This window comes from Pseudophryne corroboree, assembly GCF_028390025.1.
Source record: "Pseudophryne corroboree isolate aPseCor3 chromosome 3 unlocalized genomic scaffold, aPseCor3.hap2 SUPER_3_unloc_8, whole genome shotgun sequence".
Taxonomy (NCBI): domain Eukaryota; kingdom Metazoa; phylum Chordata; class Amphibia; order Anura; family Myobatrachidae; genus Pseudophryne; species Pseudophryne corroboree.
Genome location: NW_026967574.1, coordinates 268244 through 340332, shown reverse-complemented (window position 1 = coordinate 340332; position 72089 = coordinate 268244). Strand labels below are relative to the sequence as shown.

General features: G+C 45.9%; 1 protein-coding gene across 2 annotated transcripts; it reads left to right on the top strand.

Moving 5' to 3' along the window:
• The first annotated feature begins 15859 nt into the window (after positions 1-15859).
• On the top strand, positions 15860-56667 carry LOC134984771 (zinc finger protein 268-like). 2 transcript variants are annotated; one of them, XM_063950266.1, is made up of 2 exons: positions 15860-15933; positions 53688-56667. In XM_063950266.1, exon 2 carries the CDS (start codon positions 53757-53759, stop codon positions 55737-55739), a length of 1983 nt encoding a protein of 660 aa, XP_063806336.1. In that variant the 5' UTR covers positions 15860-15933; positions 53688-53756; the 3' UTR covers positions 55740-56667. The 2 variants fall into 2 exon arrangements, with proteins under 2 accessions (XP_063806336.1, XP_063806335.1); XM_063950265.1 differs by having other exon boundaries at positions 53685-56667.
• Positions 56668-72089: the final 15422 nt, after the last annotated feature.

The following is a 72089-nucleotide window of genomic DNA, read 5'->3' as shown; positions in this document are numbered from 1 at the left end:
CGCAGGGAGCCAGGACGGAGTCCGCAGCGGCGGACGGATGCCAGCCTGGTAAGACGATTCCTGACATTACCCCCTCCTTTAGGGGTGGACACCGAACACCCACGTGGTTTGGAGGGATGAGCACTGTGGAAAACACGGATCAACCTAGGAGCATGGACATCAGATGAATTCACCCAGCTTCTCTCCTCAGGGCCATAACCGAACCAATCGACCAGGTACTGGAGACGTCCATACCGGCAACGAGAGTCCAGAATCTTGCTGATCTCAAATTCCACGCCCCGCTGAGTTCGAACCTTGGGACCTGCTGGAAGAGTATTCTGGAAGCGGTTTAGGACTAGAGGTCTGAGGAGAGAGATGTGAAAGGCATTAGGAATACGAAGTGTAGGTGGTAACTTTAACTTGTAAGCCACTGGGTTGATGACACTCTCAATAGGGTAAGGACCAATGAAGCGTGGTGCGAACTTCATGGATGGAACCCTGAGACGAAGGTTGCGGGTTGATAACCAAACCCTGTCCCCCGGTTTCAAATGGGGAACCGCACGTCTCTTACGGTCGGCATAGACCTTGTAACGACTGGAGGCTTTTTTGAGAGAAATGTGGATTCTTTTCCAAATGGAGGAAAACTGGGTCAGAGCAGTAGTGGCAGCAGGAACATCTATGTGAGGAAGTTCTTGAAACTCAGGTACTCGGGGATGTTGCCCGTAGACTGCAAAGAAGGGTGTCGTGTCTGTAGCAGTGTGGTAACGAAAGTTATGGGCAAACTCGGCCCATGGGAGCAGATTAAACCAATCATCCTGGGAGGATGTCACATATAGCCGTAGGAAAGTCTCTAGTTCCTGATTGACTCTCTCTGTCTGCCCATTCGTCTGAGGATGGTATGAAGACGAGAATTTCAATTTTATCTGCATGGCAGAACAGAGGGCCCTCCAAAACCTAGCAACAAACTGTACCCCCCGATCAGATATTATTTCGGAGGGTAACCCGTGTAAACGGAAGATCTCCTGTAGGAAGATCTGGGCTAGTTTCGGGGCAGAAGGGAGACCTTGGAGAGGAACGAAATGAGCCATCTTGGAAAATCTGTCCACTACAACCCAAATAGTGTTATGTCCCTGAGAAGGTGGAAGATCAGTGATAAAGTCCATTGATAGATGAGACCAAGGACGACTAGGGACTGATAAGGGTTGCAACTGACCTGCTGGAGACTGACGAGGAGTCTTGTGCTGCACACATTTTGGACAGGATGCCACGAAATCCTGGATGTCCACTTTCATCTTTGGCCACCAATATGACGCAGAAAGGAACTTGAATGTCTTCAGGACACCAGGATGACCAGTAAACTTGGATTGGTGGGCCCAAGCTAGCAACTTGGGACGGAGTTCTGGGGAAACAAAAGTCTTACCCGGAGGTGGAGCTGGAGAGACTTGAGAGGTAGCGAAAACCACGGGACTCAGGATGGAATGTGGCACAGAGTCAGATGTTCCCTCTTCTGATTCCATGGACCGGGATAATGCGTCAGCTTTCACATTCTGTGAACCTGGGCGGAAATGAAGCCTGAAATTAAAACGTGAGAAAAACATAGCCCACCTGGACTGGCGGGGGTTAAGGCACTGAGCTGCTTTTAGGTATAGCAGGTTCTTATGATCCGTGAAGATGTTAAACGGATGTTTGGCCCCTTCTAGGAGATATCTCCACTCCTCGAGAGCCAATTTGATTGCCAATAACTCTTGATCTCCCACGGAGTAGTTAGCTTCTGCAGGTAGAAATTTGCGAGAGTAGAATCCACAAGGGTGGACTTTCCCATCAGATCCCTTCTGGGAGAGAACAGCTCCAACCCCAACATTAGAGGCATCTACCTCCAACTCGAACGGCCTGTTGACATCTGGCTGTGACAGCACTGGAGCAGACATAAAGGCTAGCTTGATCTTCCGGAAGGCTGCCAAGGCTTCTTCTGACCAGTTGGAATGATCTGCCCCTTTCCGAGTCAGGTTGGTAATAGGAGCGATGAGAGTGGAGAATCCTCGAATAAATTTCCTATAATAGTTGGCAAAACCCAGGAATCGCTGGATAGACTTGAGGGAGTTTGGAATGGACCAATTGGCAATGGCTTCCAATTTTGCCGGGTCCATCTGAAGATCCGATCCGGAAATTATATACCCCAGGAAGGGTATAGAGGGAACTTCGAAGGTGCATTTGGATAACTTCCCATAGAGACGGTTCTCACGAAGACGTCGGAGAACTTCACAGACTTGTAGGCGATGAGATGGAAGGTCTTGAGAAAAGATAAGAATATCATCCAAGTAAACAACGAGGTACTTATACAGGACATCACGGAAAATCTCGTTCACGAAGTGTTGGAATACCGCTGGAGCATTACTCAACCCAAATGGCATTACCAGGTATTCATAATGGCCATCTCGAGTGTTGAAGGCTGTCTTCCACTCGTCACCACTCCGGATTCTGATGAGGTTATAGGCACCGCGGAGATCTAACTTGGTGAAGATGCGAGCCCCCTTAACTCTATCAAACAGTTCGGTAATGAGTGGTAAAGGATAGCTATTCTTGACAGTAATGTCGTTGAGACCCCGATAGTCAATGCATGGACGCAGTCCTCCATCCTTCTTCTTGACAAAGAAGAAACCTGCGCCAGCGGGTGATGATGACGGACGGATGAATCCTTTCTGAAGATTCTCTTTAATGTAGTTACTCATCGCCTCTGTTTCAGGAACAGACAAAGGATAGGTGCGCCCCCTGGGTGGCTTCTTGCCAGGAAGGAGATCAATGGGACAATCCCATTCCCTATGGGGCGGCAGGATATCAGCAGCCTTTTCGCAGAAGACGTCTGCGAAGTCTTGATAGACTGCTGGGAGACTTGGCTGTGACTTCACTTCGGTGGACTTAAGAGGACACACTTGGGCTAAGCAGGAATGATGACAGTGTGAACCCCATGAGGTAAGCTGCAACGTTGTCCAGTCGAACTGTGGGTTATGTAGCTGGAGCCAAGGCATGCCCAAGACAATCTCCTGGGTGGCTTGAGGAATGACCAGGAACTTGATAATTTCCGAATGGAGAAATCCAACTCCCAGAACCACTGGGGTAGTTTGATGTGAAATGTTCCCTTTGGTGATTCTACTACCATCCACAGCAGTAATGTAAACAGGACAAGAAAGTTCACAGGTAGACAGGCAGAATTTGTTTACCGCAGCTTGGGTGATAAAATTTCCTGCAGCACCGCAGTCCACTAATGCTGACGCAGACTGGAGCCCAGCAGAAGTTTCTAGCGTCACTGGAAGAATGAAATCCTGTTGAGAAGGAGCTTGACAGAATGATCCCAACTTGACTCCTTCCATACAAGTCAGGACCTGGCGTTTCCCGAACGCATTGTGCAGGAGTTAATTTGATGACCCGCAGCAGCACAGTATAGGCAGAGCCTCTCTCGTATTCTTCTTGCCCGTTCCTCAGGGGTTAGGCGGGACCTATTTACCTGCATAGGCTCGTCAGAAGAAGAAGGAGGCTGAAACTGTACAGGAGGTATGAACCTTACTCTGCGAGACTCACTCCGAGCGCGTTCATTATTGCGTTCGCGGATGCGAGAGTCCAGCTTTATACATAGGGAGATCAAGTCAGACAGTTGAGCAGGAATGTCACGGGTTGCCAGTTCATCCTTGATCCGATCCGAAAGTCCGTGCCAGAAAGTTGCTACCAGAGCTTGGTTGTTCCATTGGACCTCTGCAGCCAACGTCTGGAACTGGATGACATATTGTCCCATGCTTCGGTTACCTTGACGAATCTGGATCAGGTCTGCCGAAGCTGATGTTGCACGACCGGGCTCGTCAAAGATCCGTCTAAAGGTTGACACGAAGTCAGAGTAGTTACTGATCAGGGGATCAGCACGTTCCCACAGGGGAGACACCCAATTCAGAGCAGATCCAGAGAGTAAGGAAATGATGTAGGCAACCTTGGACCTTGGTGTAGGAAAGTTATGTGGCAATAACTCAAACTGTATTTCGCACTGGTTTAGGAACCCGCGACATGATTTAGGACTGCCATCATATTTGCTCGGCACGGGCAGGTGCAGACGTGACCCTGGAGCTGATGCAGCCGACACAGAAGAACTTACAGCACTGGCAGGTGCTGGGGTGACAGTGGGTGAGAGTACACTTGGCAGGGACTGCTGCAGTGTATCCAATCGGGAGGACATCCCTTGTAGAAAGTGAAGCATCTGCTGCTGCGCAACCTCTTGACCATCCAGACGGGAGACCAGATTTTGCAAGGCCTCTGACCCCACACTCCGTCCACCATCCGAGTCCATCGTTCCTGGACTTACTGTCAGATTGTGTTTGGTCTGTGTCCCCGGAGGGGGCGCTAGTGGGTCAGTGGAGGTAGGAGGAAAGAGACGAGGAGGTTGTAACACGTTCTTGCGCATGAGCGCAATGGTATTTATTCAGCAGAAAGTATAACAGAAATGCAGCAGAAACAATAGCAGATGAAAAGTCAATACTTGAAATGATAACAAAAGTCTATGGCAATGGGTGATGGATGAATTGAGAAATCATATCCAGAATATAAACAACGGAATGAAAGTCAATGGAATGATTCTGGTGTGGGAACCAGAGCAGGGTTTAAAACGGAGAACTAAGGCAGATGAAAGTTATTGCAAACCTGAGCATTAGCAGGAGACCAACTCACAGTGCAGGTGATGAGGCACTGGCAGCAGCAAGCTGTGTCACAGGTGGAGGGAATGATCACACCTGGAGTTTAGTCTTCAACCGCAGGCTGAAGCACACAAGGTGGTGATGAGTGTGAAGCCCAATGCTGGTTGCTGGTATTGCTGAGCCTTGAAGTTCCACGGGAGTAGAGCAGAATCACCAAGAGTATAAGTTCTAGCAGGAACTCAGGAGAGACAGGAGCTGATCCTTTCATGCAGGTTGTCAGAATGACACAAAGTCCAGGATGCCTGTGAGGTGGAACTGTAGCCTCCTATATACCCCATGGTGTGCAGGGATTGGATGGAGGAATGGAAAGTGGGTGCGGCCACGCACCGGATTGGCCGCAGCATACAGAGTGTTTGGAGACTGTCATGGCGGCGCCCACGCCGCGGCCTAGCGGGGACGCGGCGTGCACACGCCCGCTGGCTCAGGAGTACCCCCAGGATCCAGATGATGCCCCATGGCAGGGGCATAGGCGACAGGCGACCGCAGGGAGCCAGGACGGAGTCCGCAGCGGCGGACGGATGCCAGCCTGGTAAGACGATTCCTGACAATTGTGTAGCAATTTGATAACACTTGTATAATTAATTAACAGTACTTACAGACTCATATTAAAAGCAGCTAGAAACCAAATACATATATTAATGTAATTGTTCTGTGGTAATATGACCAATATATCCAACCGGGCGTCCCCGGAAAGAAAATATTGGTTGTGGCTTAAAAACAACTGCTGGAAGATAAAAAAAAAACGTTTATATGCCAAGCCCAGGTGGGTGCCGGCGCGGAACTGATGAGAAGAGAACCGTCAAGTCCATTGGTGGAAAATCCGTTATGCGCTTGATGTATATTCTCCTCCAGGATTACATCACCTCTTCCACTATAGCTGGATTGTATGGGTAATGGTCCCAAGATGTTAACACTGTTGATAGAAGCGGCGTGTGGACCGTGTCCACAGCGGGGATGGTATTGCCGCTAAATAGTGAAGATCCCGTGGTGGATATATAAACCACAGTCAATTTTTCAGACTGGCGGCAGTTTGGATTCCCGTCTCTTATACGGGACTTGAGGTGACTCGTACCTTGTTTGTGCTGCCGGTACAGCTTTATCATTTGGCTGATTGGCCCTGGGATATGGGCCCTGTTGGTATTGTCGGCATGTGAACCACTGTTACGGCGAGATCGATAAGGCCGCTGTATAAGGTCGTATGGTGAAAGTCCCATGGTGGATGATATAAGCTGCAGGCAGGGGGATTAGCTTCCTGACTCCCATGCAGGGCTTGAGATGGATTGATCGGTAACATTCAAACAGGGCCGGTATATGGAGTAACCACCTGGACTGGTTTGTGCTGTTGTAGGCACTGATAGTAGCTAGTGGGGGAGGTGAGGGAGGGTAAAGAAGTGATGGTGGCATGAGAAGAGATGAGAGATTGGAAGTATGTTTGGCAGTGTCCAAGGCCTGATGATAGGAATGGTAGGTGGTCTTATATCTGAGGATTCTGAGATTTACGCCACTGACGTTCTAGTTTACGTGACAGTTTTTGTAGGTGTCTTGTTGATTTAGAGTTCCATGGTTGGCATCTAAGCCTATGTAGAGTGTGATGGGTAGCTGGAGCCACTTCATCAAGAGTGTGATGGGTAGCTGGAGCCTCGCTAGGGTCTTGTGCAGGTGGAATACAGCAGTGTCAGGTGTGGTAAATGTAAGGATTGGTGAGAGCAGTTGTTGCAGAGAAGTGGAAAGTTGTTGAAAATGTATATTGTTAGTATTTCTGCGGGTTAGAGGAGGCTTGCTAGGTTTTAGTGTCATAGAAGTTAGAGTAATAGAAGAGATTGTGAAGGTGATCAGGTTGTGATCAGAGAAAGGGAAAGGAGTGTTAATGAATTCAGAAACTGAGCAGAGTCTGGTGAACACAAGATCAAAGCAATGGCCCTTCTGATGAGTAGAGGAGTCAGACCATTTGGTCAGGCCAAGAGAGGAGGTTAGAGAGAGGAGTTTGGAGGCATGAACAGATTGTGGACTGTCAAGAGCTATATTGAAATCGCCCATAATGATGTTGTTCGAGTTGCCCAGGAGGGCGATAGATAGCTGCAACACGCAGAGAGAAGAGGTGAAAATCCTGATAGAGTGAACTTCAAATGATGTGAATGCGAGTGATGGAACCTGAGGTAGAACAGTGTATGTGAAAAATTGGAACAGTAAGATTCCAACCCCACCACCTTTACTATTACCAGGCCTGGGGGGGGGTGTGAAGTGGAAACCACCGTGTGACAGTGCTGTAGGGGAGGCCGTGTCTGATTGTGTGAGCCATGTTTCTGTTATAGCCAGCAGATTAAAGTTGTGAGATATGAAGAGGTTATGGATGGATGGTAATTTGTTACAAACAGAGTGTGCATTCCATAAGCCACATTTTAGTGACTTGGAGGGGGATGGGAGACACGTGATATTTATGAGGTTAGATGGAGTTCTATGTTGTTTTGAGATAGCTGTGTGTGAGAGGGACAGGTGGTTGGGGCCTGGATTTGGTGATATGGCACCAGCTAATAAAAGCAGAAGAGTGAGATAAATATTGGTGGATGTTTGCGAGTGTTTATTCTGGTGGCCAATTGTGGTTGTCAAAGTACTTGCAGAGAAGTAAGTATAAAGCTCATGAGTGGTTAGAAGAGGGGAGTGGAGAATAGAAGCTGTAATGTGCACAGAGGGGTGAGTTTTAGGGTGAGTGTAGAATGTGTTACATTTGGTGAGAATTCCATGAATTGAAATAAGAAACAGTAGTTTGATGAACATGCTGTGGTCGTTTGTGAGATCATTTTGGGTTAAGTGGTGTAGGAATAAGTTGTTTAAGTAAGTTACCTTTCCTTGATGGTGCTCAATGTTTGTGTTAACTGTTTATTTAACTGTTCAGATAACACACTTCTTACTTCCACGCTTATTACATTCCACGCAAGCTACACCCAGAAAGCTGACCCCTTGACATTATACAGTAACACCAGGGGATGTGTCTGGGGGATGACTGGAGAGGTGACTGCTGGGAATGGGACATTATACAGTAACACCAGGGGACGTGTCTGGGTGATGACTGGAGAGGTGACTGCTGGGAATGGGGCATTATACAGTAACACCGGGGAATGTGTCTGGGTGATGACTGGAGAGGTGACTGCTGGGAATGGGGCATTATACAGTAACACCGGGGAATGTGTCTGGGTGATGACTGGAGAGGTGACTGCTGGGAATGGGGCATTATACAGTAACACCGGGGATGTGTCTGGGTGATGACTGGAGAGGTGACTGCTTGGAATGGGACATTATACAGTATCACTAGGGGACGTGTCTGGGTGATGACTGGAGAGGTGACTTCTGGGAATGGGGCATTATACAGTAACACCAGGGGTTGTGTCTGGGTGATGACTGAAGAGGTGACTGCTGGGAATGGGACATTATACAGTAACACCAGGGAATGCGTCTGGGTGATGACTGGAGAGGTGACTGCTGGGAATGGGACATTATACAGTAACACCAGAGTATGCGTCTGGGTGATGACTGGAGAGGTGACTGCTGGGAATTGGGCATTATACAGTAACACCAGGGGATGTATCTGGGTAATGACTGGAGAGGTGACTTCTGGGAATGGGGCATTATACAGTAACACCAGGGGATGTGTCAGGGTGATGACTGGAGAGGTGACTGCTGGGAATGGGACATTATACAGTAACACCAGGGGATGTGTCTGGGTGATGACTGGAGAGGTGACTGCTGGGAATGGGACATTATACAGTAACACCAGGGGACGTGTCTGGGTGATAACTGGAGAGGTGACTGCTGGGAATGGGACATTATACAGTAACACCAGGGGATGTGTCTGGGTGATGACTGGAGAGGTGACTGCTGGGAATGGGGCATTATACAGTAACACCAGGGGATGTGTCTGGGTGATGACTGGAGAGGTGACTGCTGGGAATGGGGCATTATACAGTAACACCAGGGGGGGTGTCTGGGTGATGACTGGAGAGGTGACTGCTGGAAATGGGACATTATACAGTAACACCAGGGGACGTGTCTGGGTGATGACTGGAGAGGTGAATGCTGGGAATGGGGCATTATACAGTAACACCAGGGGATGTGTCTGGGTGATGACTGGAGAGGTGACTGCTGGGAATGGGACATTATACAGTAACACCAGGGGATGTGTCTGGGTGATGACTGGATAGGTGACTGCTGGGAATGGGACATTATACAGTAACACCAGGGGACATGTCTGGGTGATGACTGGAGAGGTGACTGCTGGGAATGGGACATTATACAGTAACACCATGGGATGTGTTTGGGTTATGACTGGAGAGGTGACTGCTGGGAATGGGACATTATACAGTAACACCAGGGGATGTGTCTGGGTGATGACTGGAGAGGTGACTGCTGGGAATGGGACATTATACAGTAACACCAGGGGATGTGTCTGGGTGATGACTGGAGAGGTGACTGCTGGGAATGGGACATTATACAGTAACACCGGGGGATGTGTCTGGGTGATGACTGGAGAGGTGACTGCTGGGAATGGGACATTATACAGTAACACCAGGGGATGTGTCTGGGTGATGACTGGAGAGGTGACTGCTGGGAATGGGACATTATACAGTAACACTAAGGTATGTGTCTGGGTGATGACTGGAGAGGTGACTGCTGGGAATGGGACATTATACAGTAACACCAGGGGATGTGTCTGGGTGATGACTGGAGAGGTGACTGCTGGGAATGGGACATTATACAGTAACACCAGGGGATGTGTCTGGGTGATGACTGGAGAGGTGACTGCTGGGAATGGGACATTATACAGTAACACCAGGGGATGTGTCTGGGTGATGGCTGTATCACTGTGTGTGTCAGGTTCCTATAAGGTGTCAGGATGTCACTGTCTATGTCTCCATGCAGGAGGAGGAGTATACAGAGGAATACAGGGGTCTGTACAAGGACGTAATGATGGAGAATCACCGGCCCCTCACATCACTGGGTAAGAGGAGACTGTCATGTATTGTACAGGGGAGAGCTGGTATGGGGTCCCTATATACACACATCATCTGATAATCACATATATACACTGTACTCAGTCACTGTGTGTCTCCTACAGATGGGCCCAGTAACAGAGATACCCCAGAGAGATGTCCCCGTCCTCTGTATTCCCAGGATTGTACAGAGGAGTATCACAGGATCCCACAGGAGGATCAGGTAGGTGGGATTTAGGGTCTCCCCAATATACCAAAATGACTGTCACTATATGATCTGTAGAGGAGCTGTGTGTATTATACACTGATATTATACTGTTTCATTCTTAGTTTAAGCTAACACTATGCAAATAACATTGTATTATTTTCTCATACGTCCAAGAGGATGCTGGGGTCACATCAAGAACCTTGGGGTATAGACGGGATCCACAGGAAACATGGGTACTTTAAGACTTTCAAAGGTGTGTGAACTGGCTCCTCCCTATATGCCCCTCCTCCAGACTCCAGTTTAGAATCTGTGCCCAGGCAGACTGGATGCACACTGAGGAGCTCTACTGAGTTTCTCTGAAAATACTTTATGTTAGGTTTATTATTTTCAGGGAGCACTGCTGGCAGCAGTCTCCCTGCTTTGTGGGACTGAGGGGAGAGAAGTCAGATCTACTTCTGAGAGTTTCAAGGCTCTGCTTCTTTGGCTACAGGACACCATTAGCTCCTGAGGGTCTGATCGCTAGGTACGCCTAGATGATCGTTCCCAGAGCCCGCCGTCACCCCCCTTGCAGAGCCAGAAGTCAGAAGACAGGCGAGTAGAAGACGATCAGAAGACTTCAGTGACGGCTTTGAGGTAGCGCACAGCGGCCACGCTGCGCGCCATGCTCCCACACTCAGAGGCACTGCAAGCTGCAGGGCGCGGGGGGGGCAGCAATTTAACCACAAAATAACTGACTGGCAGGAGCGGACATAGTGCCAGGGCACTGTCCGGACCCCCACCAGTATAAAAAAGTTTAAAAAAGAGCGGGTCTGAAGCGCGCCATTATGGTGGAGGGGCTTAGCCCTCACAGCACACAGCCCGGCTCCATTTTCTGTACACAGGCTGCAGAGACGCTGGTCCATCCTCACACTGCTGTACAAGTAACAGGGTGCAAAATGGGGAGGGGGGGGGGGCACAGTGATTTTGATGCAATGTATGTAATTTATAAAAGCGCTGCAGGTCTGTGACATTTTCTGTAGTATTTTCAGACCGGGTTTGGGCGCTGGGGTGTGAATTGGCAATATCTCCCTCTGTGGCTCTCTGACAGGCTTTACTGTGGGTCTGTCCCCTATATGCCCGGTGTGTCTGTGGGTGGTGGGTGCACGTGTGTCGGTATGTCTGAGGCGGAGTGCTCTTCCCAGGAGGAGACTATGTCAGGGACACAAACGGCTGTGGGAGTGACCCTATCGGCGCCGCCGACACCTGATTGGGTGAATGTTTTGAGTGCTTTAAATGATAAATAAAAGATTGGATAAATCTGAGTCCCAGAACCAGGCTTGGAAGAAATCCGTAGAGGATGTGTTGTTTCAAATCCAGACCCCCTCGGGGTCACAAAAACGTTCATTTGCCCAGCTGACAGACAGGGATACCGACACGGACACTGATTCAAGTGTCGACTATAGTGATGCCAGATTAGAACCAAAACTGGCAAAGAGCATTCAGTACATGATTGTGGCAATAAAAGACGTGTTACATATCACTGAGGACCCTGCTGTTCCTGATACTAGGGTCTGTATGTATAAAGGAAAGAAACCTGTGGTAACGTTTCCTCCCTCTCATGAACTGAACACGCTTTGTGAAAAGGTTTGGAAAAGTCCTGACAGAAAGTTTCAGATTCGCAAAAGGATTGTAATGGCGTATCCGTTTCCCTCTGGGGATAGGGAAAAATGGGAGTCACCCCCCATTGTGGACAAAGCTCTGTCACGGCTGTCCAAAAAGGTGGCTCTCCCGTCCCCTGACACGGCAGCCCTAAAGGATCCTGCGGAACGTAGGCAGGAAAATCCATTGAAATCCATTTATGTCACCACGGGTACGCTACTCAGACCAGCCATTGCATCTGCGTGGGTGAGCAGTGCTATCGAAAAATGGGCAGATAACCTGTCGTCTGAATTGGATACCCTAGATAGGAATAGCATTCTTTTGACACTAGGTCATATCAGGGACGCTGCAGTCTACCTAAAAGAAGCTGCGAGAGATATTGGCCTCTTGGGATCACGAGCCAATGCCATGGCAGTCTCCGCTAGGAGAGCATTGTGGATTCATCAATGGAATGCTGATGCTGACTCTAAGAAAGCTATGGAGTCTCCACCGTATAATGGTGGTGTGTTGTTTGGTGACGGCTTCGCTGATTTGGTATCTACGGCTACCGCGGGTAAATCATAATTTTTACCTTATGTGCCTGCACCACAAAAGAAAGCACACCACTATCAGATGCAGTCCTTTCGGCCCAATAAATACAGAAAAGGCAAACGATCACCGGCCGTGGCCGGTTCCCAGGAGCAGAAGTCCTCCCCGGCTTCTGCCAAGTCCACCACATGACGCTGGGACTCCTCTGCGGAAGTCTGCACCAGTGGAAGCATGTCTCAGGCTCTTCAGTCAGTTCTGGGCTCATGGGTTTTGGAAATAGTGTCCTAAGGGTACAAACTGGAGTTTCAAGACGTCCCCCCTCACCGATTTTTCAAATCAGCCTTACCAGCTTCTCTTCTAGACAGGGAGGTGGTATGCGCCGCAATACAAAAATTGTGTCACAATCAAGTCATAGTCAGGGTTCCTCCGTCGCAACAGAGAGAAGGCTTTTATTCGAGCCTGTTCGTGGTCCCTAAGCCAGATGGCTCAGTCAGATCAATCCTGAACCTCAAATCCCTCAATTTCTACCTAAAAAAATTAAAATTCAAGATGGAATCTCTCCGGCCAGTGATCTCCAGTCTGGAGGAAGGGGATTTTATTGTGTTGGTAGACCTAAAGGATGCCTACTTGCATGTTCCCATTTATTTCCCACATCAGGCTTACCTGAGGTTCGCAGTTCAGGATTGTCATTACCAATTTCAGACGTTGTCATTTGGTCTGTCCATGGCTCCGAGGGTTTTCACCAAAGTAATGGCCGAAATGATGGTTCTCCTACGCAAACAAGGAGTCACGATTATCCCGTACTTGGACGATCTCCTGATAAAGGCGAGATCCAGGGACCAATTGATGCAGAACATTATTCTCTCCCTGACAATTCTGCAGCAACATGGTTGGCTCCTAAACGTGCCAAAATCACAGTTGGTTCCGACGAGACGGCTGTCGTTTTTGGGAATGATTCTGGACACAGAATTACAGAGAGTCTTTCTTCCAGTGGAAAAGGCTCTGGAACTTCAATGTCTGGTCAAACAATTGCTGAAACCAGCAAGAGTATTGATGCACTCGGTTGCTGGGAAAGATGGTGGCAACCTACGAGGCCATTCAGTTTGGCAGATTCCATGCCAGAGTGTTACAGTGGGACCTGTTGGACAAGTGGTCCGGGTCCCATCTGCACATGCACTGAAGGATAACCCTGTCTTCCAAGACCAGAATCTCACTCCTGTGGTGGCTGCACAGCTCTCACCCCCTAGAGGTACGCAGGTTCGGGATCCAGGACTGGATCTTAGTGACCACGGATGCGAGTCTCCGAGGCTGGGGAGCAGTCACGCAGGGGGAAAGCTTCCAGGGAAGATGGTCAAGCCAGGAAATGTGTCTACACATAAACGTTCTGGAGTTAAGGGCGATTCACAATGGCCTTCTGCAAGCGAACACCTTCGTAATCGACCCGTCTTGATTCAGTCGGACAACATAACAGCAGTAGCGTACATAAACCACCAGGACGGAACAAAGTGCAGAGCGGCAATAGCAGAGGCCACAAAAGTGCTCCGTTGGGCGGAAAGGCATACAAGCGCTCTGTCAGTGATCTTCATTCCAGGAGTGGACAACTGGGAAGCAGACTTCCTCAGCAGACACAGTCTCCATCCAGGAGAGTGGGGTCTTCATCAAGAGGTCTTTGCAGAAGTGACAAGTCTTTAAGGGAATTCCTCAAATAGACATGATGGCGTCTCGCCTCAACAAGAAACTTCAGAGATATTGTTCCAGGTCAAGAGACCCTCAAGCAATAGCAGTGGATGCCCTAGTGACACCGTGGGTGTTTTTAGTTGGTGTACGTGTTTCTTCCGCTTCCACTCATTCCAAAAGTGATAAAGAGCATAAGAAGAACAAAGGTTCGAGCGATCCTCATTGTTCCAGACTGGCCAAGAAGGGTTTGGTATCCGGATCTTCTGGAATTACTCGTAGGAGATCCCTGGCCTCTTCCTCTGGGGGAGGATCAGTTACAGCAGGTGCGTGTTCCAAGACTTACCGCGACTTCGTTTGACAGCTTGGAGGTTGAACGCCGGATCCTAGCCCGGAAGGGTATTCCCGAGGAACTTATCCCCACTCTTATTCAGGCCAGGAAGGGAGTAACGTCTAAACATTACCACCGTATTTGGAGAAAATACGTGTCTTGGTGTGACTCCAGGAAGGTTCCTACGGAAGACTTTCAGCTAGTACGTTTTCTCCATTTTCTACAAGTCGGTATGGATGCGGGCCTTAAGTGGGCTCAATTAAAGTTCAAATTTCAGCCTTAACGGTTTTCTTCCAAAAACAATTGGCCTCTCTTCCAGAAGTTCAGACCTTCGTGAAAGGAGTGTTGCACATCCAACCTCCCTTTGTGCCCCCTGTGGCACCGTGGGATCTTAACGTGGTGGTCTTACTTGGAAACTGGTCATGCTGTTGGCCTTGGCATCCGCAAGGTGGGTGTCTGAATTGGCGGCCTTGTCTCACAAGACCCCTTATTTGATCTTTCATGAAGATAGAGCAGCATTGAGGACTCGTCAGCAGTTTCTGCCGAAAGTGGTTTCGACGTTACACTTGAACCAACCTATTTTGGTGCCAGTGGCTACTGACGCTTTGCTGGAATCAAAGTTTCTCGATGTAGTAAGAGCTTTGAAAATGTATGTCGCCAGAATGGCTCAGTTTAGGAAAACAGAGGCTCTGTTTGTCCTGTATGCTCACAATAAAATTGGGGCTCCTGCTTCCAAGCAGACTATTGCGCGCTGGATCTGTCCTACGATTCAGCAGGCTCATTCTATGGTTGGATTGCCGTTACCGAAATCGGTAAAGGCCCATTCTACCAGAAAGGTGGGCTCGTCCTGGGCGGCTGCCCGGGGGGTCTCGGCATTGCAACTTTGCTGAGCAGCTACTAGGTCGGGTTCAAACACCTTTGCGAAGTTCTACAAGTTTGATACCCTGGCTAATGAGGACCTCATGTTTGGTCATTCGGTGCTGCAGAGTCATCCTCACTCTCCCGCCCGTTCTAGTGCTTTGGTATAACCCCATGGTTCTTGATGTGACCCCAGCATCCTCTATGACGTATGAGAAAATAGGATTTTAATACCTACCGGTAAATCCTTTTCTCTTAGTCCGTAGAGGATGCTGGGCGCCCGTCCCAGTGCGTACTGTATCTGCAGTTTTTAGTTGTGGTTACACACATGTTGTGTTACGTTTATAGTCGGTCTGTTGCTGATGATGTTCATGCCGTTGACTTGCGTTGTGTTAAATGCCATGTTGCACGGCGTGCTTGAGGTGTGAGCTGGTATGTATCTCACCTTAGTTTAACTATAAATCCTTTTCCTCTAAATGTCCGTCTCCCTGGGCACAGTTCCTATAACTTGAGTCTGGAGGAGGGGCATAGAGGGAGGAGCCAGTTCACACCCCTTTGAAAGTCTTAAAGTGCCCATGTCTCCTGTGGATCCCATCTATACCCCATGGTTCTTGATGTGACCCCAGCATCATCTACGGACTAAGAGAAAAGGATTTACCGGTAGGTATTAAAATCCTATTTTTTGGGTAATTTAGGAAGAACGTCTGTCTGATATTAAGGTAGAAGATACAGAGGGAGAAGAAGAGACGTATGTGACTGATATGAAGGCAGAAGATACAGAGGGAGAAGAAGAGACGTATGTGACTGATATAAAGGCAGAAGATATAGAGGGAGAAGAAGAGACGTATGTGACTGATATAAAGGCAGAAGATATAGAGGGAGAAGAAGAGACGTATGTGACTGATATAATGGCAGAAGATATAGAGGGAGAAGAAGAGACGTATGTGAGGGGTGATCAGCAGTGTAAGGAGGAGGAGATCCCTACAGATATCAGCACATGTGAGTAATAAACACTTATTACAGAAGTCACATATTCTCCTTGCTCAGTCACTACAGCAATCTCTTATCCTACACCCTCCTCCGCCATCAGCCCTGTTCTCAGTTGGGTGTTTCTAACACAAGGCTATCCATGACAAACATCACATGTAGAGAGTTATTACACACAACACTATAATGTTATGAAAAGTAACAAGCAGAAGTTTATTATTAGTGATTATATATAAATGTGTATATAAGTGTGTATATAATATAATTAGTATTGTTTTTTGTGGAGTGCCTAATTTATGTGCATTTTGTTAGATGATGCAGGTATGAAATATTTCCTGCTATACAATAGACCTGAGCTCACCAAATACAATTCGTATAAGATTCAGAAATAAAATGAAACTTGAATCTAGAACTTCAAGTAAAACAGATTAAAAGCTTATCACAAGTACATATCTGTATAATCATAAGACAAGCATTTTGCACTTGTTGTCACCCTTGCATGGGCGGGCTTGTTCTTATCCACTCCAATTCACTCTAAATCACCCAACGCGTTTCGTCAATAGTGACTTCTTCAGGGGTGTTTTCTGTTAAAGGCTTTATCCTCAAATATCAGTTGTGTAGACCTGAAATAATTGTGTAACCTTCAGACAGTAATTGTGGACTTGTTCATGATGAACACATTCCTAATTACTTGTGAATAATAGTTCCTGCTCTGTGCAGTTCTGAGGTTATGACTTTAGGGAATGTAATGGCCAGATCCAATATTGCTCCATCTAAGGTCTCCCAGTAGCCTTACTACATACATAAATGTGTCTTGCACTCACTATATTAACTAACAATAATAAACAGTGGAGTTTTAGTTCATGTATTGCTCAGTGCATTTAAGCCTGCAGCTCCCGACAAGGGACCCCACTATACTGCAGGTCCTACTCTATTGCCCAAAATAATTACCATAAAAACAGCTATAGCATTAGTGTTAACCTTTAGGTATGCGCTCAGCGGTGGAACAGTGACCGAAGGCTTGGATTGGTTTTAAGAGCACCAGTGTGACGTGCCACCACATCTCTCGTGGCCCTCCAATTCACCAGATCTGGGACTGTGGGACTGTTTGGCTGGGTCCGGCATTGTACTGTTGGTGCAGTTCCTGATGCGTTTGGAATGATTGGTGGTTGCTAGGTGCCCTAAATGCCTGTGGTCCCGATTTGTCATGATCTACTTTCGCCCACTGTTCCGCCGCTGAGATTCTTGGTGTCCATGCTTCTTCCACTGTAGATGGATACTACTCACTGTCTACAAGGCGTCACCAACAAACAAATGCCGGTCTCGGCCAAAACCAATGTCTCCCTTTTGCCAATCGCATCACGTGCAAGACCCATGGTTCCATCTGAAAAAGAAACAATATCTCAACAAATTTGCATTGTATCAATACCTCAGACATTCACAATGATCATCCAGTAGTTTTAGTGTCACCATCTACACGCATGTGCACGTACCGTGTCGTTGTACTTATATATATTTTGGTAAAGCGGCACTCCTCAAGAAGACCTGAAGTTGATATTAAAGAATCAATAGCCGGTGCCCTCCAAACCAGGCTGCATCAGTTGGTGCAGCGTAATGTAGAATCCATACAAGGCGGCACTCAGAATAAATAGACCAGGCAGGTTTAGTGTACCAACGTTTCAATGCTCTATTCGCGGCATTTTCATCAGGGTGCAGAACAAAAGAGACATACAACCACTCACCTAATATACCCGGTGGAACCGTCCATGTCGCCATCCGTCGCACTCCAGCGCATCAAAGTGACTTCATCTGACAAATGCTACGTCCGGAGACACGGAGAGAACCTCGTCCACGTGATCTATAGTAACCAATGGGGACAAAAGTATAAAGTAACCTGCCAACAAAACCGTGTAACACCGATCAAATTCTATCCTCTTAGATATATATCTATTTCTCTGACAGGGTCTACTGGTTGGGGGTAATTCCAAGTTGATCGCAGCAGGACATTTTTTAGCAGTTGGGCAAAACCATGTGCACTGCAGGGGGGGCAGATATAACATGTGTAGAGAGAGTTAGATTTGGGTGTGGTGTGTTCAATCTGCAATATAATTTGCAGTGTAAAAATAAAGCAGCCAGTATTTACCCTGCACATAAATAAAATAACCCACCCAAATCTAACTCTCTCTGCACATGTTATATCTGCATCCCCTGCAGTGCACATGGTTTTGCCCAATTGCTATCAAAAATCCTGCTGCGAACAACTTGGAATTACCCCCGTTATCCACAAGATAACATTGGGATATGATGAAGTGACAGCGGATTTGCAACAAATGGTCAAAGCTTTCGGCCTCCCAGCATGCAACGGGCCTGTCCATATATCCCCGCCTCCTGGCTCAGGCAAATCAGTTTTTTATTTGGTGCGGCAGGAGCCGAATTATGGCCCTCATTCCGAGTTGTTCGCTTTACTAGCTGCTTTTAGCAGCTTTGCACACGCTAAGCCGCCGCCTACTGGGAGTGAATCTTAGCATAGTAAAATTGCGAACAAAAGATTTGCAGAATTGCGAATAGAAACTTCTTAGCAGTTTCTGAGTAGCTCGAGACTTACTCTGCCACTGCGATCAGTTCAGTCAGTTTCGTTCCTGGTTTGACGTCACAAACACTCCCAGCGTTCACCAAGACACTGCCCCCGTTCCTTCAGACACTCCCGCGTTTTTCGCACACACCCATAAAACGGCCAGTTTCCGCCCAGAAACACCCACTTCCTGTCAATCACATTACTATCACCAGAACAAAGAAAAAAAACCTTGTAATGCCGTGAGTAAAATACCTAACTGCATAGCAAATTTACTTGGCGCAGTCGCACTGCGGACATTGCGCATGCGCATTAGCGACTAATCGCTTTGTTGCGGAAAAAAAAATAACGAGCGAACAACTCGGAATGACCACCCATGGTCAGAGGGCTGCTGTTTTTTTGCAGCCATCAGTTTTCTTATTTTATTTTAGTATTACTATTTTTTTTGAGTGATTTTTCTAAAAAGCATCTTATACGCACCTTAGAGTCGCTCCAACAACTCCCTGCCGGGTCGCGATAATGCTTACCCACGTGTATAGTGAGGCAGGCAGAGGTTCTGGTGAACCTTCATGGGCTACTTTGCACAGACATTATCCAATGTAGCTGAGCAGTTTATACCAGTGATAGGTTTCCCTATTAACCCTTACATGCAACATTCATTCTGAGGTTTATACACCTAGGCATCCTACTATAAATTACATATAAGAATAACCAGACAGCAATAATTCATCCGTAATTGGGTTCAACATATAATCTACAATCATTGCAATCCTTATTTTACATGCACTGTCCGAAATTCTTTGGAGGAATAACATTAAGAATATAAAGGGGAAAGCAGAGACGCCATAAAGTCAACACACCCCGTTATTTAGATAAGTATCAATCTTTTATTTCACCCTCAGCGCCAACCCTCTCTTTCCACTTTTTATCAATCTCAAAAAAGCAGCCTGAAAGATTGGTGGTAAGTAAATCACATAGACATGATACAACATCTTCACAGTCTACACATGTTTTAGATGAGGATTCATTGGAGGATGAGGACTCATTGCACTTCGGAAGGTCTCAGCTCAGTGGACATTCCTGATCTAATTAGTGCTATGTAAGACATTCTATCCTTAGAAGAGGCAGCAGAGCCTGTTTTAAAAACTAAGACAACTGTGTTTAAAACATCCCAAAACAGCTGATGGAAATTTTGGTTTACGCTCAGTAGTAAGTTAGAATTCCAAGAAATGGGAATTCCAATTATCCTCGTCCAGCTGGGGACTGTTTAAAAAAAAAAAAAAAAGGCAGGTGGCTCACAAAGTAGATTCGCAGGTCTTAGATTGGTGCGAAAATCTGCATTACTTTTGTTTTCAGCATCAGTAAATGATGCCACGGATAGGAGAGTTGATGGTTTTCTAAAGACCATTTTTTCTTTTGTCTTGTACAATCGTTAGACCAGCCATGGCTTGGGCTGATGCATCGAAGGAGGATATATTAGTGGCATCTAGAGAGTAAAGATCTCACATTGCACATATCAAACAGGCAGCGATAAGTGGACCTGGATATGGGTACAATGGCCTCTCAGACAGCAGCGGGTTGGCTATGTACATGGTAAGCTGACTCAGAATCCAGGAAGATTCTGGGGTCTTATCTTTGCTTACTGGAGATATTTTTTTGGTAAGGAATTAACAGTATATTGGAGTCAGAATCAGACTCTAAGAAAGTGTCCTTTCACACAAAATTTCAAACCTAGTTTCCAGCTTTCCGGTCCTTTCCGAATCAAGGAAAAGGAAAGGGTAAAGGCAAACAGTCCCAATCCAACAGGTCTGGAAAAACTAAAAGGTATTGGGCTACCAGACCGGTTTTCAAATCTGAAGATAAGCCATCAGCCTGATGGTGCAGGCCTCCTCCTGGGGGGACCCAGGGTGGGAGGCTGACTTCTTCAGTTTGCATAGATCTGGCAGCAGTCTACTACAACCAAGAGGTCATCAGTATAAATCAGGCAGTGTGCCACTTCAGACCGAAGACCATTTTGGTAAAAAAAAAATGCTATTTCTGTAGATGCCATGAAAGTATTGGCATATGCTGGGGCCACTTAGGACCCCATGGCACAGCCTGGCACTTGTAAATAGTACCCATTATCATAGAAAAGAACATTTCGGGTCTGAAGTGGCACTTTATTTGAGATTTATTGATGACCTCTCGATTGTTAGGACAGCAGAAGAGTTAATGTGGATACTAGACACACACAATGAATGAGGGAGTGTAGTGCAAGTAACGTATGTGCTGCAGAGTAATGGGCAGAGATGTTGTCCTACCGCTTATGTGCTGCGCCTGCTGTGAATCAAGTGCTGCTTCCTCAGCTGGGTCGGCTTCTACTAGGGGCCCACTGCATAATCCAGGAAAGGCATATACCGACGCACCAGCGCCGCACATCACACGCAAGAGCCACACATCGTCATGCGCCATCTTTGATTACTTTTGCACATATGCACTATGGGTGAGACACTTTTGTTTGTTTTTTCATATTTTTGCTCTGCCGGCCAGCGTGTTACACACTTAATTTGTGTAGTAATATTGTTGCTTGGGGCCCCTTGGCACTTTGATGCCCAGTACAGGGGTCACCTTTGTACCCTCGCTGGGCCTTCATATGAATATTGGGAATGGTTTCTGCAAGCTTGGAGACAGCAGTGTTTTCCCTCTTCATCCTCCATGTCAGCCATTGCAATGGGTAACTTCCTTGTATGGAGTATTTACAAAGGGAACTCTCTTCATGCTCCTTACATCCCTGCCGCTCTAGTCCATATACTGATGGTTCCATCATCCATCAGAAGCAGGAGACATATGGTAATAATATAACCCTCCAAGCACTGGGACTAATGCTGAGAACTCAGTCCTTTTACTATAAATCACTTTTCCAAGGAGCGTAGTCTGCATCAGCAGGCCCGTGTCCAGAAACCTGGCAGTGGTAGGCAACGGTGGAGGACATCCGTCTGCAGTTACCAACAGCACAGAAGTTGTCTGCAGGGGGTATCTGCAGATCTTCTTATGCTATCCCCTCAACAGCCCCTACCCCATCCATTAGGCCTTAAATCACTGTTGCCCCCTCAGTGGATTATTGCTGGATGTCACCTGGGGGATCCTCCATCTTCCCCAGATCGCTCACCTCTCCCAGTCTGACCGGCTGAGGGCCTGGCTGAATGCTATTCTTAGTCTTGCTGGCATCTCCTTCATGACCCAAGGTGCATTATCCCTTTCTCTCCTCTGTGCTATGCTGGCTAGACTTGAGTCTTCTACATCACAGAGAAGACTGGGCTGCAAGTGTCTCCTAACATCCACTGTATCAGCATTTGCTTGGATGTCTCCTAGTGCTGACATAGTTACAGTCCACAAAGCTTTTATGGGGCTTACAGTAGCGCAACATATCCCCATCTAGTTCCTGCTCTGATCTTGGGTTATCAGCCTCTGATACACGTGTCCTTTCTAATCCACAAGGTACAGACCAGCTCTCAGATTTCAGCTCCTCACTCTCTAAATTGCTAAGTGGGAACAATAATTCATAATTGTCTTGTCAGCTGAATATGCTGCTCAGCCTAGGGCATGATGCCACCCTCGACTGGTGGTCAGGAAGTAGGACAATAATACCCCATCCATGGTTATCTCCTCTTGGACACAGTCCTCATAGATCCCCTGCCAGCTGGTTAATAGGTGTCCATCTTCCATATCGGCAAATGGGATGATGTAGTTGTGCATTACCCCCTGCTTGCCACCAAATGTGAAGGTTCTAGGTCTATGTATGTGCCAAACTGGCACCCTGCTTCCTTCTCCAAGTCCTACAGATCACACAGGACACACAATAGCAGAGATACAAATGATACCTCTATATTACACACACTGGATATACATGTAACATCAGTAAATACAATCTATATACACTACATACGGATTGGCCAGCAGTATTAACCACACTCTGAGAACCTTACCAGGTCCAAACCACTCTGGCCTGAGGAGTCCCCTGGGCAGGAACCAAGACTCCACAATTCCAGTATCTCAGGTTTCAGGAAGTGATCAGAGCTAACATATAAAGTCCTCGGTTTGCCGTTATAAAACCTCTGCTTTTACCTGATGGGTGACACCCTTGAGGCCTAGCTTTGGGTGATATGAATGAAGGGACTGGCTACAGAACAGTCTGTTTTCCCCACTTACCCCTGCGGATTTTGGTGCCTGGCTGTCTGACAAAGACAAGGTTAGAATAAAGCTCACTCCATCACATTGACAGGGGTTTTGCATCTCGGGGCAATAAAACTGGTCGCTATTAACCCCTTGCAGTCATTTGTGATGTCAGAGCCTCTTCAGCTGTTCATGGCCTCCAGTGAGAGAGGGGGCAGTGTGCGGTGTCGGCCTTGGGACTTCCTGTAGGTCACACAGCAACACTGCCAAAGAGACACAGGATAGCTTACCTGGCTGGGCAGTCACCATGGTGACCAAGACATTACACCCTATAATACAATAATCAATATCTTCATGTATAAACAGGTCATACACATTCTGTAAGGAACAAATCCGGCTTAGAGTCCTCATTCCCTGATAGGCACACCCATATAACAAGAGGGACAATTTCCCACACCGAATACCTATAGGTAATGACAGGCCTTGATGTCGCCAACTGTTTTCTGCCCATGCATGTGCAATGCATCATGGGAGGTATCTAGATCCAGGGGACCATGCCGTAGATAGGACCCAAAATGGCTGTGTAGTTCCCAGTTTCTAAAATCGTAATGGGAACTGTGTGTGACATCTGGATACCTTTTTAAGGTTAATTGGATAGGGAGTTTTTGCGATGAACTGAATCCCCCCCCCATAAAGTGTTTATACATACAGTGTGATGTTACATTGAGATTACCGCTGGAGGAAACTCTGCCACAATATTATTGAATGTGTAATTTATCCCATCCTCGTATGGGTGTAATATATAAATATATTCTTACTGAGCAGGATTACCAGCACTTAATCAATTATCATCCAATATAATATACATGCCGATTGTGTAACAACAAATACACTTGTTTCTTTATTACTTTATTCACCTTTTTTTTTTTTAAATATTAAATTTTTATTAAGTTTTCACACGGCGTACATAAATATGTATACGTGAAATTGGTATAAACAATCTGGTTGGGGGTAAAGGGACATACATACATATACCAAAACTAATAAAGACATTAAAGACATTGGGGGGGGGGGGGGGGGAATACAAATCAGGGGTATCATAGTGCAACAATGAAGATACAGTACAGTGTAAAGCAAAAGGTCTACTTCTCTTTAACCCGTTAATGTCTGGAATGGACTGGGGGAGCGAAGCACGGAGAGGTCTAAAGTAGCGATCGAAGCCCATGGGGAACCTAACTGGTCCGAACCCTCCTTGTAGAGGGACCATTTAAACCATTTCTTGCTCATAGCGGTATTTCCTGAGAGATACTTGTTTTGTGCAGTTTCAAAAACATAATGTTGATGGACTTTGTTTTCTATCATAGAAATAGTGGGGACATTTGCTGTTTTCCATTTGGAAGCGATGGCGACTTTGGAGGCTATAAGGATATGGCCTAATATGTATCTATCTCCGCTGGGCATTTCCTTACCATAGTAATGGAAGAGCGCCAAGAGAGGTTCGGGCACAAGTACCACTCCCAGTACGTGGGAAATAAGTAGAAACACTTCCCTCCATAGCGCCCGAATTATTGGGCACAGCCAAAATATATGTAGGATATCTCCCACCATCCCGCAGTTCCTCCAGCACTTAGCAGAAACATCTGGCCATATTGTGTGCATGCGATCTGGCGTTAGATACACCCTATGGACCAATCTGTAATACATATCACAATGATTTACACATTTAGAAATTCTAAAACAGGATTTAAAGATATCTCTCCACACCTCTTCAGTGAAGGTTGCAGGGAGATCCCTTTCCCATTTGGCTTGTGCAGGGAAAACTCCATGATGGCCCTCTGTCACAAGATATTGGTACCATCGTGAAATGCCTCCTCTGTTGCCGCTGGGTGTAAGAAGTGACATCAATAGTTTAGGGAAATCAGTATGTGGAACTCTATTTGGCACACAACTTTGAAGCCAATGTCGCAGTTGTAAATATTTATGAAAGTCCTGTTTGGGAATCTGAAACTTTTCTTGGAGCAGGGAGAAGGAGACTAGGGTGCCGTCCTGGAGGACGTCCTTAAGGGTATTGAGACCTAGGTCCTGCCAATGGTATAATTGCATGTCTGGTATCAGTAGGGCTATAGTGTGGAGGGACAACTGAGGGGAGGGTATATCGCCAGGTGTGAGAGATCTAATTACTTCTTTCCATGCCATTAGGGTTGTGTGTACTGCTGGACATTCAGCAACTTTAGTTGGAACTAAGTTAGTGGGCAGCCACAACAGATTTGATAATGTGAAGGGGGATATCGCGTCTCGCTCCAGGGACACCCATGGTTTAGACTTGCTCTGAGTGAACCAGTCCTTAGCCTGTGTAAGTAAACAAGCGGTATGGTATCTCTCTAGATCTGGATACGCAACACCCCCATTCCATTTATGTGCCGTCAATGTTGATTTCGCTATTCTCGGTTTCGAGCCTCCCCATATATATTTAGTCAAAAGCCGATTGAATCTGTTACAAACATCTTTGGGGAAAGCTCTTGGGATGGTGCGAAACAGGTACATCAACTTTGGCAAAAGAACCATCTTTGCCGCCGCCACCCGTCCGACCCAGGAGACCTCCTGCATCATCCAGTCTTTAATCATCAATTCAAATGTACGACAAAGGGGGTCATAGTTGCATCCTATTAGGTCTCGCCCCCTAGATATATGAACACCCAGATATTTAAGTGACCTAAGTTGCCACGCATACTTATAATCATTCTTTAGACGACTAAGAGTGCTGTCGGGAATGTTCAAAGGGAGGGCCTCGGTCTTGGTGGTGTTTAGCTTGTAGTAGGAGACCGCTGCATATGAGTCTAATATAGAATGTAGATGGGATAGGGACGCCTCAGGTTCTCTAAGACACACCAGAATATCATCCGCAAAGAGACAAATTTTATGTGGTTCCCCCCCCACTTCTGGTCCTATAATTGAATCTGACATTCTAATTTGTTCCGCTAGGGGTTCAACTGCTAATATAAAAATCAGGGGTGATAGTGGGCAACCCTGCCGGGTCCCATTAGTAATATTAAATATGGAGGAGTTGTACCCATTGGTGAAAACCGAAGCCGAGGGAGAGGAGTACAAAGCCAATATAGAGTCAAGTATTCTACCTTCAAATCCATAATGACCCAGGGTAATCTTTAGGTATTCCCAGTGGATCCTATCGAATGCTTTTTCTGCATCCAGAGAAAGAAGCAGGAGAGGTTCGTTCCGGGCCTGGCAGCGGTCTATTAAGTTAATAACTCTACGAGTGTTATCCGACGCCTGTCTGCCCATCACAAAACCCACCTGGTCTGAATTAATCAGACCTGGCAAGAGAGGGGCAATCCTATTTGCCACCATCTTAGCGAACAATTTAAGGTCAGTGTTCAGCAATGCTATAGGGCGATAGTTCTGAACCACTGTGGGGGATTTTCCTGGTTTAGGGATGGTGACTATTCTGGCCTCCAACATTTCTCTCGGGAAGCATTTGGAACCAGATGCTTCATTATATACTGATAGTAAAAGTGGGGCCAGGGTTAATTTGTATGTTTTGTAAAAGTTGGAGGGATACCCATCTGGGCCCGGGGCCTTATTTATTGGGCAGGAATCTATAGCTTCTATGACTTCTTCCATTAACCATGGGGCGCTAAGGGATTCACGGGTCTGGGCGTCTACAGTGGGGAGCGCTATCTTGTCCAAGAAACCTTTGATGTCTGCTATCGTGGGTTGGGGGGTGTCAAGGTCATTTTTAAGATTGTACAGTTGCGCGTAGTATTCAGCAAACGCGTTTGCTATCTCGATCGGGTCAGTTACTTTGACTCCCGAAGATGTGTGAACAGCATGTATGCGTTCCTTGGCTCTGCGTCCTCTCAATTTGCGCGCCAATAACTTTCCTGCTCTATTACCAAGCCTATAATAGTTTTGGTTTAGCCGCTGCAGGTTGCGATGTACTTCGGTTAAGGCAAAGGCGTTTACCTTGTCTCGAGCAGTAAGGAGTTGCTTATAAAGAGATTTATTGTCGGGGTCTATTTTATGTGCCGCTTCCAGTCGCGCAGCCTCTTTGTCGGCTGATTCGTGTCTCCTCTTGTATTCGCGCTTAATTCTAGCTGCGCTTTGAATTGCAGAGCCTCTAATCACGGCCTTCAAGGCACACCAATGGGTAAAAACAGATGTGTCTCCGGGGCAATTAGTGGTCAAATATAGGTCCAGAGATTGCTGAATAGCCTGATGAGCCTCAGGGTGGGCCAACAAGTGCTGGCCCATTCTCCAGGGGCCGGGGGGAACCACCCTCTTACTAATATCCCAAACAACAATGATCGGAGAGTGGTCAGACCAAGACATGGGTAGTATATCTATTTTGTTAATAGTCGCTAATGTCCATCTATCTGCTAATGCTAGATCTATACGAGAGTATGAACTATGGACATGGGAATAGAAGGTGTAATCTCGTTCTCGTGGGTGTTTAGCCCTCCAGACATCATACAGTTCGTACTCAGCCAGTAGTTGGCTAAATTTGCCTGAGGGGTCCTGAAGCGGGCTGCTACGGAGGGCCCGGGTCGGACGGGAGCGGTCAACGACAGGGTCTAGTACCATATTGAAGTCCCCTAGAATTAAAAGGGCTCCCTTCATTCGTTCTTTGAGAATTCTACAGAAGGATCTAAGGAATGGGATTTGTTTGGTGTTAGGCACATAACAGGAGACCAAAGTAGTCTCTACATTATCCAATTTACCTATTAAGATTAAATATCTCCCGTCTGGGTCTTCATATTTATCGGACATGACAAACGCGCAGTGTTGTGCTATAAGGATAGCCACCCCCGCTTTCTTGGTGGGCCCATTTGCCATGTAACAGAGGGGGAAACGCGTGTTAGTAAATGTGGGGGGGTTTTGGTTCTGGAAGTGTGTCTCCTGCACCGCCACTACATGTGCTTTAAGTTTATAAAAACAATTTAGGGCAACTCTTCGTTTATGAGGGGAGTTAAGCCCTTTAGCATTGATAGAAACTATGTTAACCATAGTCCTTTACAAAAGGAGCTAAACGTTCCGATGACCAATTTCCGTGCTTAAGCTGATATACCTGATAGGGGAAGGGGAGCATTTCCAGGGGAGGGAGGGCAGACAGACAAAAAACTAAAAAAACAAAACTGAGTTGATCTCCCTTGAGATCATAACCAGTCGCCATAATAAGGCGGCTGTGTAGGCTAAGGGGGGGGTTAGTGGCGTAGCGCCTACCCGCTGCCATATTTTATACTGCATTCTATACTGAACGTATAAACGAAACATGAACAGAATCATAATCATCCCTGCAATATTAAAGCTTATAAGGACTTATGACTGTAAATAGAACATGAGGAACAAACATTACAACATTACTCAACAGAGACTTTCCAGTCTGTATACACGGCTCACAGACCGGCACCGTCGCCAGAATCATCGACAGGATCTCTCCAGCAACTCATCTTATCTCTCGATCTCAAATACTCATAGCTGGAGAGTCACTAGTGTCATTACTTTACCAAAATGGCCTCTGCCGACGATGTCCGACTCCGAGCCTGTCACCTCACTTCACCGCGGACCAGTCCTGCTGAAGTCCACGGGGTGAGGAGTCCGCTGAGGATTCCGCAATGTTCCAAGATTTGAGCAACTTTGCTCCTTCATCCGCTGTAGATATAGAGACAGTGGAGCCATCTCGATGGATCAGTAGCTTGGTGGGGAAGCCCCATCTGTACGGGATATCTGCTTTCCTGAGAGCTGCCGTAATGGGGTGAAAGGAGCGCCTTTTATAAAGAGTAGCTGCTGATAAGTCCCCGAAAAGCTGAAGTCCCTTAAGGGCTGAGGGGTTATCCGACGTTGGTCTTGATGCCTTCAGTAATGCCTCCTTTACGTGGAAGTAGTGCATTTTCATCAGGACATCTCTAGGCGCGTCTCCTGGGGCTGCTCTTGCCTTTGGATAGTCTGTGTATTCGGTCAATAATAAAATCTGCCGAAGGAGACTGAGGTAGTAGATCTTTGAATAGGGCCACAGCGTAATCGTGTAGACTGCTATGTGACACAGATTCGGGAACTCCCCGCAATTTAAGGTTGCTGCGTCGTGATCTGTCCTCCAACTCTGTGACTTTGTCTCGCAGGAGCTTCACCTCTGCTTCCAAGGCGTCATGGGAGTCTAGTAAGCCGTTATGGGACCCCACGACCTCTTCCATTTTATTTTCCAGATGATCAGTACGTCCCCCTAGGTCATCTATGGATTGTTGACACGCTGTTAAGGTGGTACGAAACTCCGCTGCCACGTCTTCTTTAAAGCGAGATAGAAGGAGTTTCATAGTGCCCACAGTCAGAGCATCTCCATCTTCAACTTTATCCAGGCTTGTAGCGGCCATGGAAGCAGGCGGAGGCATCTCCCGAGAGGGGGGAGTTTGCGGTACTGTTTCTGTAACAGAGGATACAGTGGGTTTAGGGCCCGTCACCTTAGGGGATGACTTGAAAAATAAAGGCTGCTGCTTGGGCTTAGATGGCTTGCCGCGTCTGGACGGCATGCTAAGGCCAGGGTAAGAAAGCTCGGCAGTTCTGATCCTGTAAGATATGTACAGTTGAGGCTCCGCTGTCTCTGGTATTATCAGGATGTCATGTAGATATTGGCAAGGGTAGGGGGTACTGCTCCCTTTACATTGGCATGAGCAAGGCTTGCGAGGCTATGTAACTAGCCATCCTCTTCTTTGTGCCTATGTATCGTTGGGGTGGACTCCTGTCCCGCACTCCCAGATATTTTAAGGGTCAAGGGGCAATTTGTATGGGATCAGGGAAAAGCCCAGTTCCGGCCGGACCTATAGTACCACCTTGCTGAGGAAAGGTTTTGGTGGCGCCAGGCGTAGGGCTAAGAGTGTGGCACTGTGCCGTGTTTCCCGAGCAATCTCTGCACAGCTCCCGGTTTTAATATGAGGGACCTGTGGGTCGTATGGCTCTGCTTCTCCCTTCTACTCCCTCCAATGGGCCACCCGCAGCCGTGGGTATATCCGCAGAGGAGTCGGGGACCCACAGGTTCTCCTCGTATCCACAGGTAGTTTCTGTGTGTGCTGATGAGGTGGGCGAGGGGGGGGGGCTGCGGCTATCGCTTTGTGTTTAATGAGGACCCGCACCTCTGAATGCGTCCCAGCGTCTCCAGAGCATGGATAGCTGAGAGCGTTTCTTTACTGTTGCTCTGGCCGTACACTTTCTGATGTGCAGGGGGGGGGGGGGGGGAGGGGGGGGAGGGAGGGGGCCCCGTCCGGAGCAATGCGCCGCTGGAAACTAGTGCCTCACACCGCGGAAGGGAGACGAACAGCCACTTCTATAGAGTGGACCTGTCTATCCGCTCACCTCCCGGGTCACGAGATGTCTCCTCCGGGTCTCCGCTGTCCTGCCTCCCGTTCCCCTGTCTCCAAGATGGCCGCCACTCGTGTCCCGTCGTGCGCTTCTCGGCTGTTCTCTGAGCCTGGGCTTCCTTTCGCCAACCAGCGGGAACCTCCGGTGAGTCCTCCGATGCACCCTTACAGAGGGTGAGATGGTAGCCGGTCCCTCGATCTTTCCGGACAGGCCGATCTCTTAGCTGGGGTGCAGTGTGGAAATTTAGGCCCCGGCTTCTGGGTGTTGAGTAGGCCGCAATCCGCGGGAGCCAGAAGACCGGCTCCCCGATTCCGCTGCTCGTACTCGCCACCTGCAGTAGCCTTCTAGATGTAGGATCCAGTAAATTTTGGTTCAAGTAGGTTAGGATACTGCTGTGGTATTCTGCTTTAACTCTCAGGTCCCTGAGAGCTCACTGAAATCGCAGCCTGCTCATACAGCCTCCAGGCCACGCCCCCACTTTATTCACCTTTTATACATTTACCTTTGTGTTTAGTATATCACTTGATAATGCTGATTTATTACCTTATAACTTTCACTATATGTAGGTAAGATACTCGGTACGCAATTGGCGTATGGGGTACCGTAAGGGTACGCACTTACGTAGCAGACGATCAGCCGTGATTAAGACGCACAAGCGGCACGCTCGCTCACAGCCTTACGCTTGGTATCGAACACGCTATAGGCGGCTGACTACTGTAATGCTACGCTACTAGCGTAGCGGACGCTGTGACCGCGAGGGGAACACGAGCGGCGCAGACGCTCACGGGATGACACTCAGTAAACCTTGTATGCAACACACTACGATTGAGTTTGTATTGTAAACCTTACTACTGAAATACTGCAGCGATATAACTCTGCTTAACCTTGTTAGTGTAAATGCTGTTTGAGCGATTGAGACGCTCTGAATACCCTCTGCAATGTAATAAACACACAATACCTTGCTAAGGCTCCAAAACCTTTACTAACAGGATTTAGTTATATAAAAAGGGAAAATACAGTTGACAGTTCATACACTACAGGCTGCTAACATCAATATCTAACAGAATAACTACACGTAAATATACAATAGCGGCACAATCGCAAACAATAACATACAATGAGAGAGAGAGAGATCGTGGCACAATTACAGTCTGAGATTAAGAATGGTCACAGAGAGTACTTACACACTGGGGAATGATTCGCTGCGCAGTCCTGGTTACCAGCTCTGGGTTAGTCAATGATGAAAACCGTTGTGGAGAGAAGACTGAGCTGGGCCAGGCTGGCTGATCTTATATACACTGCTTACAGTACACTACAAAGGGACCTATAATCTCATTGTTCATTGGACACAGGAATGTCTCCTCGCATTATAACAAAAAGTCATAGGTTGGTTTAAACAGGTGGGCTGTGACTATATCAAACTGCTCAGGTGGGAGGGAATCTCAGAATTCCCGTCGCATGGATAATGAACCACAAATATAGTAAATGTCCAGAAACTACTAATAGACATAACTATTCGCAGGAGCGATTAATCTTTACCTAACCAGCACCGGATTGTTCCTAATAAAATGTTCTTTAGTTAGGTACCAGGAACCACCGCTCCGACCCTATCTGACCCTTCGTATCATGTAAAGAGGAATTCCTCTTTCCAGGGACCAGCTACAATAAACAAACTTACAGTTATTATTAAGGGGAACATTATCTATAAAACATACTATTTGGATTTATTATTAACAATTGAGTCGCCCGCTAGACACACACAAACTCTACCTTAAATGCACATACCACGCGCCCGAGCGCACGGCCGTGGAGGCGCCGGCACGCAACTGCGAATATGCGCACGCGAGAAAATGTGTACGTGCAGCGGGCAAGCGCATGGGGTGAATATATGGCAACGTGTAGCATGATATTTTTCCGACTTCGACAGTCCACCCTTTGGCAGTCATCAATAACTGCCACTTCCTAAAACAGTTCAAAAAAGAAAAAATATATGTCATCACGTAAATACCTTTTTATGATTGGGTAAAGAGAGGAGAGGAGAAGGTGGGAAAAGGGTATGACCTAGTGAGATAGTAGAAGCATGTGTGTATGAATCCATGTTTGAGGGGTCATGTATCATCATGCCGTACGTGTTTTTAAATCAAGCTTCGAAATATTGCGAAGTATACATTTGAATCCTTCTTATCCCATATTAAGGGTCAGTGGATGGGCTGTCAAACTCTACCGAGCTCTTTTCGGCTTTTGGTTGCAACAAATGGGGGAGCACATTTAGTTGATGATACATGATTGGGGGGATATGTAAGTGCTGATATCTGTGTCTATATTCCCTATCGACTATGTGTGTCATTACCTGAAGGTTGCAGAAATGAAGATAAGAAGCAATTATTATAAATGCAGTCATAAACTATGTGAGTTTAGTATGCATTAGTTGATTGAGGTCTTGTCTTGTGTCTTGTCTTGATGTACATGTTGTCTGATGTCTCTCGATGCTTTTGCTATAAATGGCGACAAAAGCTTTTCCATTGTCCAGAAAATTACAGTCTCTAAAGTATTTGGGGCTATCGTAAAATTTAAAGTCACTAGGGATATTGGGGGTCTGTGGTATAGTCCATCAATGGTCTGTAGAAAAGAGGTTGTCAAATTCTTCTTCAAGCGGATGTCTTTGTACCTTGGAAGTAAACAAAGGAGAAACGGGTGAAAGCAATGGACCGTGGAATCACATTTTCATCACAGCATTGTCTCTATCGTTGGGTCATAAATCAAATTAGTTGTTTTTATTACAGTGTCTTCACTCCTCAGACTCATCACTCTGGTATTACCTTTACACTTCGTTAAAACCCGAATGCATCTAAATATCAGACCAATCAATATTACGGCACCCAGAATACACGAGAAATTTCCGTACATCCATAATAATACCTTGGGCCCATTCTCCTAAACCAGAGAACCAATTTCGTGGGTTCAACCATGACACCCAACTGGTCAGCTCGTTACCCACAGCAGCGAGAGTGAGATTGTGTTTCCTTCGGAACTCCCACTTTAATTGCAAAATGTCATCCATCTTTTGGTCTATGACCTCGGCCGGGTCCTCAGTGCTGTTTGTAATGTACGTGCAGCACTTTATTCCATATTGAGTTGCTAAGGTGACACAATACCCGCCTGTCACAGCTGTGAGATAATTGAGAATCATCCTATGCTGAACCAGTTCTGTTTTGTAGGCTTGTAACTCTCTCCCCGTATACCTGAACGTGTCGTCATACATTTCAGTGATATTGTCTAATAAATTTGCAAGCGCAGATATATACCTAAAGTTTATCACTCCCCTGGCGGTACGAGTGATATCCATCGCGAGGAGAAATTGAATCCCGGTGGATTCATGGATCAGATCAGAGGCATGATGCTCTGTCTTCTCTATCAGGTGCCTTTTAACGACGTGCTCGTAGTGAGTGTGAGTATAAGGAGCTTGGGCACCGCGGTGAATATCTTTCATTTTGGTATGGGATACAGTCATTACTTCAGGCAGTACTTTTCCAATGTAACACAATCCTTCTGAGTTTGGGGCAAGCCACTTATACGCCTTCTTCCCGCATATGAAATATGCATCATCGGGGAGAACATATGGGACGGAGTATGTCATAACCATGTTACAAATTTTCCATGTGAAATCTCCTAACCCTAATTCTCCTATCTGTTCAGTACACACATCTGGTTGTATGATATGTGCACAGTATCCTGGTGATACTTCTCCAACTCGCATGATCCTACTTCCTAGAGTGTACCTATACCGGAAATATTTTCCACTGTCGGCTATCTAGGGTATAAGCTCTGTGTCTATGGGCATTCGGTCGGCTCTATGTGAAAATGTCATGGTTTGATTACTCCATGACACTTCCCAATTTCCCGGCTTTCGGGGGTTGGAAATGTTAAAGCAAACTAAAGATCTATCCACATGATATTGGTGGAGCTTCAAACTAGGAGGGCTAGAGATATTAAACCTCTTGTCCACCGGCCTCCCACCGCTTAACTCAAGTACCTCACCTACAGTTAAAGGGAATGGTACTAGCCCTGATTTGCTATGACCTTGAGGTACTTGAGAGCATACCCAACAGTCTGTCTTATTTAACACTTTACCCACTAATGAGTGATAGTCACCCAATGGATGCCGGTCCATGTGGATATTAAAACTGGACTGACATTTCTTGATGCACCCATCCTCAACTATATTATCGCAATGCCTACAGATGCAGTTTTCTTCAGCTAACAATCCTTCACAATTTATTCTATTGTCAATGCTACCAGATCGTTTTCTGATACTCGCCTTTACTCTGTGATTATGTTGTTCTTGGAAATTTACGCCTCCATCCTGGTCATTAGAACCCATTCCAGATCCTTTCTCGACCTCCATGATACTCTCACCGAAACAGACTGCTCTGGTCAACATCATGGTCAACAGGAAAATCAGGATCACAGTCTCTTGAGGCAAGTCCATCTTAGAGGAGTAAAAGGAGAAAAATAAGAAGGGGGAAGGGAAATAGGAGGGAGGAGGGAACTGGAGAAAATAACAAATGGGGAAAAGAAATCTGGCTCGACAAACGCCTCCGGTCTTATTATTCTCAGCGCTCAGGTGTCGTCGCAATCTTCCCTGAACAGACACTCTAGTGATACAACCTCTACCGTTTGTTCTTTATCACGGGACCTCTCTGGGTCAGCAACCTTTTTACAATGAGACGAATGGACCCAAGTCTCCCTCTCGGCAACCTTCAATGCAGTTGTGCTGGTCAATAAGACTTCATATGGTCCTTCCCATCTGTCAATAAGGCAACCTGAGCGTAGAAAATTCCGTATCATTACATAATCCCCAGGTTCAATGTCATGACAATTACTGTCTGGCAAATCAGGAATCACCAATTTTAGATTATCATTCTGATTCCTCAATTGCTTACTCATCTTAACCAAGTACTTTACGGTTACTTCATTGTTGCATTTCAAATCATCCTGGGGGTTAATCATAACGTGGGGTTGTCGGCCAAACAGAATTTCAAAAGGAGACAGATGAAGAGGGGACCTGGGATTGGTTCTGATGCTGTATAATACGATTGGCAAAGCTTCAGGCCATAACAGTCCTGTTTCAGTCATTACCATGCTCAATTTATTTTTAATAGTGCTGTTTACTCTTTCCACCTTCGCACTCGCCTGGGGGCGGTACGGAGTGTGCAGCTTACTATTAATTCCCATCAACTTACACATTGTTTGAAAGACTTCACCTGTAAAATGGGTACCACTATCGCTATCAATGATTCTGGGGATACCATATCTACATACAAATTCCTGCACAATTTTCTTTGCAGTAAACACAGCGGTATTTGTGGCCGCGGGAAATGCTTTGACCCAATTTGAGAACACATCAATACAGACCAAAACATACTTTAAATTTCTACAAGGTGGCAATTGTATGAAATCAATTTGTATTACCTGAAAAGGGCCATCTGTCGGAGGGATATGGGATGGCTCTGTCGGTATTGCCTTTCCGATATTCTTCCTCAAGCAGGTGAGACATGTCATCGCTCTTTTACCCGCATGGGAAGAAAATCCTGGGGCGCATCAATAAGCTCTTACCAACTTACACATTCCTTCTTTGCCTAGATGAGTCAGCCCATGTGCCGCTTCCGCTAGACTTGGAAGGTATGCTCTGGGTGCCACTGGCTTACCCTGTCCATCTGTCCAGAGTCCTGAGGACTCCTGGCCATATCCTTTTGACCTCCAAACTGCCTTCTCCTGTGGTGAACACAAATTTTGCATTTCATGCAATTTCTGTGTGTTTACAGTATTGAATACCATCAGTTGTGTGGTGTCTGTCTGTCTGGGGGTACCAGCTGCTAACTTAGCAGCTTCGTCTGCTCGGCTGTTACCAAGTGATACTGGGTCCTGGCTATATGTGTGTGCTTTAGATTTGATAACAGCCACTCTGTCGGGTTCCTGTATCGCTGTTAGAAGCCTTTTGATGTGGGCTGCATGCGCTACGGGTGTGCCAGCTGCCGTCATGAAATTTCTGAGTCGCCATAGGGCCCCGATATCATGGACTACCCCGAATGCGTACCTAGAATCGGTGTAGATATTGGCTGACTTTCCCTTAGCCAATTCGCATGCTCTGGTTAGGGCGACCAGTTCAGCAACTTGTGCTGAGTGTGGTGGGCCTAAGGGTTCCACTTCTATGGTGCCTTGGTCATCTACGACTGCGTATCCAGTACACAAGTCTCCCGAGTCCGTCTGTCTGTGACAACTACCGTCCGTGTAGAACGTAAGTTCTACATCTTCCAGTGGATTGTCACTGATGTCAGGCCTTGCGGTAAAATTTTGGGCCAAATATTCCATACAATCATGCGTGTCTTCCTTTGTATTAAATCCTCCTTCCCCATCACTCTCATCCTCCACCCTTTGTGCCTGTCCAGGCACACCTGGGAGATATGTTGCAGGATTTAGTGCACTGCATCTCTTTATAGTAATGTTTACCTGGGCCATTAATGCTAATTCCCATCTTATAAACCGTGCTGATGAGACGTGTCTGGTTTGGGCAGAATTCAGCAAGGCTGACACTGCATGTGGTGTATGGATTGTGAGGTTGTGACCTAGCACTACATCTTCGCTTTTCGTAACTAGCAATGCGATTGCTGCAATGCTTCGCAAGCATGTGGGGAGGGATCGCGCTACCGTATCTAGCTGAGCGCTGTAGTATGCTACCGGCCTGCTGGCATCACCATGCTTCTGGGTTAAGACACCTGCTGCGCACCCAGCACTCTCTGTTCCGTACAGCTCAAAGGGTTTTCCATAGTCTGGCATACCTAATGCCTGTGCCTGCGTTAGGCACTGTTTACGTCTCTCAAATGCCATCTCGGATTCGTCTGTGTGCGAAATCCGATCAGGTTTGTTTGATGAGACCATCTCCTGCAAAGGTAAGGCTAGTATGGAAAACCTGGGATCCAGTTACGGCAATACCCACACATTCCTAAAAACGTTCTAATCTGTTGCTGGGTTTGTGGCAGGGTTATGTCACGAATTGCTTGAATTCTATCAGCGGTGAGGTGTCTTAGTCCTTGTGTCAGACAGTGTCCCAAGTACTTCACTCTGGTCTGGCATAATTGTAACTTGTCTTTGGAAACCTTGTGTCCTGTGTCTGAAAGATGAAACAGGAGTTGTTTCGTATCTCTCAGGGACGTTTCCAGTGAATCTGAACACAGCAGTAAATCATCCACATACTGTATCAATATTGATCCACTCTCTGGTTGGAAAGACTGTAAACAATCATGCAGGGCCTGTGAGAAAATACTTGGACTGTCTATGAAACCTTGTGGTAAGCGAGTCCAGGTGTATTGAACTCCTCTGTATGTAAATGAGAATAAGTATTGACTGTCAGGGTGCAGAGGTACCAAGAAGAAGGCGGAGCAGAGGTCTATCACAGTGAAATATTTGGCAGTGGGAGGGATTTGCATAAGGATAACAGCTGGATTTGGCACTACAGGGAATTGACTCTCAACTATTTTGTTGACCCTTCTTAGATACTGCACTAATCTGTAACCCCTCCCCCCACTCTTTTTAACAGGGAAGATGGGACTATTGGCCGTGCTGGACGTCCTTACCAGAATGCCCTGTTGTAGCAAGCGCTCTATTACAGGGTAAACTCCTAACTCCACCTCTGGCTTCAGAGGGTATTGTGGGATTTTTGGAGCTATCCTACCATCTTTTACTTGCACAACTACTGGGGCTACATTTGCCATTAATCCAGTGTCTTGTCCATCCTTGGTCCAAAGTGACTCCGGTATCTGGGAAGTCATTTCTTCTACCTTGGATGGAAACCTATTTACAATAACAGTGTGTGACATTAATCTTGTTGGGGAGTCTAGCATATCTTGCGCTTCCTGAGCGTGGTTTTCGGGTATGTCCAAGAACACACCTTCAGGAGTACAATATATGACGCACCCCATTTTGCACAGTAAATCTCTCCCTAGGAGAATAGTCGGAGCCGATGCAGCCAGCAGAAAAGAATGCTTGGTATGCAAAGGCCCTATTGTAATCTCTGCTGGTTTGCTTAAAGCAGGCATGTCCAAACTGTGACCCTCCAGCTATTGTGAAACTACATATCCCAGCATGCCCTGACACAGTTTTGCTGTCAGAGAATGCTAAAGCTGTGTCAGGGCATGCTGGGATGTGTAGTTTCTCAACAGCTGAAGGGCCGCAGTTTGGACATGCCTGGCTTAAAGGATATTGTCGTACTACTCCTGTCACTCCCATGGCTGGAATTGTTTTACCAGTGGTTCTCATGCCCAAGGTCGAATTTATCACTGATTTGGCCGCCCCCGTATCTACAAGGAAATTTAGTGACCTACCAGCTACATCAATTGTGACCTCGGGTTCACTTCCAAGGCTCGCAATCAATTTCACTGGCTGCAGATAACAGTCTCGTGCATAATGTCCCTCTTTATGACAGTAATAACAAGTTACCACATTTGACTTACCCACAGGGGTCTGAGATTTATACAGAGGTTGCCTTGTGGTCAGGGCCTGTATACTTACGGCCATCAGCTTATCACTCTGTGACTCCCTGTGTCTGGTGATATTCCAATCATGATCAATAGCGGCCTCTCTCAAAGTAGCCACCGACAAACCTCGCCAACATGGTACCCTAGTCTTCAATACCTCTTTTAAACCGTCCATTAACACAGATACTGCTACTTCTCTATGATTCACATTGGTTTTGATATCTTCTATCCCTGTATACTTAGCCATGTCCTGCAGTGCCCGATGGAAATACTCAGCAGCAGTTTCTCCCTCTTTCTGTTTAATGGAGAAAATCTTGTTCCATTTGACAACAGCTGGGAAATACTCTCCTAACTGTGAATTGATTCTCTTTACGTTATCTTGATTGTACGCATCCGTAAGGGGTACTTCTTCGTCTAATTTATAGTCTGCGATAAATTTCACTGCGTCGACATTGGGGGGGGGTAAACATGCCCTCAGCAATGTCCGCCAATCTTTGTTAGTGGGCTCTGCAGAATTACCTAGCTCTCTAATGTATCTCTGGCTTGCCACCAGATCTTTCCTAGGATCAGGGAATTCAGACATCATTGATCTTAATTATGTTCGGGAAAAGGGGCAGTGCATGGCGATGATCCTGACTGGAGTGGCTCCTGAAGTGTCAGTTTTCCCATTTGGCACTGCAATTACCCTGACAGGATTAAGTTCAATAACGACCTTCTGAGTAGATTCTACAGCATGTGGTGTAACGGTTTCAGCATAATGTACAGTGCCGTACTTACCGGTTGATTCAACCTCACCTGTCCCTCTGCTAGGGGCTTTTGATACTACTCTTACGGGTTGGGCCGTGCCCACTGTCGTTTCTGCTATTGTGGCTGCTAGAGAGAGTGCCGATATTGTTATGGGTTCGTCCTCTTGGTCACAATCCTGGGGAAAGTTTAAAACGGGGTACAGCTTGCACAAATTAGTATTAGCATCAACAATCTTAGTTACATTATTCTTAACATCTATACATTTACTAAGTGCATGTTTATCAATCACCAGTGTGCCACTCTCTGTAACCACCTTCTCTCCAGTCATGTATGGTGGTGGGGGAGCAGTAGCTATCAGTTTTCTGATATGGTTAGATCCAGCCGCTTGAGCCAATCCTTTCTGTATTTCACCCTCCTGTTGCCATAGCTGTAAATAGTCATAATGCCTCAACCGTCTCTTTGCAGATTTAATGAGACATATCCTTCTCCTTAGATTTTGCAACACCTCTGGGCTAAAACTGCCTACCCGTGGGAACTTTTCCCCATCGTGCACAGTCATTCTTTCCCATTCATCGCACAAAACCTCTGTGTGTGAACCGTATTTCTCACACATGATATACCTTGCCGACCCTATTGGTCGGTTTACTAAATAAACCTGGACCAGGGTTGATCGCCCCCTACCTGAACAACTGGCCCCCATCTTTGCAGGTGTTGCTTTCGCTACCTCTGACCTTCAAATCAGGGTCTTCAGCTAACCCTTACAAAAACCAAGATGTCCGGTAGGCCATCGTTAAAAGTTTATAGAGTACCTTCACTCACTCCCCCACGTCGACCAATACGCCCACACGCTGCCCTAGCGCTGGCGTACTCAACCCAGGGCCCCTGCGATCTGAACCTCTATTTACTGGAACATGTGGGGGTGATCCGCAGAGCACTTACCCATCCCAGTAACTATTGGTTGTTAGAGAATTCCCGAGTGACCAGCGAATCTCCCTTAAAATAAAAAAAATTACACAAATCACGTTAGAATGTACAAATAGCGTTTATGATCCCACTAGTGTACGCAAATGGTACTGGGTCAAGTTACTAACTAATGCACACAATTACATGCGGTACAATCGTACTGCACACAAGCAACTAATCTTATGTGCAGAACGACCAACGGAATCGAAAATTGTCGCTGCGAATTCCTTCAGCCGGAGCTTAATGGCCTATATGGGTACCGCACCAACCCTTCCTGGTGTTCTGCTTCTTGACTCTATCTATAGCGGACTTCCTAGTCTGCTGTACCTGGACCTCCTGGTATGTGCTACAGTAGACCTCCTGGTCTGCTATACTCTAATGCTCTTCTTTTTAATATGTTTAACAAGGGATGCCTCCCAAGCCACCGTGCTGTCACTCTCACGTATGTACCTCACGAGAACTCAATTTCCTGTGGTTCCACCCAAAAATGAGAAAATACTTATATATATATATATATATATAAATATATATGTATACACACAGTTTAACCTCATATACTCTTTACTGTCGTTTCTGCGCAGAAATCCATTTCATTCAGTATCGCAGTCTAGTCCAGAGGAGTTGCAACTAGAGAATGATCTATTAGATTAAAATTTTGGACACTGAGATTGATTTGCGCTATTATCGCGTTGCCTCCGTATCGCCTACTTAAAACAATACTATCGTGTGATTTGTATCATGTGGGCGTACCTAGACGCTCCGTTGCGTAATATGCGTCGGCCCTTGCATCGCGTTTGCTAGTCCCACCCTTTGTTAGGGACAAGTGTACGCAAGCCAGGTATATCCACAGAAATACAACTAACGTTTATATCAATGTAAATGATCTTTAACTGTAATCATCTACCGAACACCACACAGATCTTTCCTTGTATCTTTAGGCAAAGCCGTGTGCGTGTTTTACAATTTACTCCTTAACGTATTATTTTTACTTTTAACTTACCAATATCAACCAATCTTTCTCAGCACGTTATCAATTATAAATGGCAAACAGGAGAGTGAGGCGTGAAACTACCCAATTGAAAAGAAATACAGATGTGTGCGTGCGTGCGTGTGTGCGTACGCAAAACAGAAATAAACAGTTTTAAAAGATAATAGCGTAATGTTCTTACCTTCCCGTTCCGGATTCCACCCCAGCACTCCTACAACGTAGCGTAACAGACGCTTATCTAGTCAGCACCACTGTATCCCTCACCACCAATACGGATATGAAAGGATACTGCTTTCCCGCCCTTTGCTGACAGATAAAGTCTGTTTGCACTAGTGTGGATATGTGGAGGACGGACGAGCTCCCAATTGATAATGCTGATTTATTACCTTATAACTTTCACTATATGTAGGTAAGAGACTTAGTACGCAATTGGCGTATGGGGTACCGTAAGGGTACGCACTTAGCGTAGCAGACGCTCAGCCGTGATCGAGACGCACAAGCGGCACGCTCGCTCACAGCCTTACGCTTGGTATCGAACACGCTATAGGCGGCTGACTACCGTAATGCTACGCTACTAGCGTAGCGGACGCTGTGACCGCGAGGGGAACACGAGTGGCGCAGACGCTCACGGGATGACACTCAGTAAACCTTGTATGCAACACACTACGATTGAGTTTGTATTGTAAACCTTACTACTGAAATACTGCAGCGATATAACGCTGCTTAACCTTGTTAGTGTAAATGCTGTTTGAGCGATTGAGACGCTCTGAATACCCTCTGCAATGTAATACACACACAATACCTTGCTAGGGCTCCAAAACCTTTACTAACAGGATTTAGTTATATAAAAAGAGGAAGTACAATTGACAGTTCATACACTACAGGCTAACATCAATATCTAACAGAATAACTACACATAAATACACAAAAGCGGCACAATCGCAAACAATAACATACAATGAGAGAGAGAGAGAGAGATCGTGGCACAATTACAGTCAGAGATTAAAGGCCCATATACACTTGACGATGCACACGTCGTTAACGACTTCCCTTGAACTTCCCTTGAACGGCTGAGCAAACGACATGAGCATACACACTACCAACGACCAAAGACCATAGACCATTCATCGTAGAAGCATCTAAGCTGAACAGTTTATTAAAATAATGAGCTGGGAACAGGGCTGGTGAACATTGGCTTGGTCGTTGGTCTTTGGTCGTTCACACCATACACATTCAACGACGTCTCTGGTCGGTAACGGCCATAGTGGAAATTGAGCATACATGCTCCACAGATAAGCGAGGGTCGTTAACGTTCCGCGGGGCCGCGCATCGGTGGTCGTCGGATGCATACACACTTGACGATATAATGAGCGACGTCGTTGATGAGGGCTGAAATGAACGACATCATTCATTTTATCGTCAAGTGTGTATGGGCCTTAAGAATGGTCACAGAGAGTACTTACACACTGGGTAATGATTCGCTGCACAGTCCTGGTTACCAGCTCTGGGTTAGTCAATGATGAAAACCGTTGTGGAGAGAAGACTGAGCTTGGCCAGGCTGGCTGATCTTATATACACTGCTTACAGTACACTACAAAGGGACCCATAATCTCATTGTTCATTGGACACAGGAATGTCTCCTCGCATTATAACAAAAGGTCATAGGTTGGTTTAAACAGGTGGGCTGTGACTATATCAAACTGCTCAGGTGGGAGGGAATCTCAGAATTCCCGCCGCATGGATAATGAACCGCAAATATAGTAAATGTCCAGAAACTACTAATAGACATAACTATTCGCAGGAGCGATTAATCTTTACCTAACCAGCACCGGATTGTTCCTAATAAAATGTTCTTTAGTTAGGTACCAGGAACCACCGCTCCGACCCTATCTGACCCTTTGTATCATGTAAAGAGGAATTCCTCTGTCCAGGGACCAGCTACAATAAACAAAGTTACAGTTATTATTAAGGGGAACATTATCTATAAAACATACTATTTGGATTTATTATTTAACAATTGAGTCACCCGCTAGACGCACACAAACTCTACCGTAAATGCACATACCACGCGCCCGAGCGCACGTCCGTGGAGGCGCCGGCACGCAACTGTGAATATGCGCACGCACGGGAGAAAATGTGTATGTGCAGCGGGCAAGCGCATGGGGTGAATATATGGCAACGTGTAGCATGATATTTTTCCGACTTCGACACACTGATTTAGCTTACATACTTTACCGTACTTAATAAAGGTTATATGTTATTTATTAGTGCGCAAACAGGACAGCACTTTCTCTTTGCTGTTTTATTATTGCAAAGCCCAAGTCACCTCTAGTAATCCCACATGAGCGTCCATGTCACCTCTAGTAATCTCATATGTGCGTCCCTGTCACCTCTAGTAATCCCACATGTGCGTCTGTGTCACCTCTAGTAATCCACATGTGCGTCCCTGTCACCTCTAGTAATCCCACATGTGCGTCCCTGTCACCTCTAGTAATCCCACATGTGTGTCTGTATCACCTCTAGTAATCCCACATGAGCGTCCACGTCACCTCTAGTAATCCCACATGTGCGTCTGTGTCACCTCTAGTAATCCCACATGTGCGTCCCTGTCACCTCTAGTAATCCCACATGAGCGTCCCTGTCACCTCTAGTAATCCCACATGAACGTCCCTGTCACCTCTAGTAATCCCACATGAACGTCCATGTCACCTCTAGTAATCCCACATGAGCGTCCCTGTCACCTCTAGTAATCCCACATGTGTGTCTGTATCACCTCTAGTAATCCCACATGAGCGTCCACGTCACCTCTAGTAATCCCACATGTGCATCTGTGTCACCTCTAGTAATCCCACATGTGCGTCTGTGTCACCTCTAGTAATCCCACATATGCGTCTGTGTCACCTCTAGTAATCCCACATGTGCGTCTGTGTCACCTCTAGTAATCCCACATGTGCGTCTGTGTCACCTCTAGTAATCCCACATGTGCGTCTGTGTCACCTCTAGTAATTCCACATGTGCGTCCGTGTCACCTCTAGTAAACCCACATGAGGGTCCGTGTCACCTCTAGTAATCCCACAAGAGGGTCCGTGTCACCTCTAGTAATCGCACACGAGCGTCCGTGTCTCCTCTAGTAATCGCACACGAGCGTCCGTTTCACCTCTAGTAATCCCACACGAGCGTCCGTGTCACCTCTAGTAATCCCACACGAGCGTCCGTGTCACCTCTAGTAATCCCACACGAGCGTCCGTGTCACCTCTAGTAATTCCACACGAGCGTCCGTGTCACCTCTAGTAATCCCACACGAGAGTCCGTGTCTCCTCTTAGTAATCCCACATGAGCATCCATGTTGGTCAGTAAAACAATACAGTAGGAAACTGTAGGTCAGTAAAACAATACAGTAGAATTAGGAAATGATGAGTCAGTAAGACAATATAGTAAGAGACAATAGGTCTGTAAGACAATACAGATGGAAACTATAGGTCAGTAAGACAATACATTAAGAAACTAGGTCAGAAAGACAATACAGTAAGAAACTATAGGTCACTAAGACAATACAGTAGTAAACTATAGTTCAGTAAGACAATACAGTAGGAAACTATAGGACAGAAAGACAATACAGTAAGAAACTATAGGTCAGTAAGACAATGCAGGAGGAGAAAAGGTCAGTAAGACAATACAGAAGGAAATTATAGGTAAGATAATACCATAAGAAACTATAGGTCAGTAAGACAATACAGTAAGAAACTATAGTTCAGTAAGACAATACAGTAAGAAACTATAGGTCAGTAAAACAATATGGAAGGAAACTAAAGGTCAGTAAGACAACACAGTAGGAAACTATAGGTCAGTAAGACAATCCAGTATGTAACTATAGGTCAGTAAGACAATACAGTAGGAAACTATAGGTCAGTAAGACAACACAATAGGAAACTATAGGTCAGTAAGACAACACAATAGGAAACCTATAGGTCATTAAGACTATATTTAAGGAAACTAGGTCAGTAAGACAATTCTGTAAGAAACTAGGTCAGTAAGACAATACATTAGGAAACTATAGGTGAGTAAGACAATACATTAAGAAACTATATGTCAGTATGACAATACAGAAGGAAACTAGGTCAGTAAAAGAATACGGAAGGAAACTAGGTAAGTAAGACAATACATTAAGAAACTATAGGTCAGTAAGACAATATAGTAGGAACCTGTAGGTCAATAAGACAATACAGTAGGAAACTAGGTCAGTAAGACAATACAGTAGGATTAGGAAACAATAGGTCAGTAAGACAATATAGTAAGAGACAATAGTTCAGTTAGACAATACAGTAATAAACTATAGGTCAGAAAGACAATACAGTAGTAAACTATAGTTCAGTAAGGCAATACAGTTGTAAACTATAGGACAAAAAGACAATACAGTAAGAAACTATAGGTCAGTAAGACAATACAGAAGGAAATTATAGGTAAGATAATACCATAAGAAACTATAGGTCAGTAAGACAATACATTAGGAAACCTATAGGTCATTAAGACTATATTTAAGGAAACTAGGTCAGTAAGACAATTCTGTAAGAAACTATAGGTCAGTAAGACAATACTGTAAGAAACTATAGGTCAGTAAGACAATACATTAGTAAACTATAGGTGAGTAAGACAATACATTAAGAAACTATAGGTCAGTATGACAATACAGAAGGAAACTAGGTCAGTAAAAGAATACGGAAGGAAACTAGGTAAGTAAGACAATACAGTAAGAAACTATAGGTCAGTAAGACAATACAGTAGGAAACTGAAGGTCAGTAAGTCAATACAGTCGGAAACTAGGTCAGTAAGACAATACAGTAGGAAACGATAGGTCAGTAAGACAATTCAGTAAGAAGCTATAGGTCAGTAAGACAATACAGTAAAACTATAGGTCAGTAAGACAATATGGAAGGAAACTATAGGTCAGTAAGACAACACAGTAGGAAACTATAGGTCAGTAAGATAATACATTAGGAAACTAGGTCAATATGACAATACAGTAATAAACTATATGTTAGAAACACAATATAGTAAGAAACTATAGGTCAGTAAGACAATACAGTAAGAAACTATAGGTCAGTAAGACAATACAGTAGGAAACATTTAAAAAGGCTTTTTATACGAGTTCCTCCTAACACCGCAGAACTGCTCAGTGCGCAGACATTTGTGCGCAAAATAAAAAAACTTGCAGTAAAACCTATGGAGAATTTTCACCACTAACTTTTTGCAGCTAATTGGATAGGGAATTTTTTGCGATGAACTGAATCCCCCCCATAAAGTGTTTATACATATAGTATGGTGTTACATTGAGATTAACGCTGGAGGAAACGCTGCCACAATATTATTGAATGTGTAATTTAGCCCGTCCTCGTATGGGTGTAATATATTAATATATTCTTACTGAACAGGATTACCAGCACTGAATCAATTAACACCCAATATAATATACATGCCGATATGTAACAACAAATACACTTGTTTTTCTCTAACGTCCTAGTGGATGCTGGGGACTCCATAAGGACCATGGGGAATAGACGGGCTCCGCAGGAGACTGGGCACTCTAAGAAAGAATTTGGATACTGGTGTGCACTTGCTCCTCCCTCTATGTCCCTCCTCCAGACCCCAGTTAGAATCTGTGCCCGGCCGAGCTGGGTGCTTTTTAGTGAGCTCTCCTGAGCTTGCTATTAGAAAGTATTTTGGTAGGTTTTTTTATTTTCAGAGAGCTTCTGCTGGCAACAGGCTCTCTGCTACGTGGGACTGAGGGGAGAGAAGCAACCCTACTAACTGCGGATAGGTCTTGCTTCTTAGGCTACTGGACACCATTAGCTCCAGAGGGATCGTACACACGATCTCACCCTTTGTCGTCCGATCCCGGAGCCGCACCGCCATCCCCCTCGCAGAGCCAGAAAACGGAAGACGGTGTCTGAAGATAGAAGACATCGAAATCGGCGGCAGAAGACGTCAGTCTTCATTCTGAGGTAGCGCACAGCACTGCAGCTGTGCGCCATTGCGCCCACACGATCCTACACACTCCGTTCACTGTAGGGTGCAGGGCGCAGAGAGGGGGGGACGCCCTGGGCAGCAATTAAAGACCTCTTGGCAAAACAGCAGCATATATACAGTTGGGCACTGTATATATGCATGAGCCCCCGCCATTATTTTGCACAGAAAAGCGGGACAGAAGCCCGCCGCTGAGGGGGAGGGGCTTCTTCCTCAGCACTCACCAGCGCCAATTTCTCTCCACAGCTCAACTGAGAGGAAGCTCCCCAGGCTCTCCCCTGCAGAATCACGGTAGAAGAGGGTGGAAAGAGAGGGGGGGCACATAATTTGGGCGCAAAAACTATACATACAGCAGCTACTAGGTTAACACTAAGTTACTGTGTGATTCCTGGGACATATAGCGCTGGGGTGTGTGCTGGCTTACTCTCTCTCTCTGTCTCTCCAAAGGGCCTTGTGGGGGAACTGTCTTCAAAAAGAGCATCCCCTGTGTGTGTGTGGTGTGTCGGTACGAGTGTGTCGACATGTTTGACGAGGAAGGCTATGTGGAAATAGAGCGGGAGCTGTTGAAATCGGTGTTTCCCTGCCGACGGCGCCGACACCTGATTGGATGGATATGTGGAAGGTTTTAAATGAAAATGTTAATTCCTTGCATAAAAGGCTGGATAAAGCAGAAGCCTTGGGACAGTCGGGGTCACAGCCCATGCCTGATCCTGTGTCGCAGAGACCGTCAGGGTCTTAAAAGCGCCCACTATCCCAAATTGTTGACACAGATACCGACACGGACTCAGAGTCCAGTGTCGAGTGCGATGATGCAAAATTACAGCCTAAAATGGCTAAAGCCATCCGTTACATGATTATAGCAATGAAGGATGTGTTGCACATCACAGAGGAAACCCCAGTCCCTGACAAGAGGGTTCATATGTATGGGGAAAAAAAGGCAGGTGGTGACCTTTCCCCCTTCACATGAGCTAAATGAGTTATGTGAAAAGGCTTGGGAAATTTTCGGATAAGAGACTGCAGATTTCCAAGCGGTTGCTTAGGGCGTATCCTTTCCCGCCAACGGACAGGTTACGCTGGGAATCCTCTCCCGGGGTGGATAAAGCTCTGACACGCTTATCCAAGTGAGTAGCCCTGCCGTCGCAGGATACGGCCACCCTAAAAGATGCTGCAGATAGATAACAAGAGGGTACCCTGAAGTCCATTTATACACATTCAGGTACCTTACTAAGTCCGGCAATTGCGTCGGCCTGGGTGTGTAGTGCATGGACGGATACCTTATCTGAGGATTTCGATACCTTGGACAAAGATACTATATTATTGACCCTGGGGCACATAAAAGACGCTGTCCTATATATGAGAGATGCTCAAAGAGACATTAGCATTCTAGGCTCTAGAATAAATGCAATGTCTATTTCTGCCAGAAGGGTCCTGTGGACTCGGCAGTGGACAGGTGATGCCGACTTGAAACGGCACATGGAGGTTTTACCTTATAAGGGTGAGGAGTTGTTTGGGGAGGGTCTATCGGATCTGGTCTCCAGAGCCACGGCTGGAAAGTCATCTTTTTTGCCATATGTTCACTCACAACCTAAGAAAGCACCGTATTACCAAATGCAGTCCTTTCGTTCACAAAGAGGCAAGAAAATACGAGGTGCGTCCTTTCTTGCCAGAGGCAAGGGTAGAGGAAAGAAGCTGCACAACACAGTTAGTTCCCAGGAACAGAAGTCCTCCCCGGCTTCAACTAAATCCACTGCATGACGCTGGGGCTCCACAGGTGGAGCCAGGCCCGGTGGGGGCGCATCTCCGAAATTACAGCCACAAATGGGTTAACTCCCAGGTGGATACCTGGGCAATAGAGATTGTGTCTCAGGGATACAAGCTGGAATTCGAGGAGATGCCCCCTCACTGTTACCTCAAGTCGGCCCTGCCAGCTTCCCCCTTAGAGAGGGAAATAGTATTAGCTGCAATTCAAAAATTGTATCTTCAGCAGGTGGTGGTCAATGTTCCCATCCCTCAGCAGGGCAAGGGGTATTATTCGACCATGTTTGTGGTACCGAAACCGGACGGTTCGGTCAGACCAATATTAAATTTAAAATCCCTGAACATATACCTGAAAAGGTTCAAGTTCAAGATGGAATCGCTCAGAGCGGTCATCGCAAGCCTGGAAAGGAGGGATTTTATGGTGTCTCTGGACATAAAGGATGCTTATCTGCATGTCCCTATTTATCCACCTCATCAGGCGTACCTAAGATTTCTGGTACAAGATTGTCATTACCAATTTCAGACGTTGCCGTTTGGTCTCTCCATGGCACCGAGAATATTTACCAAGGTAATGGCGGAGATGATGGTAAACCTGCGAAAGCAAGGAGTCACAATTATCCCGTACTTGGACGATCTCCTCATAAAGGCGAGGTCCAGGGAGCAGTTGCTGATCAGCGTAGCGCGATCTCGGGAGGTGTTACACCAACACGGCTGGGTTCTGAATATCCCAAAGTCGCAGTTGATCCCTACGACTCGTCTGCCCTTCCTGGGCATGATTCTGGACACCGACCAGAAGAAGGTTTATCTCCCGATGGAGAAGGCTCAGGAGCTCATGACATTGGTCAGAGGCCTGTTGAAACAAAAATAGGTGTCGGTGCATCACTGCACGCGAATCCTGGGAAAGATGGTGGCATCATACGAGGCCATTCCCTTCGGCAGGTTCCATGCGAGGACCTTTCAATGGGATCTGTTGGACAAGTGGTCCGGATCGCATCTACAGATGCATCGGCTGTTCACCCTATCCCCCAGGGCAAGGGTGTCGCTCCTGTGGTGGCTGCAGAGTACTCACCTTCTAGAGGGCCGCAGATTCGGCATTCAGGACTGGGTCCTGGTGACCACGGATGCAAGCCTCTGAGGGTGGGGGGCAGTCACACAGGGAAGAAATTTCCAAGGTCTGTGGTCAAGTCAGGAGACTTGCCTCCACATCAATATCCTGGAACTAAAGGCCATATACAACGCCCTGTGTCAAGCGGAAAACCTGTTTCACGAAAAGTCGGTGCTGATTCAGTCAGACATCACCGCAGTGGCTCATGTAAACCGCCAAGGCGGCACAAGGAGCAGGGTGGCGATGGCGGAAGCCGCCAGAATTCTTCGCTGGGCGGAGAATCATGTGAGAACCCTGTCGGCAGTGTTCATCCTGGGAGTGGATAACTGGGAATCAGACTTCCTCAGCAGGCACGACCTCCACCCGGGAGAGTGGGGACTTCATCAAGAAGTCTTCACACAGATTGTGAGTCGGTGGGAATTGCCACAAGTAGACATGATGGCGTCCTGCCTCAACAAAAAACTACAGAAGTATTGCGCCAGGTCAGGAGACCCTCAGGCGATAGCTGTGGATGCACTGGTGACACCGTGGGTGTTCCAGTCGGTTTATGTCTTTCCTCCTTTTCCTCTCATACCCAAGGTGCTGAGAATTATAAGAAAAAGAGGAGTGAGAACAAACTCATTGTTCCGGATTGGCCAAGAAGAACTTGGTATCCAGATCTGCAAGAGATGCTCACAGAGGAACCATGTCCTCTGCCTCTAAGGCAAGACCTGTTGCAACAGGGGCCCTGTCTGTTCCAAGACTTACCGTGGCTGCGTTTGACGGCATGGCGGTTGAACGCCGGATCCTAGCGAAAAAAGGCATTCCGGATGAGGTCATTCCTATGCTGATAAAGGCTAGGAAGGACGTAACGGCAAAACATTATCACCGTATATAGCGCAAATATGTTGCGTGGTGTGAGACTAGGAAGGCCCCCACGGAGGAATTCCAGCTGGGCCAGTTCCTTCACTTCCTACAGTCGGGAGTGTCGTTGGGCCTGAAATTGGGTTCCATTAAGGTCCAGATTTCAGCCCTGTCTATTTTCTTTCAAAAAGAACTGGCTTCGCTGCCTGAAGTTCAGACATTTGTAAAGGGAGTGCTACATATTCAGCCACCTTTTGTGCCCCCAGTGGCACCTTGGGATCTTAACGTGGAGTTAAAATTTCTGACGTGGAAGGTGGTCATGCTGTTAGCCTTGGCCTCGACGAGGCGTGTGTCCGAATTAGCGGCTTTGTCACATAAAAGCCCCTATCTGGTTTTTCATATGGATAGAGCGGAATTGAGGACTCGTCCACAATTTCTGCCAAAGGTGGTGTCATCTTTTCATATGAACCAGCCTATTATGGTGCCTGTGGCCACTCGTGACTTGGAGGACTCCGAGTTACTAGACGTGGTCAGGGCTTTGAAGATTTATGTAGCCAGAACGGCTAGGGTCAATAAAACTGAGTCGCTTTTTATCCTGTATGCATCCAACAAGCTGGGTGCTCCTGCTTCGAAGCAGAGGATTGCTCGCTGGATCTGTAACACGATTCAGCAGGCTCATTCTGCGGCTGGATTGCCGCAGCCTAAATCAGTAAAGGCCCATTCCACAAGGAAGGTGGGCTCTTCTTGGGCGGCTGCCCGAGGGGTCACGGCATTACAGCTTTGCCGAGCAGCTACTTGGTCAGGGTCAAACACTTTTGCGAAGTTCTACAAGTTTGATACCCTGGCTGAGGAGGACCTTGAGTTTGCTCATTCGGTGCTGCAGAGTCATCCGCACTCTCCCGCCCATTTGGGAGCTTTGGTATAATCCCCATGGTCCTTACGGAGTCCCCAGCATCCACTAGGACGTTACAGAAAATAAGATTTTACTTACCGTTAAATCTATTTCTCGTAGTCTGTAGTGGATGCTGGGCGCCCATCCCAAATGCGGACTTCTTCTGCAATACTTGTATATAGTTATTGCTTACATAAGGGTTATGTTGTAGTTGCATCAGGGTTGTTCTGATGCTCTATTGTTGTTCATACTGTTAACTGCGTAAATTTATCACAAGTGATACGGTTTGATTGGTGTGGCTGGATGAGTCTTGCCCTGGATTCCAAAATCCTTCCTTGTACTGTCAGCTCTTCCGGGCACAGTTTCCTTAACTGAGGTCTGGAGGAGGGACATAGAGGGAGGAGCCAGTGTACACCAGTATCCAAATTCTTTCTTAGAGTGCACTTCTATTCCCCATGGTCCTTACGGAGTCCCCAGCATCCACTACGGACTACGAGAAATAGATTTACCTGTAAGTAAAATCTTATTTTTTTATTACTTTATTCACCTTTATACATTTACCTTTGTGTTTATATATCACTGATTTAGCTTACATACTTTACTGTACTTAATAAAGGTTATATAGTATTTATTAGTGCGCAAACAGGACAGCGCTTTCTCTTCTTTGCTGTTTTATTATTGCAAAGCCCAAGTCACCTCTAGTAATCCCACATGAGCGTCCATGTCACCTCTAGTAATCCCACATGAGTGTCCATGTCACCTCTAGTAATCCCACATGAACGTCCATGTCACCTCTATTAATCCCACATGAGCGTGCGTATCACCTCTAGTCATCCCACACAAGCGTCCGTGTCACCTCTAGTAATCCCACATGACTGTCCATGTCACCTCTAGTAATCCCACATGACTGTCCATGTCACCTCTAGTAATCCCACATGAGTGTCCATGTCACCTCTAGTAATCCCACATGAACGTCCATGTCACCTCTATTAATCCCACATGAGCGTGCGTATCACCTCTAGTCATCCCACACAAGCGTCCGTGTCACCTCTAGTAATCCCACATGACTGTCCATGTCACCTCTATTAATCCCACATGAGCGTCCATGTCACCTCTAGTAATCCCACATGAGCGTCCATGTCACCTCTAGTATTCCCACATGAGCGTCCATGTCACCTCTAGTAATCCCACATGAGCGTCCATGTCACCTCTAGTAATCCCACATGAGCATCCATGTCACCTCTAGTAATCCCACATGACTGTCCATGTCCTCTCTAGTAATCCCACATGACTGTCCATGTCACCTCTAGTAATCCCACATGAGCGTCCATGTCACCTCTAGTAATCCCACATGAGCGTCCGTGTCACCTCTAGTAATCCCACATGAGCGTCCGTGTCACCTCTAGTAATCCCACATGAGCGTCCGTGTCACCTCTAGTAATCCCAGATGAGCGTCCATGTCACCTCTAGTATTCCCACATGAGCGTCCATGTCACCTCTAGTAATCCCACATGAGCGTCCATGTCACCTCTAGTCATCCCACACAAGCGTCCATGTCACCTCTAGTCATCCCACACAAGCGTCCGTGTCACCTCAAATAATCCCACACAAGCGCCCGTGTCACCTCAAGTAATCCCACACAAGCGCCTGTGTCACCTCTAGTAATCCCACATGATCAAGCTCCAGTCTAAGCATCCCAACTTTTTTGTTTTTTAATGATTACAGGTAAAAAAAATGTCAGTTATAGAATTATATATTGTTACTTGTAACACCCTGGGTCTTGTCTTCTCATTTTATATTTCCATAATGTATTTTACTTCCAGCAGATGGACACACAAGCAGGAATATCTCAGAAGGACATCTAATGTTATCCCCGGATTGTGATATAAAAGATAATGACAGTAGACAGGATTCTCCAGGAAATAACACCATTACCCCAATTATACATCCAGCTCTATCAGCTGATCCCTCTGATCCTGGGAAATGTTCTCCTGATCACTCATATTGGTGCAGTTACAGCTCCTACAGTAGATACAGAGTTTCCCTGTTCTATAGATGCCAAATGTTTTACACAGAATACAAAGCGTATTACCCATCAGCCAGCTAAGGCAGGTGAGAGGCCATTTCCATGTTCTGAGTGTGGGAAATGTTTTACACAAAAATCAGCTCTTGTTACACATCAGAGAAGTCACACAGGTGAGAAGCCATTTTCCTGTTCTGAGTGTAGGAAATGTTTTCCACGGAAATCAGATCTTGTTACACATCAGAGAAGTCACACAGGTGAGAAGCCATATTCCTGTTCTGAGTGTGGGAAGTGTTTTGCACAGATATCAGCTTTTATTACACATCAGAGAAGTCACACAGGTGAGAAGCCATATACTTGTGCTGAGTGTAGGAAATGTTTTCCACGGAAATCAGATCTTGTTACACATCAGAGAAGTCACACAGGTGAGAAGCCGTATTCCTGTTTTGAGTGTAGGAAATGTTTTGCATATAAATCAAGTCTTGTTACACATCAGAGAAGTCACACAGGTGAGAAGCCATTTTCCTGTTCTGAGTGCGGGAAATGTTTTACATATAAATCACATCTTATTTCACATCAGAGAAGTCACACAGGTGAGAAGCCACATTCCTGTTCTGAGTGCGGGAAATGTTTTAAACAGAAATCAGCTCTTGTTACACATCAGAGAAGTCACACAGGTAAGAAGCCGTATTCCTGTTCTGAGTGTGGGAAATGTTTTGCATTGAAATCAATTCTTGTTATACATCAGAGAAGTCACAGAGGTGAGAAGCCATATTCCTGTTCTCAGTGTGGGAAATGTTTTGCATCGAAATCATATCTTGTTACACATCAGAAAAGTCACACAGGTGAGAAGCCATATTCCTGTTCTCAGTGTGGGAAATGTTTTTCATATAAACCAAATCTTGTTACTCATCAGAGGAGTCACACAGGTGAGAAGCCATTATCCTGTTCTGAGTGTGGGAAATGCTTTACATATAAATCATATCTTGTTATACATCAGAGAAGTCACACAGGTGAGAAGCCATATTCCTGTTCTGAGTGTGGGAAATGTTTTGCATTGAAATCAATTCTTGTTACACATCAGAGAAGTCACAGAGGTGAGAAGCCATATTCCTGTTCTCAGTGTGGGAAATGTTTTGCATCGAAATCATATCTTGTTACACATCAGAAAAGTCACACAGGTGAGAAGCCATATTCCTGTTTTGAGTGTGGGAAATGTTTTGCATATAAATCATATCTTGTTACACATCAGAGAAGTCACACAGGTGAGAAGCCATATTCCTGTTCTGAGTGTGGGAAATGCTTTACATATAAATCACATCTTGTTACACATCAGAGAAGTCACACAGGTGAGAAGCCATATACCTGTTCTGAGTGTGGGAAATGTTTTGCATTGAAATCAATTCTTGTTACACATCAGCGAAGTCACAGAGGTGAGAAGCCATATTCCTGTTCTCAGTGTGGGAAATGTTTTGCATCGAAATCATATCTTGTTACACATCAGAAAAGTCACACAGGTGAGAAGCCATATTCCTGTTCTGAGTGTGGGAAATGCTTTACATATAAATCACATCTTGTTACACATCAGAGAAGTCACACAGGTGAGAAGCCATATTCCTGCTCTGAGTGTGGGAAATGTTTTGCACAGACATCAGCATTTGTTACACATCAGAGAAGTCACACAGGTGAGAAGCCATATACCTGTGCTGTGTGTAGGAAATGTTTTTCACGGAAATCAGATCTTGTTACACATCAGAGAAGTCACACAGGTGAGAAGCCGTATTCCTGTTTTGAGTGTGGGAAATGTTTTACACAGAAATCAGCTCTTGTTAGACATCAGAGAAGACACAGGTGAGAAGCCGTACTTCTGTTCTGAGTGTGGGAAATGTTTTGCATGGAAATCAGATCTTGTTAAACATCAGCAATTTCACAAGTGAGAATCCATTTTCATGCTGAGAGATAAATAAATCTGCTCTTGTTGAACATATTAGACATTACCCAAGTACGGAACCATTTAAATCTTCTGGAGTATAATTATCACTGTCGTGCAATGTTCCTCAAGGGTCAATCCTATCTCCTATGCTTTATAAAATATACGTGCTACCACTGGGTGATGTAATCAGACGTCATGGCCTGGTCTACCACTGCTATGCTGATGACCTGCTTTTTGCTCCACGTACTGAGAACCTAATACCAATCCTAAATGGTACTAGAAGCAGCTTCTGCCTCCTTACTGCCCTGCTTGCTGGCTTCTACAGATGAAGGACTGTTACCAGCAGTACCAAGAATCTCCTGTAATTCATTTAAGGGTTGAACTTTTAGTTTTGCAGCCCTGACCATGGAACTCAGTGCCTTGCACAGTCCAAGAGGCCTCCACTTTAGAGACCTTTACAAGCAGACTGATGACTGTTACTCACGCTTTTCATTAATGTACCTCTATTTACTTCCTAAATAATACATCCCAAATGCTTAGGTCTTTTTTCTGCTGTTTATTTTGTATCTTGTGCTTTGTGTAATTGTGAATGTCTAATACCAGTTTCCACAATCTGTATTGCTGCACGACAATATGGCGGCCATTGGAACGTGTTTTCACTTCTAGTTTGCCTAACTTCTTGCAGACACTCATCTTGATCAGGAGTGCAGAGTGTTTTCAGATACAAGATCCTATCCATATATACCCTGTACATTATCATGTGCATTAGAGTCACCCGGGTTACATCTGCAGTGGTTTGTTGTATGTTACATCTATATGGTGCGGATACTCCTCTGTATGATTTCATAATAAAAGCTTTTGTTTGCATCTAATTATTGCATCATTGCTTTTATTTCTCTTACGTCCTAGAGGATGCTGGGGACTCCGTAAGGACCATGGGGTATAGACGTGCTCCGCAGGAGATATGGGCACTCTAAAGATCTTTTAGTATGGGTGTGCACTGGCTCCTCCCTCTATGCCCCTCCTCCAGACCTCAGTTAGATTCTGTGCCCAGAGGAGAATGGGTGCTCTACAGGGCAGCTCTACTGAGTTTCTCTGATAAAATAATTTGGTTAGGTTTTTTATTTTCATGGAGCACTGCTGGCAACAGGCTCCCTGCATCGTGGGACTGGGGAGAGAGAAGCAGACCTACTTAAATGATAGGCCCTGCTTCTTAGGCTACTGGACATCATTAGCTCCAGAGGGATCGGAACGCAGGTCTCCCCCTGCCGTTCGTCTCAGAGCCGCGCCGCTGTCCTCCTCGCAGTGCCGGAAGATAGAAGCCGGGTGAGTATAAGAAAAAAAGAAGACGTCTCTGGCGGCAGAAGACTTCTGATCTTCACTGAGGTAAGCATTGCTCCCACAGGTTACACACACGGCCGGCACTGATTGGTGCAGGGCGCAGGAGGGGCGCCCTGGACAGCAATATATACTTTTTTTGGGGCATATTAGACACATATAGGCATATATTACCTGACTACTAGCGACCACTAGCATCCCTTGCCGCACCGACCCTCCGGGGGGACCCCCACCATTTTTGTTTCTACCTCTTCCATATTTGACAAAATACAAGTAATAAATATAGGCTATGGACATTACAACGAGACTTTAGGCACTACAGAGGTGGGACGCCACCGACCTGAGTGCCTCCATTACGTTAGAGCGACAAATTTTTAATATATCCGATACATACGGATATTTCCTTATATATACAATATATATATATATATATAGAGCAAATTCAGGCGGCACTCCTCGGATTTTCAGAGTCAAATGAAACAGCTACACCAGCTTGGTTTTCAACGTTTCAGGTGCTGTTTAATCACCTGACGAAAGGTGTGATTAAACAGCACCTGAAACGTTGAAAACCAAGCTGGTGTAGCTGTTTCATTTGACTCTGAAAATCCGAGGAGTGCCGCCTGAATTTGCTCTATTGTACCTGCTCTGTTTGGAACGTGGGAAGGCACCCAGGTATTTAAAAATATTATTTGGAGTGCCGGTCATAAAGGAACTTATATATATATATATATATATCTTTTTCCCCTTTTTTTCCACTCCCCTCTCCCTCCAACATCCAGTTCCTTACACCCCCCCCTCTTTTTGTTTTAAATAAAACACTTTCGTTAGCTAAAACAATTAGTCTGAGTGTTATTACAACAACATCATCCCTCTTACACAAAAAGAACTTGTCCACTTGGCGCACCTAACTCTGTATTGTATTATATCTATATCGAAGCTTGAGGCACTTCTGAAAATTGGTAGCAGCCTTAGGACAATCCAAATACTCTAGTACATGAGCACTGGATAACCTTCTTTCTAAACAATAGTTTAAAGAAGCCTGGACCTCTAGGCTTGGCAGACAATATGTGTGTCTAGGCAGTCCTTTCGTCGGGCATATAGAAAGAATAATGCCAGACAATGACTACTACTGCCCTCTTACAGTAGGAGCAAGGCTTCAGAAATTTGCAGAAAGGTGGAAGACATTTGGGTTTTAAATAATGTATCAAACGGTTACCATATACAGTTTTTTTGAAGATCCCAAGAGGAAATGGATTTGTAGAATCAAAAATGCCAAGCCTACCTTTACAGGTGACAGTGTTGAAACAAAGTTTAGGACACCTGTCAGATTTCCAGGCTGTGGAACCAGTGCCAGTTTTTCAAAAAAAGAGAACAAAAAGCTTTTATTACTTTTAAAGAAAAGATACAGAAGGTTTCAGGACAATTCTGGACCTCAAGGAATTGAATTAGTTCATGAAAGAAAACCGTTCTGCTTTGAAACATTAAAATTGATCCCTGCAGGTTTCAGAAGAAAAGATTTCCTAGCCTCAATCAATTTAAGAGATGCTTAATTTCACGTGCCAGTCAATCAGCAAAGCCGAAAGTTTCTCAGATTCTGTGTTCAGGGCATACACTTCCAATGTACCTGCCTGCCATTTGTCCTATCAACATCACCCTAAATATATTCACAAAGGTTCTTATAAACGTTGATGGCTTATGTGAGGACACCCGACATGGATATTAGGCCATATCTGGATGACATTCTGATCTCAGGGAGATTAGATGAGTTGGTACAGAAGAATTTGCATCAAGTAATATAATTCTAAGTTTTCACGGATGGATCATAAACTTAAAAAAAATAAAAGTGCACTTTGTGCCAGTTCAAAGAACCCAGTTTCCTAGAATGTTCCTTATTCTGGATTGCAAGTCCTGAATCTTTTCTTGTGGAAGAAACACTCTGTGACACTGGGTGTCAAACAGAAGCCCCCAAAACATCATCCTATTGGATGGCCTTAAATTTGACTTTGGAAAATGTATAATCCATCTGAAATCCCAGTAATCTGAAGATAACAGAATAATTACTGCGCCCCCCCCTAAAAAAAAACCAAATTGCCTCTGAAATGGCCGATCTTCTGTAATGACTTATTGGAAGGAGAGTGTAAAAGATTCTTTATGAAACGAGAGCCTCTAGGTCTAACCTGTAACTCCTGGTTACCAGAGCCTTTAAACATTGATCTGGGCTGGATTGCATCCAGGTATCCCTAAACCTGAGTAAAGGATCTCCCACCAGAGACCAGGTCCCTGTTCCTATATAGTCAAGTGGATTGTAAAGTGACTTTTTCAGCAGGACAATGGCTGTTGGGAGCCCCTCACCCTCTGAAGGCACTTCTATGGAAACTTCTGGCCATACGCTGAAAGGCCTGGAATCTTCCTCTGCCTTGGGGACAACAGGAACTGAACCTGGGACTTTTTTGTTTTGATACCAGTAAATCCACAATCTTCCCACCTGTAATCTGGGAAATAGTCTATACCAATTCAGGTCCAAATAGATTTACAGATTGAATACAGACTGAACTGCTGGAATAACTATATTCCTCACCAACCTAGCAATCGGTGCATCCACCATACGTGGATTTTTCCAAAGGCTAGTATCTTCTTCCGAAAAAGGGCTAAAGATATTTGATCATTTTTGGAATATTCCATTTTGAATCTGGTGTTAACTGTGCTTCACCTAGAATTTCACCAAAGTGAGGGAAACCTGGAAACACAGATACCTGCTTCTTCTTCCGTTTGAAGAAAGAATTTGAACTGGCCACTGGCACACTGAATTCCTTTAAATTCAAGGTCTCCCGGACCAAATCTACCAAAAGAGACACCCCTGAATTGAGGTGAGAATCATCCTCCTAATTTGAGGAATCCTCCCATTCCCAATCCAGTTCCCCTTCTTCCTGAGGAGTTGCCAAAACTTCCTCTTCATGGAACTCAAAAGGTGATCTAACTTTAAAATATATATTTTAAAAGGTATATTAAGGTATATAAAAAATATTTTTACTTTTTGTGTATTAACCACAGTTTTTGAGTTGGCCGCTCTGTCATCTCTAATCCAGAATTTATTTATTAATAAACAAAGACACCTGACATCTTCACTGAACACTAATAATATCATAATATCAATTTAAAACTACTAAAATGGCTGTCGCCGGACTTCCTATTAAGAAAGAACTACCAAAATGGTGTCTATTGATACCTTGTACTACAAATATGGCAGCGGCGGAACTTCCTGTTACACTGGAAAACTACCAAAATGGCTTCCGCAGGACTTGCCGAACAGCTATACACAGGGAATCCTACCCACTATACCACAGTTTGTCACTTTAAACAGTGGGAGAGTCTGCCCTGAAGTTTTCCCACACACAGATATCCTTATTTAAGAAATGTAAGTACAATGACATCACTTCCTATGTCTGAAACCGGAAGTGCATCACAACAGGAAATAGTAATCACTATGAATCTCCTCTGGGCAATAAAAGGAGCCCTTTGCCCACAGGTGAGTATCAAGCCCTGAAGAAGAGACCTGCTGTGACTCGAAATGCTTCACCTGTGGTTACTACAAAGAAGAATACCACCGACTCTCCTGGGAAACCTTTCGGTTCAAGCTTTGGAGCCATGTACAGGGAAAACCTGGTTACTTTGCACATTTACACCTGAAGCTCCAATACATCATCCTTTTCTCCAGCCTATGTCATAGACCTTATGCTAATGAAAGAGTTCCATTTCTGTTCTTGACTATATTATTGTCTACAATACTGTATATCCATGTTTGGTCTGAATTTTTTTAAATTACATCTGCATTTTACAATTGTATATTCTTTCCTGCTTTTATCGGTTCAGTGGATAAGCACCAAATACGTGACACTATCTCCACAATCACTGTCTGTTTCTGTGGTTCCACTAGGGGAACCTAAGTGTTACTGAAGGCTTAGCTCATAGACACAGAAGCTCCAATTCAGTTCCTCAAGCTTTGTATTGCATTTAAACCTCCTATACTATCTAACTCCCACTCTGTTAGTGCTTGCCACCTGTTTCGCTAGAGTCTAAGCACCCCAAACCTCGAAAGAACAAAAATAAATAAAACCTAACTAAAATCTAGGAACTAGCTAGTGCCTTCTCCAAGGCCGAGGTTCTGGTGGATGAGGAGGGGTTATATAGCAGGTGGGAGCCTGTTACAATCTAGTTACTGCACACAGCCCACTATGCATAACCAAGAGGTAATGGCATCCCCCCAGATGGATGATAAAGGAAAGAAACAAACCTCTTTTGGGGGAACTCTTATTTTACTATAGATTATAAAATGTAACTTTTACTTAGTATTTATTAAAACTATCATTCATACATTTTTTTAAATCTCCCTTCCTGGGGAGGAAAACAAATCTAAAACCAAATTACAGATTAGATATCCAGGGTTAGAATAGGAACCTGGTACACATCAGTAACCGCTATGTAAGCAGCAGGTCTTGTGACACGCAAGTGGGTGACATGAATATCCCAATAAGCCCCTGTGTACAGACTATCACCATATTATAGTGACTGTGGCTGAGATACATACTACATTATATACCTGTCCTATATACTGTGTAGAAATAATAGTTTGGGGAATTCGCTTTATTTGGAAGTGAGAGAGAAGCCGGTTTCAGTGCTTTCTTTACTCCTGGGAGAGGATTGCGCACCTCTTATATCTGTATGTGCACCAACATGAACGTGCACCAACACGAATGTGACGTGGCCAGGGCTCCACAGGGGACTGTGCTGAGTAATGTGATATATGACGCATATCTGTGTGTGACCGAGCCTCTGAATCTGTACACGAAGTGCTACAATGTAGCAGCATCAACTTTTTTCCTGGCTGAGTTCCGTTGTGCATCGTATATATGGGGAATTCAACTAGCCTGATTCGCCACCTTCCCCCATCCTGCTGAATTCACCTAAAAGTGCCCAATACCTGTGGGGCAGCGAGCACTTGTGAGTGAGATCCATGTCGCTGCAGGATTGGGCAGATTCACCGAGCCAATCTGTCCTGCATCTCAGTGGATTCTATACAAAGAAGATTATAGCTGCGCTTACAATCAGCTGGGTTATACAAAAGAGGAATTGAATATATATAAAAAAGGAGTTTTAATAAACAGACATTGTGCACAATTAAAATTCACATTAAAAAACTCTTTGTCACCATTCTTTCATTATACATTGGCTAGTGCTAGTTCCTATAACTGAACTTTAAGGCAGACAGTGGACAGTAATTGCATTCACTAGAACTGACAGCACAGTCCACAATATGGTGATGTCCGATCATGTAGAAGTGGCAAGAGGTGGCTTCCGACGCGTTTCACTGCAGCTTTTTTACAGGTAACATGCCATGTGCTTCCCAGTATATTTATACCCTTAATAGGTTTCAATTAATCAACAACTGTCATCAATTCCTATAATTAATGTTCTAAATAGATAAAATGTACATAGAAAGACAAACAGAAACTCTTATACACAATCACTATGTAGAATAATGTTTTATTTAATGAATAAGCCTCGACAACCATGGAAAAATATTAATTATGATAAAAACTTACCGTTGATAATTGTATTTTTCCTAAGTCCACAGGATCCACAGGATAACATTGGGATATGATGACATGACAGCGGATTTGCACCAAACGGTTAAAGCTTTCAGCCTCCCAGCATGCAACGGGCCTGTCCATATCTCCCCGCCTCCTGGCTCAGGCAAATCAGTTGTTTTTCCAAAGCTCAAGGCAGGAGCATCATAGATAACCCTAATCAGGCTATAAGAACACACATAAACACCCTTCTGTACATTAAGGAAAAGGTTACTGAGTAAAAGCATCCTAAAATCAGGTGCGTCAGGGTGGGATCCCTGTGGACTTAGGAGAAATACCATTGTCAACTGTAAGTTCTTACCATAATGAATATATCTCCGCCAGGGTCCACAGGTTATCCACCGGATAACATTGGGATGTCCCAAAGCAATTTAGTGGTGGGAAATCCATCGCCCGAATTCAGCATGCCCAAGTGAACACTGACACACCAGTCACACAGCCGCCTATGCTGCGACTGGGTCCCTTTAGATACACAGCCTCTCAGATGGAAGTGGGAAATCAGTCCATGCCGGGAGATTCAGAGGAAACTGGTCATGAACCAGGGGGAGGGGCAAACATCTGACTCTCCACTGCTGACATCAACCGCAGGGATCACAGCCTCATACAACCCTTGGGGCCTATGATCTCTAGGGTCTAGCGCTGGTGCACCCTAGGTGGTGGCTGTGTCAGCGACTAATAGTCTTCTCCCAAAACAGTGCATCTGTGTCCGTGCTCCAGCAACAACCTGGTAATGTCTGCTGGACTTGCTAGTACATCCTACACAGACGCCCACCAAAACAGCACTGTACACGTGGGTTGTCGTGACCCAGCAGAGAATTGTTGGAGTGACTTTCTAAGGTACGTAGAAAGATCACTCAAAAAATTATAAAGACTATAAAAAAAAAGCTTATGGCTGCTAAAAAATCAGCAGCCCATTGACCATGGTCTGGCTCCTGCCAAACCAAACAAAAAAACGATTTGTCTGAGCAAGGAGGCAGGGATATATGGATGGGCCCATTGCATGCTGGGAGGCCGAAAGCTATGACCATTTGGTGCAAATCCGCTGTCATGTCATCATATACAAATGTTATCCTGTGGACCCTGTCAGAGAAATGAAGAATTTTTAAGTTCCCGGCATTACTTCCGGCTGTTGGAACACAAGTGCGGTCACGTGACTTCCAGTCCGTGACCTGCACCATATGCTTCTACCATTAATGTTCAGCCCCTTCCGGGTAGTGCATTGCAGACTCGATCATGTGACTACCAGTCCATTACCCGTATCGTATTTCATATTTATTTATACCACCAAGTCAGAGAATTTGCTTCTAATTGTAAAATACTGTTATATAGGTTGGACCTAATTGGCCACAAATGGTATGAGTTTTTGCATTCCCCAGAACTGTTGCTGAATAATGAAATGCAGGCACGGTCATGTGACTTTCAGTCCGTGAACCGCGCCATGCGTGTCTTTATTGAAGAATGGATCATTTGAAGACAGTGGCGTAGGTGCGATCACATGACTTCTGGTCCATGAATCGCATCCTGAGTGCCACCACATCAATACATAATTAGAGAGTGAAATACAGAAACAGTATGTGCAGTGCATCTGGAAAGTATTCACAGCGCTTCACTTTTTCCACATTTTGTTATGTTACAGTCTTATTCCAAAATGGAATAAAGTAATTTTTTCCCTCCACCTGTGGTAAATTCAGTTGATTGGACATAATTTGTAAAAGGCACACACCTGTCTATATGAGGTCCCACACTTGACAGTGCATGTCTGAGCATGAAGTCAAAGCAATTGTCTGTAGACCTCCGAGACAGGATTGTCTCGATGCCCAAATCTGGGGAAGGGGACATAAAAATATCTGCTGCTTTGAAGGTCCTAATGTGCACAGTGGCTTCCATCATCCGTAAATGGAAGAAGTTCGGAACCACCAGGACTCTTCCTAGAGCTAGCCGGCTGTCTAAACTGAGGGATCGAGGGAAGAAGAGCCATAGTCAGGGAGGTGACCAAGAACCCAATGGTCACTCTTTCAGGGCTACAGCATTCCTCTGTGGATAGAAGAGAACCTTCCAGAAGGACAACTATCTCTGAAGCAATCTATCAATCAGTCAGGTATGGTAGAGTGGCCAGATGGAAGCCACTCTTTAGTAAAAAGCACATGGAAGCCCACCTGGAGTTTGCCAAAATGCACCTCAGACCATGAGAAACAAAAAAATTTGGTCTGACGAGACAAAGATTAAACACTTTGGTGTGAATGCCTGCCGTCATGTTTGGAGGAAACCCGGCAAAGCTTATCACTATAACAATACCATCCCTAAAGTGAAGCATGGTAGTGGCAGCATCATCATGTGGGGATGTTTTGCAGTGGCAGGAACTGGGAGACTAGTCAGGATAGAGGGAAAGATGAATGCAGCACTGTACAAAGAAATCCTGGATGAAACCTGCTCCAGAGTGCTCTTGACCGCAGACCGAGGCAACAGTTAATCTTTCAGCAGGACAACGACCCTAAGCCAAGATATCAAAGGAGTGGCATCAGGACAACTCTGTGAATGTCCTTGAGTGGCCCAGCCAGAGCCCAGACTTGAATCCGATTGAACATCTCTGGAGATATCTGAAAATTGCTGTGCACCGACGCTTCCCATCCAACCTGATGGAGCTTGAGAGTTGGTGCAAAGAGGACTGGGCAAACCTGCCCAAAGATAGGTGTGCCATGCTTGTGGCATCATATTCAAAAATATTTGAGGCTGTAATTGCTGCCAAAGGTACATCAACAAAGTATTGAGCAAAGGCTGTGAATAATTATGTACATGGGTTTTCTTAGTTTTTTTTATTTGCAAAAATTTTAAAAACAGTTTTTTCACATTGTCATTATGGGGTATTCTGTGCAGAAATTTTGAGGGAAAAATAAGATTTTAATACCTACAGGTAAATCCTTTTCTCTTAGTCCGTAGAGGATGCTGCGGATTGTGTAAGGACCATGGGGTATAGACAGGATCCGCAGGAGACATGGGCACACTATAAGACTTTGAATGGGTGTGAACTGGCCCAGGGAGACGGACATTTTGAGGAAAGAATTCAATGTTTAAACACGGTGAGTGTCATAACAGCTCACACCTCGAACATACCGCAGAACATGGGATTCAATAGAACACCAGCCAACGGCATGAACAATACACAGCCACATGCTGAGAGAATATGTAACACAACCAGTGTGTCAACACAACCAATAATAAGACACCGCATGCCATGGCATATACAACATCAGCAACAGCCTGACAGAAAAGAAACACCACAAGAGTGTAACCATAACCAATAACTGCAGAGACAGTATGCACTGGGACGGGCGCCCAGCATCCTCTACGGACTAAGAGAAAAGGATTTACCGGTAGCTATTAAAATCCTATTTTCTCCTACGTCCTAGAGGATGCTGGGGATTCCGTAAGGACCATGGGGTTTATACCAAAGCTCCAGACCGGGTGGGAGAGTGCTGACAACTCTGCAGCACCGATTGAGCAAACATGAGGTCCCCATCAGCCACTGTATCAAACTTGTAGAGCTTAGCAAAAGTGTTTGAACCCAACCAAGTAGCCACTCGGCAAAGTTGAACCGCCGAGACTTCCTCGGGCATCCACCCAAGAAGAGCCCATCTTCCTAGTAGAATGGGTCTCCACCGAGTAACAGCAATCCAGCCATAGAACGAGCACGCCGAATCGAATCACAGATCTAGCGTGTAACAGACTGCAGAGACGCAGGCGCCCCAATCACGCTGAGAGCATACCGGACAAACAGAGCCTCTGTTTCCCCAATCTGAGCCAAATTGGCGACATAAATATTCAAAGCCCTGGCTACATCGAGAGACCTTGAATCAGCCAATGCTTAAGTAACCACAGGCATTAAATAGGCTGATTTCTGCGAAACACAGAAACCACGTTTGGCAGAATTATTATCCGAGTTCTCAATTCCGCTCTATCCACATGGAAGATCAAACCGGGGCTCTTGTGAGACAAAGTCGCTACTTCTGACATCCGCCATGCGGACGCCAAAGCCAAAAGCATGACCACTCTCCAAGAGAGAAATTTTAACACAACCTTTCATAAAGGTTCCAATCAGTGTGACCCAAGAAAACGCACCACCACGTCAAGGTCCCACGGTGCCAATGGTGGCACAATGTGCAGTACTCCTTTCACGAAGGTCCGAACTTCTGGAAAGGTGGTCAATTCTTTACTTGAAAGAAAATTTATAAGGCCAAAACTGCACTGAAATGGAGCCTAACTTTAGGCCTGCATCCACACCTGCTTGCAAAGAATGGAGAAGAACGACCCAGCTGAAAGTATTCCGTAGTAATCTTTCTGGATTCACACCAAGACACATTTTCTCCAAACACGGTGGTTAGGCTTTGCCGTTACTTCTTTTCTACCCTGAAGAAGTGTGGAAATGACTTCACTGGGAATACCCTTTCGGGCTAGGATATGGGGTGCAACCGCCACGCCGTCAAATGCAGCCACGGTAAGTCTTGATACACGACCCGGATCTTAATTGTGCAATAGGGAGGGAACAGGAGAATTTGTAGATGTAGTTCCAGATAAATATAAACGTATACTACCTCTCCGGCAAAGGCTGGTGTAAACTTGGCCGGGCGTCCCCGGCTAGTGAGTCCTACGTTGCCCAATGTTCTGCACAGAGGAGAGGAGTATTGCGGCGCCCAGTGCCAAGCACCTACCAATAGAAAGAGATGTATAGACCTTTGATAAAGTCAAGTGATCGTGACGAAACGCGTCAGAACCCCGCCTTCCATACACCTGGTCCAGGTGAATTAATCCTGTGCAATCCACACAGCTTCTCTTCCATCCGGCTGACCGCGGCAAGAAACCACCTTTGACTCTCCGACAGCAGCTTGCTATCACCGCCGGCCAGCGATCATGAGAACAGGAGACGACCGCACATTTCCTCCTGGCGGCAGGTACTCAGCATTCGGTTACCCACCTTCCCGCTCCGCTGTGCAATCACATTGTGCATCTCAGCAGCTTGCTTCATCGCCGGCTGGAGTACAGGAGACGACTGTACATATTGCTTTGGCGGGGACATTGAGAAAATGGAGCTGAATCCTGTTGTGAGGGCTAAGCCCCGCCCCTTCTCGACGCGCTTCAGCCCTGCAATTTATATAGCTTTTTATGCTGGCCGGACTCAATGGAGGTATGTATTGCTGAAGAGCCGTTGGTGTGTGGGAGCAATGGCGGGCAGCACGACCGCTGCATGGTACCTCTGAGACTCGGAAGTCTTCTGCCGTCACTGAAGTCTTCTGTTCTTCTCATACTCACCCGGCTTCTTTTTTCTGGCTTCTGTGAGGGGGATGACGGCGCGGCTCCGGGAACTAGCAGCTAGGCGCACCAAGTGATCGAACCCTCTGGAGATAATGGTGTCCAGTAGCCTAAGAAGCACAGCCTTTAACTCACAGAAGTATGTCTGCTTCTCTCCCCTCAGTCCCACGATGCTGGGAGCCTGTAGCCAGCAGGTCTCTCTGAAAATAATAAACCTAACATAAAGTCTTTTAGAGCAACTCAGTAGAGCTCCCCTAGTGTGTGTATAGTCTCTCCTGGGCACCGAATCTAACTGAGGTCTGGAGGAGGGGCAAAGAGGGAGGAGCCAGTTCACACCCATTCAAAGTCTTATAGTGTGCCCATGTCTCCTGCGGATCCCGTCTATACCCCATGGTGCTTACGGAGTCCCCAGCATCCTCTAGGACGTATGAGAAAAATGTATTTATTCCATTCTGGAATAAGGCTGTAACATAACAAAATGTGGAAAAAGTGAAGCGCTGTGAATACTTTCCAGATGCACTGTATACTCGATTTTACATTGGTCACAATTATCTCGCATGATATGAATAATTTGGAGTACAATATATAGCATGCTTTAGGGATTGATTAGAGTGTATTTGTGGTCACATGGTTTTCATGCAAGGACTCTCTATTTTACATCGAACCATACATAAAGTGCATAGATATATCCAGCATGACCTATAGAGGGAGTTAACCTTTTCATAAACATATAGGTCAATCATACCAGATTCCTAACCTATAAAGAACCTAAAGCGTCCTATAAAGAGTCCCAAACCACAGGAAAGATCTCAGCATTAAATCAGCAATGGTGCTTTAGAGCTGAGTGGAAGTGAATAACCAGAAACATTATAAAGCAGACGTATCATCCATAACTTCTTTACTGAAAACGTTTTGTGCTAACGTCACCCAGAGGCTGGAAATGGGAAACCTAAATGACAGTATTGAGTTTCACTGACTCGTTCAAACCCTCCAGGAAGATGTCGTTCACTTTAAACATCCAAAAGATGCAAAGATTTCTATACCGGTCCCCCCCCCCCCACTTGGCACTTTTCATAGCAGCGTAAGGATAGATTCCATGCCAAACAATTTAAGACATTTGGGGATTCCATTGTGACAGTCATGCTAACTGCATATGTACTAACATGCGATTAACATGTGAGAAGGTGTGCGGGGGTCTCCGTCACCTCCCAGGCCAGCAAGTAGGCAGCCCCAGGCTCCTCCTCCCTGCAGCCAGGACTTCTGGCTGTATTGCTAGGGGGGAGGGGTTTGTCTGCACATAGGTATTTCCTGGGGGGGGGGGGGGCGGCGTGAGCGTCATGGTGCTGTGGTAAGAAGCCCATAGGTTTCTATAGGGTACCACCATCAAAAGATGGCGATGCCCGCAGCGGCGAAAACCCGGTGGCCAGGGGTTAGTACATATGAAGATGCGGGGGTTTTACCGTATTTTCCCTTTAGCACATCCCACTCTATGTGTTTGAACTCTTCTCAGTATATTTCTATGGTGCTCCAAGAACCTTTACAGCACCAGTTGTTCTACTGATATATTTATTATCACAACCACAAACAAGTAAGTAAATTACTTAAGATGTTTCACAATTAATGACATTTTTAATTTGATATATTAAATAAGGATCTTCTAGATGAATTCTCTGGGTTCAGTTTTGTATGAAATTACATGTTATACATCTGTTCCTGCCACACTTATAGCGCCCTTTAAGGGGGGTACTCACGGAGCGATATTCTAAGCAATCTGACTGTCAGGAATCGACTCACCGCTGTTATGTCGGTCCGCCGGAGCGGACTCCGTCCGGGGTCACTGCACGTTGCTGTCACCTGTCGCCCTGCTCGTGGATGCACCCTCAGGCCTGGAAGCGCCCCTGGAGTCAACGGGCGTGTGAGCGCGCTGCGTTCCTGCCGGGCCGCGGCATGGGCGCTGCCATGACAGTACTCCCCAGTGTAAGTGCGTCGGCCAATCCGGAGCTTGGCCGCACCCCCTTGTCTCACTCCAGCCAATGCCTGCCGGTCAGGGGGTATATCAGGAGCTGCTGGGTGAGTCAGAGGTTGTCCTGAACTTTGTGTCACTCCTGCGACTCGTGTGTTTGGACCTGTTATCCTGTTCCTCCGTGTTCCTGGATATTCTCCTGACCCTCCGTGTTCCTGGACGTTCTCCTGTTCCTCCGTGTTCCTGGATATTCTCCTGTACCTGTTACCCCGTGGAACTACAAGCACCAGCATCACAGCAATACCTTTCTGGCTTCACATCTTTTACACCTGCAGTGTGCTCCAGCCTCCAGCAGTAGAGACTTCCTATCCAGGTGCATTCTAACACCTCACCTGTGATTCAGCCTGCAAGCTGATTGTGCTTCTCCACCAGCACAGTGGACATTAACTCCTAGTCTCCTGCATTACTACCAGGTTTGCTACCATTATTCCATCTCTGCTGGCTCCACGTTATAATTATTCTGGTTCCATTTCTGCATTACAAACTCTGCCATAGACTTTCAGTTTCAAACCATATTATTACCATTGCCGTTACCATTGCCATTACCATTGCATTCGTTTGTTTTACTTTCTGCTGCATTATTATCTGGACTTTCTGTTATTAATTAATTACGTTGTGCACATGCGCAGAAATCCCATACTGCCTCCTCACTTCATTCCTCCTACCTCCACTGACCCACTAGCGCCCCCTCCGGGGACACAAACAAAACCGTCTCTGACAGTAAGTTCAGGACCGATGGACTCGGACGGTGGTCAGAGTGTGGGGTCAGGGGCCTTACAAAATCTGGTCTCCCGTTTGGATGGACAAGAGGCTGTGCAGCAGCAGATATTCCAGTTTCTGCAAGGGATGTCCTCCCGGATTGATACGTTACAACAATCTCTGCTAAGTGCGCCTGCACCTCCAGTTCCTGTTACCTCTGCACATGCCAGTGTTGGGGGTTCTTCTTCTTCTCCGGCTGCATCTGCTCCTGTATCCCGTTTGCACTTGCCTGTGCCTAGCAGGTATGATGGCAGTCCGAAGTTATGCCGTGGGTTCCTCAACCAGTGTGAAGTCCAGTTTGAACTTTTACCTCACAATTTTCCCACGCCAAGATCCAAGGTTGCTTATATCATTTCACTGCTCTCTGGATCAGCCCTGAGCTGGGTGTCTCCTCTGTGGGAACGTGCCGACCCGTTGATGAACAACTATGCCGAGTTTGTTTCCATCTTCAGACGCATCTTCGATGAACCGGGTCGTGCAACATCAGCCTCCGCAGATCTTCTCCAGCTCCGTCAAGGGACTCGCAGTATGGGCCAATACGTCATCCAGTTCCAGACGCTAGCCGCAGAGATCCAGTGGAATAACCAAGCCTTGGTAGCAGCCTTCTGGCATGGACTCTCGGATCGGATAAAAGATGAATTGGCGACCCGTGATATTCCTGAGCAATTACCCGAGCTAATATCCCTATGTATCAAGTTGGACTCTCACATCCGCGAACGCAACAATGAGCGTGCTCGTGCTGAGTGTCGCAAACCAAGAATGGTACCTCCTGTACAGTTGCAGCCTCCACCTTCTGATGAGCCTATGCAAATTAATAGGTCCCGCTTAACTGCTGAGGAGCGGTCAAGGAGACTCCGTGAGAGACTGTGTCTTTACTGTGCGGCAGCAGGTCACCAAATAAGTTCTTGTCCAGTGCGTTCGGGAAACGCCAGATCCTGACTTGTAAGGGAGGAGTCAAGTTGGGATCTTTCAAGCAAGCTCCTTCAACCCAAGATCTCATTCTTCCTGTGACCTTAGAGACGGCGGCTGGACTCCAATCTGCAACTGCGTTGGTAGACTGTGGTGCAGCGGGGAATTTCATCACTCAAGCTGCGGTAGACAAGTTTCATCTGCCAGTCTATGAACTTCCATGTCCAGTCTACATTACGGCAGTAGATGGTAGTCGTATCTCTATGGGGTATATCACTCAACAAACCAGGCCAG

Bases quoted from the DNA above. Each gene is read 5' to 3' on its own strand.
- LOC134984771 (XM_063950266.1), top strand. From the start codon at position 53,757: ATGACAGTAGACAGGATTCTCCAGGAAATAACACCATTACCCCAATTA.